The following is a 72,089-nucleotide window of genomic DNA, read 5'->3' on the forward strand; positions in this document are numbered from 1 at the left end:
GAAGTAAATGTAATTTGACTTATTGATTTTAGCGGAGCAAACAGCGTAGCAAATGTTTCTATGTTGTCATTCAATGAATTTGTATGTAAATTGAAAGAAAATTAAGTTATTCGTGTTACCTTGTAAAGGAGGGGTCAGTTGTGGGTGCTACACTGACGTCATGGAGGGCCGCGGTGGGATTGGTTGGAACAGCGGGCATGTGACTAACGAGAAATTGAAAAGGAGGGGTCAGTAGTAAGGAGTAATACTGACGTCGCAGAAAAGCCGCGCTAGTATTGGCTAAGCGCATAGCGTGGAACAGAATTTGATTGGTCGAAAGAATAGAAGCCGCGCTGGTATTGGTCAATTATTAGAGTAAAAGCGAACGTTTGATTGGTTAGTAAAATAAAAGCTACAATAATAATTGACAGTGGGCTTTGCATGTGGAGACACGATCCAACATTAATGGGGAATTGCCCAGACAGAAGGTATTTAGGGTTTGCCAGAGAACAATATATAAAAGGATCAATACCTAAAATGTACGGAGAAAAAAGAAATTATTTTAAAAAGGATAAGCCCATTAAGACTAGAGAGGGAATTCTTATCCCTACCCTGAAAACGCCCGCATTATACATGATGATGGAAAGAGGCTATCATACTTGTGTATGGTTGGAAAATTGGATAGAATATATACAAAAAGTGTTGGAGTGCTAGCTTTACCAGAACATGGTACGTTTAATGGGAGAATTCTACATAATCTGAGATTAAGAATGAATGAATTAGAGCCCCGACCAAGATTAACACAATATGAAGCTTTAGAGGAATGGGAGACTGAAGCATTTGAGTGCGACAGATCCAGAAGTAGCAGAAGTTTTAGAGGGTTTTATCCGAGACTACGGCGTGAATCACGAGATAATCAGATGAAACAATGGAGACAAGCAATGGTGACTGAGGGATTATATCCTGTACTAATGGCTGAGGAACAGTCAGGAGGCAAGTGCACAGAGAAGACCAAACATTTAACGATGACAGGTAGCGGAGAATTGGAAGATGATTTTTTGGAGGACATTTTAATGAAAAACCCTTCACCTTACCAAGAGGGACTAAGTAGAACTACTCCTAGTGCCCTGGTTTTGGGAACACAATTGGTTCCACAAGTTATACATGACCCAACGAATGGAAGGATACTTCAGGAAAAAGAAAGAGAGGCAATAAACAGGAATAGAGAATAATTAATACCGAAAATGACCCAATTGAGTACCCACCCTGAAGCATTGACTATACCAGTGACTATAGGTCCAGTGGTTCCATTGTATGGAGATAAAACAATCATTCACAAACCACCAGTCATGTCCTCACCTACAATTGAACCCAGAAAAGAGAATATAATAATTGATGATCAAGGCAGTGAATGTGATTCAGTGAGATCATTAATGGATTTGCCGATAAGAGGACAGATAAATGAAACCCCAAGAAGAGTTACCCCTAGTTGTTCAAAGGAAGTACAAATAGAAACACTACAGGAGTCAAGAGTTCCACAATAGTATCCCCAGAAGAAATACTAAGATGGGCACAGGGAATAGACAAGCCAAAACAGCCACTGAAAATTATAGATATTTACAAATTGAAAGTGGAATTGGAAGAAATGATAGCTGGAAACGTGGGACTAGACAGGCTAAATACTTTCAGTGAAGAAGAGTTACTGTTCATTTGTAGAATTATCACTAGAAATACAAAAATATTCCATGAGAAACTGACAGACCTAGCTTCTGAAATGGGAGTTGAAATAGGGAAATCCAAGGTATAACAGAAACCATACAGAGCAGAATTCAGTGATAAGGACCTGGAAAATATGAATGTGTCTGGAAGAAAATTACAGGTTAAAGAATTAATGACCATTTTACAAAAATGGGGTGATCTAGACAAATGGAAAGCTACATGGATGCGATAAAGGGAAGAAGCACACCCCAATCGCACAACTTCTGAATTTTTGTTAAAAGAAACAGGAAAGGGAGAAATATTATGTCCAATGAGAGAGGTACCAGGAGGAGGATATGTACATGTTCCATGGACCCGACAGGATATTTTATCATTTGCAAATGATTTCCGGAAGTTAAGAGAAATGCCAGTTGAGTGGTATCGGCAAGTTGAAAGTTTTGTGAAGGTCTCTAAAGTATTGTTAAAAGATTTGGATGGTTTATTTGACATAGTGGCACCTGCTGATTTATGGACAGAATATAAAATGACTGTTGATTGGCCTAGTGATGAATACCCGAGAGATGCGAAAACAGGAGCCCCTTCAGAAGAGGTAATGAAGAAATACAACCAGGTGACCACTTTCTTGAAAGGGAAAATTCCTCCAAAAGAAACAGATTGGGTGAAGATAGATAGAAGAACCCAGGATAGAAATTAGTCCATACATACTTATAATGAACGCCTACTGCAGGTATTTAAACAGTATAGTGGTTTTGAGAACATTGGAGATAAAGATATGGGACATTTTGTGTATCGATTTGTGACAGGATTGAAACCAGTAATTGGAGACATGATTCGTCAGCACATGTTGTGTTGGCAAGCGAGACCAATAGATGATATTCTCAAATATGCAAAGTATTGGGGAGATGAGATTAACAATAAACGAAAGAAATTAGAAGAAAAGGTGATGTGGGCCCAAGTAAAATTAGCGGAACAGCAGGAACTCCAACTAAACAGTCAGACAGGAGATCAAGGAAAGGGGCAAGGCCAAAATGAAAATGATAGTGGAGAACAAACAGGACGAATGAGTAGCGAGGAGGCAAAGAAAACGTTTCTCTGTCATGGGTGCGAAAAATTGGGGCATTGGAAAAAAGAGTGTAAAAATATTCAGAATAATGGCCCAAACCAAAATTTAAATCCACAGACGCAGAATGAGGTGATTTTTTTTTATTTTTTATACTTGTATAGCGCAATGACTGTCACCCAACGGGCATCCTGGCGCTTAGACTGTTGATGGAAAAAAGAAAAGAACCTGCACAATGAGAAACGATCCACTGCGTAAAATAAATTACGCCACTCTTGGAAAAAGATGAGTTTTCAGGGCTTTCTTGAAGGAGGGGAGAGCTCCCATACTCCTCACTGCCCACGGCAGTGAGTTCCACAGGGTTGCTGCTGTGTAACGGAAAGACCGGCCTCCCAATCGAGTCCTTAAGATTTTTGGAACTACCACCAAGCGAGCCGTAGCCGAGCGGAGAGACCTAGGCGGGACATACCACGAGAACATATTCCATAGAGGAATGGTACCTTGTTCATGAAGAGCTCTAAATACCATGCAGAGGGCTTTGAATTCGATCCGCTGAGGGACAGGCAACCAATGAAGGTCCCTGAGCGCAGTAGTGGAAGAATCCGCGCGCCGGCGTGACAGAGCCAGTTTAGCCGCCAAATTCTGCACACGTTGCAGTTTACCCACCAGGGTCACCGGGGCTCCCAGAAGTAGTGCCTTACAGTAGTCAAGTCTACTTAAGATGGTACCCCGCACTACCTCTGGTCTTGCCTGCGCTGGGAGTAAAGGTAGGATTTTCCTTAGCGTGCGAAGCAGAGCCATGCACGTAGCCACTGTTTTATTCACAGAAACATCCAGTTGAAGGTTGGAGCCAAAATATACTCCCAAGTTCCGCACACAATCTGCTGAAGGGCTGGTGCCCTGGAAGGATGACGGCCAAAAATTCGATGGAAGAGGCCTAGGGGTGCGGTCAGTTGAACAGTTAAGGACCTCGGTTTTTGAACTATTAAATTGCAGAGAATTATGACGCAGCCAGTCTGCCGTAGAAGTCATGCAGCGATGGAAAATCTCTTGTGACACCGCCTCCTTACCTTCAAACGAGAAGATAAGTTGGGTGTCATCCGCATAGTTGGTGACTGCAATGCTGAAGGATTTTATCAGCTTGATCAGGGGGCGGAGGTAGAGATTGAAGAGAATAGGGCTGATGGCTGACCCTTGAGGTACACCCTGACCAACGCTTCTGATGGTTGATTTGAACGGAGGCAGGGCCACTACCTGGTGTCTATTGTCCAGATAGGACGTCAGCCAATCAAGGGCCAAGCCAGTCACTCCCACTTCCCTCAGCCTCCTGAGTAAGATCACATGGCTGACCGTGTCGAACGCGGCCGAGATATCGAGCAGCACTAAAAAGGCTGCCCGACCTTGGTCGGCACGCGTCCTGAGATCGTCAAGCACAGTCACCAATGCTAACTCTGTCCCGTGGGCTGGTCTAAATCCAAATTGAGCCACGTCCAAGCAGGCGTTGCTCTCCAGATAGCCGGAAAGATGTTTTGTGGCCCATTTCTCCAAGATTTTAATTGGAAAAGGGAGATGGGCCTATAATTGGCAGGTCAAGAAGGGTCCAAAGTTTCCTTCTTGAGAAGAGGAGACACCACTGCCAGCTTCCAGCAATCCGGTACTCGCGCAGACCTGAGGGATTGACAACAGGTCGCAAATAATGGCAAGAAGAGTTCTGCTCGAAATAGCTTCCAAAATTTATGAGGAAGTGGGTCAAGGGGAGAGCCGGAAGAGACGCTGTCAGCCAAAGCACTAAACTCCTCAAAAGATGGTACCGGGAAACAGTTAAGGCGAGCTGAACCTGCATCACCCTCCATGTCCGGTGTTAAGATGGGAGTGAGCAGAGGCTGAGTGCCGGAGCTTGATGAAGTATCAAGATTGCCCAGGATGGTAGCAATCTTCTCCTCAAAGGCCTGTGCCAATGAGTCGCATAGAGATTGGGATACAGGGACATCATTAGCAATACAGGTGGGGTGTGAAAGATCTTTAACAATTTTGAACAGCGCCTGGGATTTATTTGCCGCCGACAGTAGGGAATCCTCGAGAAATTTAGCTTTGGCGCATCTAATCTGTGCTTTATAAGTTGCCAAAGTTCGCTTGTAGCAAGCTCTATCTGATTACCGGTACTGTTTCCTCCAAGCACGCTCCATCCTCTTGCACTGGAGTTTAGATTGAAGCAGTTCCTCTGAGAACCAAGGCATAGCACGAGTGGGTCTATCTCTGATTTTACGCAAAGGAGCTAATGAGTCTAATGAAGTCACAATTCGCTGACTAAGCACCTCATAGCTTGCGTCTACGCTGTCTCCTAGCGAAAAACCCAACGGAAGCAAGGCAGGCAGGGTGGACTGCTTCACGAGCTTAGACCATTGTCTACCCACCCTAGTAATGCCTAGGCTACCTCTCATCAAGGAGTCTGCAGGAAGAGAAAGGATAAAATGAACCAATGCATGGTCTGTCCAACATTGAGGTAGGATGTTCCGAAGAGCTACATTCTCTGTATCTGTGAAAATCATATCTAAAATATGACCTTTTGAATGGGTCGGCAGAGTAACTAGCTGTTTTAGCTGTACATTGCTACAGGCCTGCTCCAGATCTTTAAAGGCAGAATCCAATGGACCATCTGGCCATAGGTTAAAATCTCCCAATACCAAGAGCCTGGTATGGGAGTTGGCTAGATGATGGATCAGGTCGATGAGCCTTGTTACCTCTGATAAGGAGCCAGCCGGAGATCTACAGCACAACAATCCAGAGTATAAAGCTCCTCCCTGACTGTTTAGGGAAAAACCCAGTAATTCATAGCCCGAGATGGCCTTGACAACAATCTGAGAAAGACGTAAGGTGTCTCTAAAGATAATGCCAACTCCACCTCCCCTAGCTCCCACCCGGGGATTATGTTTAATTTTATATCCTGGGGGGCAGGCCAGGGCCAGATCCACTGAACTATCTGCTCTGGTCCAGGTCTCTGTCATAAAGAGTATGTCAATATGTTCGGACTCAATAAGGAGCACGATTTCCTCATGATGTTTACACAGCGATCTAACATTTAGTAGGCCACAAGACAGTGTTTCTGGGCATCTACTAATGTTGTGTAGCTCAGGTGGGGATAGAGTAGTGGAACTGGGGTTTAATTTTAGAAGTTCCTCACGGGAATAGGTTGACAAACCCGTGGGCAGAGGGGCAGCGTTTTCCGCGTCCGTCGCGTTCCGTGCGCGAACGGGCGCAAACGGGCTTACCTCTGGCGCACCTCCGGTGATAATGAGTCAACCGTAGCAGGTTGTAAATCCACTGAGTCAGTTGCCCCTGCCCCTACAGTTGCCCCTGCCCCTATGACAAATTTTGCGAACCAGGCCAAGTACAGTGCGGCACCGGATTTCAAGGAGGAAGTGGTAAGAAAAATTCTGCAACATCACAATTTCTTTTACAGGACACTTATTTTGATGACAGCGACCAATGACGGTGCCTGAGGGGGGAGGAAAAGGAGTGCATACTTGGCGCATCCTTACGGGTAGGTCAGTCAGGTCCATATATTGATGGTAAAGTAGAAGGAAAAGATATTACCTTTTTGTTGGACACTGGTGCTACCCGTTCTACTGTGGGAACAGCAGACATTCCAAACCTACCCCTCTCGGGAGAAGCGATCCAAGTAGTCGGCGTTTCCAATATACAGATTAGCACCTCTATTACAGAACCCATGGAGGTATGTATTGGCAATTTCAGGGAAATGCACAAATTCGTGGTGTGTGACTCCAGTCCTGTAAATTTATTAGGAAAAGATCTACTGTGCAAAATGAATTGCACAATATTTTGCACGCCGGACGGTGTTGCAATTCAAACCCCAGATGAAGACGGAGTCTACAAAATCATGTTAGCTAAACAAGGCACAGAGGTAGACGAGATGTATTCCATAATGACAAAGGACGATTTACCAGATGACGTCAAATTGACAGTAAATCCAGATGTGTGGGATTTTACAGGAAAAGAAGTAGGGTTAATGGCAAATGTAGACCCAGTAAAAGTAACTGTGAAGGAAGGTGCAGTTTACCCAAACATTCGACAATACAAAATGAGCCCCAAAGTTAAAGCTAGTGTTGCAGCAGAAATTTTTGAATGTTTAAACAAGGCATTCTGAAGGAAATAATGAGTAGTCCCTGTAATTCACCAATAATTGGCATTCAGAAACCTAGCGGGAAATATAGAATATTTCAAGATCTAAGAAAGATTAATAATATTGTTGTACCTTGTTGCCCTGTAGTGCCCAACCTAGCAGTGATTCTGTACCAGATACCATGGAAGGCAGGATGGTTTACTGTAATCGATCTATGCCATGCCTTTTTTCTCCATTCCATTACACCCAGACAGTCCGTATCTTTTTTCATTTAAATTTGAGGACCGTTTCTTAGTCTGGAATTGCGTTCATCAAGGGTATACTGAAAGTCCTTCGATTTTTAACCAAATATTGAAAAAGTGCTTAGAAACCTTATGAGTTTGCATGAGTCTGGAACAAAGTGAATCAATTGTGATTGGACATCCAGTAAAGGTGCATGTTCCACTTTCAGTTGAGATTCTTTTAACAAGAACACAAACCCAGTATCTCACTCCTAGTCGGATGACTAAGTATGAAAGAATCATATTAGGTGCTGAAAACGTGACAATAGTCAGGTGTACAGTGCTAAACCCTGCCACCTTATTACCAGATGTATATGGAGAAGAGGTGAGGGATGAAGTTAAGCACGACTGTTTGGATGTGACTGAACTTTGCACCAAACCCCGTCCAGACATACAGGAAGAACCTTTGAAGAATGCTGAACATGAGCTGTTTGTAGACGGCTCGTGTATGCGCCATGAGGAGTGCGGACTAAGTGCTGCTTACGCTGTGTGTACATTGGCCGGAATAGTCGAAGCATCCTATTTACCAGGAGTCAAATCTGCACAAGTAGCCGAATTGATAGCTTTGATTAAAGCTTGCAAAATTGGGAAAAACTGGAAAGTAACCATTTTTACTGATGGCCAGTATGGTTACGGGGGTGTGCATGATTCTGGCCAACTTTGGATGCCGAGGGATCTCGTGACTTCTTCAGGATCCCCAATTAAAAATGGAAATTTCATAAAAGAACTGCTTGAAGCAATACAGTTGACAAAAGAAGTGGCAGTGGTCAAGTGTGCCGCACATCAGTCAGGAGATGACTATGTGATAGCCGGTAATAGGTATGCTGACCAGGTTGCCCAATACTGTGCCAGAAATAAATTGGCTGTAAACAAGAAAATTGAAACAAGTGGGATAGCTGCCAACTTATGCTACTCTCATGATTGGAAACATGGGAAGAAGTAAGACAACTGCAAGATGAGGTAGAAATCGAAGATTGGGTGAAAGTAGGGTGCCAAAAGAGGTCAGAAGATGATGTATGGGTTTACCTAGATGGCAGGCCAGTAATGCCAGACTGTATGCTTTCACAATTGGCTAGGATGTATCACGGAGACACTCATATAGGCATGGATGCCATGATCAGACTCTATAGGCAGGATTGGTTCAATCCGAAGTTCAAGAATGTAGTATAGAGTCTATGCCAGAGATTTTTAACCTGTCAACAAATTAATCCAGGCAGCAAAACAGTGGTCTGTATGGGAAGTGTTAGACCTGGCACCTTGGCGTGAGTCTCCCTTCCACTTTTTGTTGCTGTGCCTCATGTGTTTTAATGGTGTTGGCCGCTCAGAGCACTGTGCCACTGCCAACCAGTGCCACAGTGCAAGTGCTCCCTATGTAAAATGTATATGTTGGTTGGATTCCATGATTGGCTTATTTGGTTTACTATCAGACCCCAGTAAAGTGCACCAGGAGTGCCCAGAGCTTGTAAATACAAATGCCGCTGGTGGGCTTGCAGCACTGGTTGTGCCACCCACAGACGCGGCCTGGTAAAAATATGCCTAAGGTCAGCCATTGCAGAACCTGTGTGTAGTCTGGTACTGACATGCTGACTGGACAAGTGCACACACTTGGCAGTCCCTAAACCTTCCCTTAACTTCATATTAGTCACCCCTATGGTAGGCCCAAGGGCAGGGTGCATTGTAGCATAAGGTAGGACAAGCCCTGATGTGTGGGCATGTCCTAATAGTGAATTACAGCCATTTTCGTTTTTCACTATTGTAAGGCTACCCTGTTCTCATAGGCCAGAATGGGCTGTTAAGATTGTTACATCCTATGATCCTAGCAGGACCAGGGAACATGGTAGAAAATCGAGTTTAGTATGCCTGAACTCAGAATAATAAGGTACATCTTTTAGCAAGGTTTATTTTAATATTCTGCGTTTGCAAATGCCACTTTTAGAAAGTTGGCATTTGCTTGCCTCACCATTTCAGCCCGCCTCTGCGTGATGTGTATCTGCTGTCTGGCTTGTGTGAGTGACAGGGCTGGGGAAACCCATATGGGCAGGGCTAGGTAGCCTGGTGGTGAATGCAAAGATTGACATATAGATGGGTGGGAGGAGTACACCTGGACTCTGAATAGGGTTGTGCTCTGCCACCACAATGCTGGCTCCGCCCCCTGTGGAGCGTCTGATGGCTCTGCCCTGCACCCTGAAAGAAGAAGCCTGTATCGCATCAACAGAGTGCTCCAGAACTGGACTGAACTAGGCAAGGGCCCCCCTGGCCTGGGAGTACAAAGGATTTGTGGTATAAATGTAGGAGCCCTGCTCCTAAGAAACTAGATCCTGTCCTGCCAAGAAGAAACCTCTGTCCGACCTGAAGGAACTGGAAAAGCTGCATGAAGGAGTACTGTTCCTGACCTGGGGGATTGGCCTGCAGTGGTTGCCTTGCTGCTGAAGAAGAGGAAAAAAAGACCCAAGAAACTTTTATTTGACTTGTGCTGAAAGATCTCCAAGGGCTTGTGAGTGAGCTTGCCCCCTGAACGAAGTCCAAGGACCAGTGGACTTCACCGCCGTGAGATCGCCTTGGAAAACGGACCGTTTTCCCCGCATCTTTGACTCGAACTGCTGCGTACATCTTGCTGATCGCAGCGTACCCCCTGCAAGCTGGTATCCCGCTGTCCGGCCCGAACAAAGTGTCTGAGGCCCCTCTACGAGCCGTAGCTCGCACCACAAAGGAAGGTAACCCCGGCCTGAGTAACTTGACTTACAGGCCCCTACGAGCCGCAGCTCGCACCGTGACTGAAGGACATCGTCCCATACCCCTTGCACCCCCCTCCGGACCATACTGCCAGCGTGCGCGCCTCTCCCCTGCTTTGGGAAAGGCTGCGGTGCGTATGGTGGTCGTGTACGTCTCCTTGTCCGGAGCGTACTTTTGCCTGTTGCCAGCTCTTCTCAGAGTCAAGACTCGCGATCCCGGTACGACGCGTACACAGCGCCTGGAAAGAAAGAGCCGTACCTTCGCACCGTCCCCTGAAGCCGCGCACGCCCAAGGTCTAACGTACCGTAGTACGCACCGCTCCCCCAGAGGACATTGGACCGTACAGTCCGCTTGTTGCCCGTGAAGTGTCCGTGTCGACCCAAAGGCTCAAGGTACTGTGCCCGTTCGCACCGTAGGGTGGACGCTTCATTTCCGAAGCACCTGCGGTGCGTATGTAAGACCCGTTCCCAAGTCTATGTTAACTGCGTAAGAAGCGTACGCCGAGGAACGAAGCACATAGACTATTCTGAACAACTCTAAGCTCAAGAACTCTTTGTAAACAAGTATTGTGGTCATTCTAAACGTTAACTTTGGTCTTGTGCTAAGCCTGATAAGAAAATATAAAACATTATTTTTTATATATATCCCGGTGTGGAGTCCATTTGTGGAGGGTCACTGGACTACTGTGTGTGTGTGTGTGTGTTCACAAACGCTTAACCTAAATGCTCTGGGATAGGCCTTGTCTGCTCGCGCCCAGCTACCTAGAGGGTGAGCAGGGGTTATTGTTAGAGTGTGCCCCCTTACCCTGACTGGAAGAATGACTCTCTGCTTGTCCCAGGTACCTACCTGTGCCGACCAGAGAATCCGGATTCTAACATGAAGAATTGGAAAGGCGAAGGTCCATTTGTAAGGCTACAAATGGACTTCATTCCATTACCACCTTTGAGAGGGTTGAAGTACATACTTCTTATAGTTTTTTTTTTTTCACGGTGGGTGGAGGCATACCCTACTAGGAGAAATGACAGTATAACAGTCGCCAAACTATTGTTGAGAGAACTGATTCCACGGTTCGGTTTTCCAGTAACTTTGGAATCAGATAGAGGGTCTCATTTTAATAATGAAATAATTCAACTAATCTGTGAAGCATTTAAAATTGAACAAAAACTGCACTGTGCATATCGCCCAGAGGCTTCTGGAGTGGTAGAACAAATAAATGGCACTATAAAAACAAGACTGGTAAAAGTATGTGGATCCACTCCACTGGAGTGGCCTGATGCTTTACCTCTTGTTCTGATGGGACTCAGAAGCATTCCTGACAAGAATACAGGATTGAGTCCCCATGAAATACTTATGGGAAGAGCAATGAGGCAGGCATGTATACCAGGACACAAACTGTTGAATATAACTGATGATTTGGTATTAGACTATTGCAAAGAACTGGCTGACCTAGTGTGTTATATCTCTCACCAGGTTGGAGAGGACGCAGTTGCCAGGCAGCCGGATCAAGCACATGATCTAAATCCTGGTGACTGGGTGTTGGTGAAGAATCACACTCGAGAGTCGTGCCTAGCACCAAGGTGGAAAAAACCACATCCGGTTATATTGGTTACAACAACAGCAGTGAAGTGTGTAGGCTTGCCTAATCGGATTCATGCAAACCACACTAAGAGAGTACCAGCACCTGACGAGGAAGGACCCCAACTGACTCAAGCAGTTGAGGCTGCAGAAGGTTGTGCAGCTGAAGGACTTAGAATAACAGATCCTGAAGTAGCTGATCAAGAACAACCGAGCATAAGTCAGGATGACTGGATACCAGTGGTTGACATACCTGAAGTAAATGTGAGAACAAGAAGCCAAATCCAGTTAGAGAGACAGGAGAATAGTGAGGACCAGTCAGGTAAAGAAGAACAAGCACAGGAAAGTGAAAATACAACTGTTGGAGAACCTGAGGAGGATCGGACAAGGAGAGAACAATCTACTCAGACAGAAGTGATTGAAACCATTCATGAGTCTGAAGAGGGACAGATAGGTCTAGAAGAACATGTTCAGGCTGCAGAAAACCAAAGTACAAGACCTGAGCAGGACCAGTTAGGAAAAGAAGAACAAGTTCAGGTAGAAGAAGAAGAGAAAATCAAGATAAAACCTGAACAGGGTCAGACCAGGGAAGAAGAACGCATCCAGGGACAAAATGACATTACAGAAATAAGCCCTGGACAAGGTCAGACAGAGAGGGATTCTGAAAATAAAAATAATTAAATTGTGCCACAACTTAATTAAAATAAAAGAGCACTTGAAGACGGTGACAGTGCAGTGCAAGCAAAAAGAGTCAGAAGAGGTGATAACTGGCCAGGTGGTGTGAAAAGGTTAAAGTATCATTTCAAGACAATTAATGAAGAACTTAACCAGGTAAACGAAATTTCTAGTCAGTCTGGGACATCTACTGATAAGCCCAAATGAAGTAGTCAAAGATTAAAAGTATTGAACAACAAGTTTAAGGGTCCTGAATGGACCTATGTAATTCTTGAAGAATTCGAGAATCTAGATTTAAATGATGAAGAAATAAATGCAGAACAGATTGACGAAGAAGTGAGACCAACATGAAAATTTCCCCAAGAATTTATATTTCACAAATAATTCAAAAGTAAAGAAGAGAAATCTTCTTAGCTCAAAATGGCTGATGATAGGGTTGCTGGAAAACCAAAATGGAATAATGTAAAACGATGTTGTAGAATATGCTTATGTAGTATATTTTTGGTACTTATAATTTGGTTAGTACTAACAGTAGCCATCCCTTATTTGATGGTTACAAAAGAAAAGAATAATGCAAACACACATGAAAGGGTAGCTAACATTAAAGGAAATAGAATAGCATTAGAAGCACCAGATGAGTCTAAGACTAAAAGAGACAGAGTAGATCTAGGAGAACCAGATGAGTTAGATGTACATCACACTGTGACAAATAATGACACTGCTTTAAATGTATTTACAAAGTTATTAGTGCAATACGTGGACACCATGGAAGTTAGTGATTGTTATGCGTGTATGAAATTACCTGCATCAGTAGCAGAAGGTGCAACATATCACCATATTCCATTAACCTATGGCATTTCTTGTAGTATTTTAGCAAGTTTATTTTATAGAACAGGAAGGTTACAATATCATAATTCTAATGTAGATGTGATTTTTTCTGAGGTTCCTATGCGAAAGAGTATGAATCCAGTTCTTTGTACTAAGGATGCACACTTTATGGGAGAATATTTTCTAACTATGAAAACAATAGATATAGCTGAAGCACAATTTAACATGAAGAAGAAAAGATATTTTTGAATTTAGTTGAGCAAAGGAGACAGGACTTCCAAAGAAGGGGTTCTGAACCGAAACCTCAAATACCTCAATGGGCTGAGAAAGAAGAAATGTATACTGGCAAGACTCATGCTACTATCTCCTTGGACTTTGAAAAGAAAGGGAAGATCTGCCTCCATAGATTAAAGACTGAATATAACAATGCATTTATTGGTTCCAGTGAATGTGAACATAATTTCTTAGTTATTGAGGGTTGGGGACTAAAAGATGGAACAGATCCAGTATTTCCTGGAGTTTATTACATGTGTGGCAATAAAGCCTATATCAGGCTGCCTGATCATTGGTATGGGAGTTGCTATTTTGGAATAGTATTCCCAAAAGTGTACCATGTGAAAAGAATCACTGGAAGCAATGAAGACACAATAGAACTAACACGTACAAAAAGAGCTAGTTTTTCTGAAACAGTAGGTGATATTTAGTGCATTGATACCTTCAGTGGGAGTAATTCTGAATTCACGGAAAATGTGTCAGCTATCTACAGTAGTTGATCAGTTATCTACTGACACTGCTGGAGGATTTTTGATGATCAACACAGAAATGGTTGCAATTAGATCTATGGTTTTGCAAAATTGACTTGCTCTTGATATATTATTTGCAAAAGAGGACGGAATATGTAAAATGCTGAAAGTGCAACATTATTGCACATACATCCCAGACAAAAGTGTTGAAATTGGACGATATATTAGAAATATCGCAAAACTGGAGGAAGATTTGAAACCACTGGAAGTTGACAGTGTATGGAATAAATTAACACATAGTATTACTACCATAGGGAGCTGGTTTTCTAACATAGTGAAGAATATTATAGGTAAAATAATACTGCCAATCTTGGGGATAACACTATTAGTCTTAGCAATGATGATATGGTTCAAACGTAAGAAAAGAAAAAGGTATGAAGTGAATGAAAATGGAAAGAAAGGTAAGTATGAGGAAATACAACATGAAGAGACGAAAGGAAATCTATATAAAAGGATGAAGGGTTTACAGTACAAAAATAAAAAGGAAGGAAATGAAAAGGTTGAAGAGGGAATTGAGATGTGCTAAAGTTGGCATCTGATTAGGTGATGGGAAATTAGTGATGGCACAAAATGCCATCAGAGAGGGGTTGATGGAGCAAGGACTTGTATAAAAGAGACTTGCTCAGATGCAATCTTCTCGGATAACTCGTAATACCGTAATAATTGTGTTTGTAAATACTAATAATGCATCACAATTCATACATTTAAGCTTAGGGGAAGCTTGCCTATGTGTCGTACTAACAAGTAACCCGAGAGTGACTAAAAATGGCTGCTAACACGGGAATCTTTACTGCGTATGTGTCAACTACATCTACGTAGTAATGATATGTCTATGCTTTGGAGGGAAATCTTTGCAGCTGCGCAATTGCTTTCAAGATGGCCACTTGGAACTTACATGTTAATGTGCATGCTTATTCTGAAATTAAACCATGCAAATTTAATAAAATGCTAATGCGAAAGATTTATAGAAATAAAGGGGGTTAGAGTAGAGATAGGTGGTATACAGTGAAATCATTTTATCTTGAATTTAATATGTCTCTTTCTGACTTCGTCACTAGTTCATATTTTGGGCCTTAAAGGGTGACCGATGTCCATAACCCACGTGGTCTCAGCATAGGTGCACTTATAACCCGCCAGGAACCACGATGAATGTATTTGAAACTCATCCAAGGCCACAACCTCTACATGTGCTAGGAACTAAGTTGTCTTCCTGACTGATAAAAGAAGAAAATATTAAAATGTATAATTTTGATAGAGAAAAATGTGAACTCGGGTGGAAATAAAGCATGGGAAAGTAAATTAAGGGGCGGAAACACGGAACAATAAGCCAAAAGAAAAGTATTAAAACCTAGCATGGTGTGATGATCATCTTCCCTTTTCCTGTCCAATCAGAGTTAGGAGCTTCATAAATTTGAAACATTTAGGGGTGGCACATGCCATTAGAAGGGTATAATTGAGGTAGTTAGTTAGTTGAGAGACCGCAGTGAGACCAGAATGGTCAGAGACCGAGATGCTGTCTGGGAATTGAATGAATACTGAAGAAGATCCATTTCCAGACTTAGAATTCTGAGCCAATTATTAAAAGAACATTGCAGAAGAACCGAGGAGGCACATAATAGAAGAAGATAGCAGAAGAATCGAGGAGGAATAATAGTGTCAGAGAGGGGTGCGACGCAGGCGTGGTATCTAAAAGAGGTCATATATCCTGTCCCTGAGTCCGGTTCTGAGCCTTTGTCACCTGATCTGTCCCAAGGGGTTGGTTTCCAAACCATCCTAGGTAACTGTAATTTTGTGTAGTATGTCATTGTACTGCTCTCTCTGTTTTCTCTGTATTCCGATACTGTCATTGTAATAACTTTGTTTAACGATTATTCTGTTTAAATTTATTTCCTTCCTTTCCTTGGAGAAAACGGTGTTCTAATTGTATTCTTGGTTCTTGGCTCACATGAATTTAACTAGATAAACATTTAAAACTCTCCTGATTCTGTGGTTAATAAAAGGTTTTATTCTATTGTCAATTTTTACCTACAAAGTTAACTAAAAGGTCCATTGACCAGAGGAAAGTACATTTGGTCAGAATGTTTTGGTAAGAAATGATTAGATAAATTCATCTTACAGGTATTAGTACAACCAATTGACCCCAGCGGTATCTACTAGCCTATGTGAATATGTGTGTGTGTTTATGGGCCCAGGTGAGTATATGGTAGTTGAGTACCTGAGGTTGGTAACCCACTGGATCACAGTTGATGACACACACAGAGAAATATATAAAATGTTGCCCTAAATTCTTTGGACGGCCAACCTTTCATTGTGCTGATCCAGGCAGTGCTTGTAACCTGGATACTTGTCTGCTTTTTAATTCTTAAATAAATCCACAAACATAGTTCCAATATAAATGACAGAACAGCTAAACTAAAACATTGCTTTTTGGAGATAACATGCACGTTTACAGTGTGAACTCCTGAGGGGTTGGGATGAGTCACACATGTTTTAAATTGGACCTAGAGTCCACAGAAGTTAATGACTGTTGAAATTATGTTATATAGATAACTCCTGTGACCTTTAGAACATAATATGAAGAAGCACTCTCTTGTATGCAGACAATGGCATCCACATTTTGTCAGCTTTGTGACTTATTTAATTTGTGAAAGCCAGACATTTGACATTACAAGATACAACAAAAAATCCACAATACAGTAAAATTAGGATTTTGTTTTAGCCTTCAACACCACCTTTAACCCCTTCGGTGCTCATGACGGAACGGTTCCGTCATGAGCCACGGTTGAGCTGTGCTCATGACGGAACCGTTCCGTCATGACCACGCCCGCGCAAGATTCCGTCAGCACAGCGGCGGAATTTGCGCAGCATGGAAGGGGTTAAATATGGCAGTGTTCATGTACACAACAATTTGAGGACTAGTGTGACCTGCAGAAACACAAGATGACCTCATTGGACTCTGATTAGTAAAGGATAATAGATTCCCATCTGGAAAGAAAAAGTTGTCAGGTTTAGTGTTGTAGAAGCATGATTATAAATAGGCTAAAAGTTGCAAGGATTTGTAACATATGATTCTTTGAAGGCTTCTGTGGCAGCAAACCTAGCATCAAAGGAGTTTAAGTGTTAGATGTTGTAAAAACGTTTTCAGGAAAGTTAACCCGACTGCTCTCTGGGATCGGACTGCAGTTTTTCTCCATAGCAATTGCACGTAGTACTTAAGATTAGATTATTCTATGTTTAACATGTATATAGGTGACTGCATAAATAAATAAATCTTTTATCATAAATATTTATTGACAATTGCTTCTGTATTGAATTACAAACAAATATATAAAAACAAATAAATTAACTTAAAGTACAGCAACACTTGAAAGTCTGAGTGTATTAAATACCACTTAAATCTACATATATTGCCTTCCTTATACATATATACCTTCCACGTGCTTATGCATCTTTATCTTTATTACTTTACTTCTAATTCAGCATCTCCAATGCACTACCCTATATCTTACCCTATACCAGTCTCAATATATCCTCTACCTCCACTTGCTGACTCATCCCAAACCTCATTCTACTACTCTCTCAAAGGCATTACCCTATTTATCACTCTATAGTTCTTTCAATATATCCTATACCTCCACTCTCTGACTCATCCCAAACCCGATTCTACTACTATGATCCACAAATAACCCTTTCTACACTCTTCCCTCCTCTACCCCTCCTTGTATCATCTCATACCTCTTTTACGATTCATATCTCCCAAACAAGCCTTTCTAAACCTTTCCCTCTAACTCTTCCCCCTGCCACCTCCCCTTCCTTTACTCATCCCAAACCTCTTCCTACTGCAATGACCTCCCAAAAAAAATCCCTTTCTAGACCCCTCCCTCTTCTATCCTTTTTAATCCAACTAACAGACTAACATGTCCACTGCTCAAATTAATTTCACATTTCCCTATACTAATTCACCACTAATCCTGTTTGGGTTCCGGAGTAGTATGCTATCTGCCGAAAAGCACTTCAACACCTCATCAGGGGTAGCAAGCACTTTATAAATGCAAACCTTTCCCTCTTCTACCCCTCCACTATCCTTTTTCTATTCAAATAACAAACTCACATCACACCGCTGAGATTAATTTAATATTTCCCCTTACAAATTTACCACTAATCCTTTTTGGGTGCCGGAGAAGCGTGCTACTCGCTGCAAAATCACTGCAATGCCTCGTCAAGAGTAGTAAGCGCTATATAAATGCAAATACAACTAAAATTACATATTGAATCAGAAAACTTGACCAGCAAATGCAACATTCTGTCAGTTAAGTGCAGCACAGTTGAGTATGAACGCATGAGACCAGGTGTCCGCAACCAGACCCCCCCAGGATTTCGCAGCCTGGGATGGCAAATTTTGCGACCCCTAACCCCAAAATGTGCGGTATTTTGTGGCAGATAAAGCATGTGCTTGTCACAAAAATGCTGCTCGGTCATTGCTGGAAACTCTAAGTCACTTTCTGTGACCTGGCAGAGTGCCCAGCAGCACTGCACCTCGGAGGTGTCTGCTGCCAGAGAGTGCGTATTTAAATTTGAAAACTGTGGTCTATGGCAGCCGATTTTTTTTTTATTAATGCAGATATATATAGCGCGAACTCGACCCGAAGGTATTGGAGCGCTTTACATGAGCACCGCTTACGTTACACAAGGTCACATTCAGGCACGGGGAGATTAAGTGATTTGCCCTGAACCACAGGATGTGGACGCGACCCCGAGGCTCGAACCTTGGTTTCCAGTACCAAAGTCGGCAGTCCAGCCGACGGACCACATCCTCTCCCCATTGGCCATTATTCCTAAGATGGGTACACAGGACAGCAGGGGGCAAATGGAGTGTCAGGAATCAAGGCCGGACTGGGAACCAAAACCGGCCCTGGCAAAGTGCTCGGCTGCCCCCTCCTCGCGGGGGGTTGGGAGGGCCGCCGACCTCTTTGCCAGGGCCGGTTTACGGCCGATTTTGTTACAGGGTCGATTTTGCAGCTATGCTGCAAAAACGCCCCTATAACAAAATCGGCCCCCAGGGGCCCAAAACCGGCCCCCACCCATGCGGCACACCGGGGGATTGCCCGGTGCCCGCTACGGCCAGTCCGGCCCTGTCAGGAATCCTGGTGACCCGAGAATGGGAGTGCAAGCGAGTGAGGAGAGGGGGACCATGAGAGGCCAGGGGTTGTTAGGCACTGGCATTTACCATGGTGAGTGACATTTTAGAGGAGAGGATCCAGCTCTAGGAACAAAGGCTACCGACTTTGCAACTGGGGAACCAGGTTTTAATCATGGAGTCGGCTCAACATCCTGTGATTCTGAGCAAATCAAGAAACCTCACCAGCTCTGAAAATCTACTTATTAAATGTGAATGGAGCTCATGTAAAGTTACATGACAGCGACAAAAACAACAAACAATGGTTTCAGGTCAGCAGGTCTCAGTAAACAAAGTATGGGGACCTATCAGCACAGGAGGAGGGCCCTGTGCATTTTAAAGGCAGGCAACAGAGGTACTTAACATCTCTGCAGCCTGCTAACTTGTTGCTCACCTTCATTTTATTGGCTCAGTGCAGAGCCAATGAAAGTAGGATCAGCCTCAATTCTTTAGAGTGCCAATGTTGGAAGACACTTTTGTAAAAATGGTGGGATTTTTACAAAAGTGCTGATTTGTGATTTTTTGCTAATCACAAAATCGAAATATCCTGGGGAAGGGGCGGTGTGGGATGGGTAGCGGTTCTGAACAACACATGATGAAGTACGACATAACATTCTTCAAAGAAAGCTTGGTCGCACAAAGATTTTTTCAGGGGGTCAGGTCTCTAGGTCTCTGCCAGGGTGAGCATTACATACTGGGCTCCTATCACAGAGTCCAGACCAAGATCACACACCTATCAGCCAAGGTTTATTATATATGAACAGACACTGCCTCCCAGTGCTGCACATTTCAGCGAAGAGCAACCAGCAAGCAGAACCTCTCTTTGTGCTTGTGCAGTATATGCTTGCTGTGAAAGGACCACTCGGGCAGCAAAGTGTCATAGTAATGGCCACGTCACTTATGTATGCCTCCTATATTTACCACAACAAGGACTCGTTCTGGTAGTGCACCACTGCCTGTAATGATTCAGATGTAGTTTAAAGTCAGCAAATTAGCAGTACCGGCAATGATGCACACTGTAAATTTACTGGCTTCATTAATAGAACTGAACTCCTGCCAAACCTTAATAAAACACATTGCATCAAAAACATACCTCTGGGCTGGGATTACCCCAGACTTGTATCTGCGTTCACAGCTGCTCTATGTCCTCGCAACAGAATCTGTTGTGTTCCCATGATCTGTTTCAAGGCTGTGAACCGATGGGTCCTCAGATGGATCTCAGTATCTTGAAAGCATTTATATCACATAGTGTAAGCCCCTGCATGCTACTGCTTGCGGACCCCAATCGCAATAGGTGCGGTTCCTATACAGCTGGTCAGATAGGGCGCTCGCCTTATATCCTTTGCATCACAAGTGCAAGTAGTTTCGGAGAGTAACAATCTAGATCGAACTATTAGACCTGTCCTCCTACACCAAACTGTGTCACCCAGGGCACAAGTCCTAAAAAACAAAGTGGGGGGACTCATCAAGTTAAGCAGAGTGGGCGTGACATCATCACATGTGACATCACAGGAAGTGTCATCACTGGAAGTGACATGCATGTTCAGTTGGTCTATCATGAGTACGCTTGAATATATTAAGAAGATTTAACAAGTATTAGAACATTGGAATGTGGAGCACTCCTTTGAAGTCAATGGAGTGCTCCGTGCTTCTACGGGCCGGTAAAGGCCCGCAAATCAACATTCCAATGTTGTTTGAACAAAGGCTTCTTAGAGCCCGAGGAGATTTAAAACCCCTCGAACTCCGAGAGGCCTTTGTTTAATTTGTTAGAACATTCTGCCCTCTAGTCTAATAGCCTTATAGCCCTTCGTAGCTGGGTTATACCGGCTATTAAAGTCCCGCTCCCTTGTTAAAGTACCTCGCCTTTGGCTCGGGCCTTTAACGCTGGAGCGGGCCTTTAATAACCGGTATAGCCCGCTAAGGCAGGCTATGAGGCTATATTAGAGCATTGGAATGTTGGGAGCGCCATTGAAAACAATGGAGTAGCTCCGGGCTTATAATGGCTGGTATAAGCCATTCCAATGTTTCTTTGTTCACAGCTGTGGCTGTGAGCAAAGGCTTCGGGGAGCCTGAGGGGATTTCAATCCCCTCGCACTCCCTGAAGCCTTTTTTTTATTTGTTAGAACATTCGGCCCTCTAGTGGCAGAATGTTCTAATAGCCTTATAGCCCTCTGTAGCTGGGCTATACCGGCCATTAAAGTCCCGCTCCCTTGTTAAAGGCCCTCGCTATCGGGTAGGGCCTTTAACTCTGGAGTGGGCCTTTAATGGCCGGTATAGCTCACCACGGTGGGCTATAAGGCTATATTTTGCTGATCAGTACATAAGCCTGTGGCATACTAAAGTTGGCTCCCAGAACAAAGTAGTTAACACATTGTAATAAAGATGCTAGAAGCTGCAATTGTGAGCTATAAAATGTATGAATCTACCCAAGATAACACCATTGTATACACTGACAATTGCAAACACTCTGATCATTATAAGAAAAAAATGCAAGTTGAACACTGTAATTGATTTTTGAGTTTTGGGATCTGGGTTGTCTCCTGGGTGTGCATGAGACCCGACGCGGCTATGCTGGGTTGGGGAATAAACCATGGCAGGTGTGAGCAGGACCGAGAAATAGGGCTTCAGGTGAACACCTAAGCAGGTAGCTCTTTTTAATTGGGGGAGAGGACGTGGCCTAACTGCTAGGGCGGTCGATCTCAAATCTGAGGAACTAGGTTCGAGTCTCGGCAACGATGCTAAACATCCTATGATTCTAGGCAAATCATTGAAACTCCCCATGACTAACAAAAATGAGTGTGTCCTTCTGAAATACAACTTGTGCTCGTTTAAAGCGCCCTGATACCTTCAGGTCAAGTTCGTGCTATATAATACTGTTTAATAAAAATTGGGTTATTCCCAGGACCTCAACCACTGCCTCGCATTCCACAAACCTACCAGAGACCTCCGCTCCACCCAAATGTGGATCACGGGGGAGGTTGCGCAGGAAGGGGTCATAATATAAAAAAAAAAAAACAGGAAGCAGGCACCCAGGCTCCCTCTCCTAAGCCAATCAGAACACTGCAAGCAGCATTGTGATTAGTCTGGAGCGCCGTAACACGGTGCTCTGCCAGGGGCTTATGGGGTGGGCATGTTCTGCCTGCATGGAGAAGGGAAAAGTGTGCATGACTGGTTTGGGCAACCCGAAAGAGCCGACCAAACGGTCTTTGGGCACTCTGGAGTGGGGCACACCACTCGTCCCCTTCCCTGCTCGGAGAGCAGCACCGCCCACTTGCCCACAACGCAACCATAAAATGATAATAACTCAAAGTTATTACCATTTTATGTTTTTGCTTCTTGCACTGCGGAGGAGCCGCCCATCGCAAGACACTGACTTGAATGAATGGAAAAATCCCAGTCTAAGTCGGTTCCAAATAAAAAACACAAGTGTCAAGACCTGATTTTAGACCTTTATCGGCTTTTATTAGTTACAGGCGTTGCACTCCAGATGTAGAGTTTGAGCATTTATTCTCTTTAATTAAAAGGTTTTTGTGTTCAAATGAGCGTTGATTTTAACGGGAAGGCAAACGAATCGCAATAATTTGTGGCGCTCTCCTGCCATCTGCTGGATTTGTTAGAATTTCAAATTCACTTTTTACTTTAAAAATATCCCGTTATGACGAAACTTGCTTTCCTTTTGTTTCATTTACTTCCGGTTCAGCAGGGCAATGGGTTTGTTAAATTACGTGAATAAGCGTCTGTGGTTGATAGAGGCTTTGTGTAAAATAGTTCACTTTCCTTGCCGATAACCACCCGGTACAATAACATTACAACCTCCGTTCATCTATAGACATAGTTAACTTAAAGCTAGCTTCTAGGAATAAAAGCCACTCAGCCTCGGCTGTCTTTGAGAGCCTTAAGGAGCATGAGGGCTTTTGGACGATGACCCCCTGCTCAAAATGTTGACTTCCTTCTGACTGGCTGGGCAAGGTCGATACATTTTTCCATAGACTCTAGTCAGGTTTCTAATACTAATTTCTCTTCAATTTATTTAAGCCCTTGCTAAAGTATGTATGGAGCAAACAAAAGAGTGAACACTGGTAACCTATGATTTTTACAGTTTTTGAAAACGCTGAAAAACCATCAGAAGTCACTACAAATAGAAACTGAAAACAAGAAAGCTCGTGTTATATTACCTTATAGTAGCATCTTTTTAAAGACAAATTTAGCCTAGTGTATGCAGACATGTTCCAAGGGGTACTATGGCAACCCTGATATAAATCAATGTACGCACTTAAATTTGGAGTACACTATACTTTTTATTTTAAACAAAACAAAGCAACCACCCTGCTGATCTTATGAGTGGAAGCTCAGTTCAGTTAGAAATGTTCAGTTAGAGTGATTAAAATCATACAATACATATCTCAAGATCATAATAAAACATTAAAATCAAATCAAGGATGGAAATTCAGGCCTATATACAAAAGTTAAAATAGTATTAGTCACCGAATTCATCTGTACATAAAGCATATTATAACATGTATATCCTCTGAATAGCAACAGTCATACATTTCACACTTTTGTCAGTAGTAATGTTCATTGTCTCACCCAAGTAATAGTTTAGTGCTTGATAAAAATCCCTGACTTACTCGAGCATATGCCCCTGAGATCGAAAGTCATAAACAAATTTTTTGTTTTTAGAGTTTTATATAGCGCGAACTCGACCCGAAGGTATCAGAGCCCTTTACATGAGCACCGGTTAATTTACAGAGGGACACATTCACTTTTGGTAGGCACGGGGAGATTAAGGGATTTTCCCAGAATCACAGGATGTTGAGGGCCCCTGCTGAGGCTCGAACCTGGTTCCCCAGCTTCGTGGTGGACAGCTCTAACCGTTAGGCCACATCCTATTTGATGATGATCATCAGCAACATGCTTCTGCACCTGTTAAATTTAAGGGAGGGCCAATAGTATTATTGTGAGTATTACTTAAAAATAAAATATTTTGTAGTTTATTCTGAATGAAAACTCATGTTTATGCTATTTTACCCCAGGTATGAAAGTACTATGGGCTCATTTATGAGGCCCTAATGGCACTATTGTACCGCCGGAACGTCGCTTTTTGACGTTCCGGTGGCGCAATGTGCCACTGGCATATTTATAAGGCCACGTAAAGCCACATAAAACTGTGTGATAGGGGCATTCCATGGGTGTTGCCTGGGGCGTTCCCAGCAACATCCATGGCTTTTTGACACTGCCCCAGATTTACGATAAATTGTAAGTCTGAGGCAGCACCAAAAACTTACACTTCTTCGGGGGAGGGGTAAGGTAAGTACAACGGGGAGAAATATCTTTATTTCTACTAATTTGTCTTCTTTCTATGTGTGCTGCATTCAAGAGGAAAAAGCCTCTTGTGATTGTTTTTGTGCAGGAAGGTTTGCCTTCTTGCACAAAAATAATCACCCCTGCAACGCAGGCAACCTTGCACCATGATGCAAAGGTGCCTAAGTTGGCACACAGCAGCTCATTGTGCCCCAACACAGGGTAAAAGGACGGGAATGCGCCGTATTTCATAGGTGCATTCCTGCCCTTTTCTTTTGGCATAGGGCAGCGCAGCAGTAAGGCCTGCTGTGCTGCCCTACAGCAAAAAACCCGTAAATGAGGCCCTATGTTTGGCAAACATAACAAGTGTTGAAACCACTTTTGCTACTCAGACATGAAACATAACATATATTCATTGAGGACTTAAATGCTGGAGCAGGCACTACCCAAAGCACATCAAACTTAAATGGGCCCCCTATGTGAGGAAGCCGGGAAAGTGGTGGGCTGCAAGCATAGGTCAGCAGCCCAACCTCTGAGCTTCACACTCAAGTCCTTCAGGTTGACTAAAAGAGGGAACATATGTGAGCTCAATAAAATCTAGTTTAATGACGTGGTACTCCATAAAGCTCTTGGAGGTCCTCAACCCCAAGACCAGTCAAATTGTGTCCAACTCACTTGCTGTGCCTTTCTATCCTACGCTGTAGATGTAGATTCAACAGGCCCATTGGAACCACAGGGGTCAATCCCTCAGGTGGATGATATGTGTCTAATCACTACAGCGCCCCTCTTTGGAGAACCCTTCTGTTTCCTAGCATGGCTTTGTGGGGTGGGCCCACTGCTAACTGAATAAGCTCATTTCAGCAAACTGGACAAAGAATGTGCTCTCGGGGAGTCTCCTCAAAATGTCTCTGCACACACCATCAGCCTCAGCATAAATACATTCTCTCACCTGATTGATGACGCATTCTCAGATCAGTCATACAGTCCCTACACTCAGGCAAGCAAACCAATGACAGCCCTGTTCAGTCTTGCTCTGGGAGAGCACATCTCTGACTCAGAGTTATAACTTACGAATGATTGTCTGGATGCAGGGTTTTTAGTAAATCAGGGAGATTGGCGCTCAGACAAGTACGCGTGGTGTAAGATATGCTCAAAATGTGTACGGTGCTGCCAGGTCGGGGGAACCACCCTATAACCTCCATTGGTGTGTGATTAGAGAACCCACACTGAAATTGAGAACACTGTCCCGGGAACACGTAGTAGGGATATGATTATGGTATAAGAAATCTCGTTCAAGATCAAATTGCTGTGGTTGACACCAGTGTATTTGTTTAAAGTTATTTAATGAGGCAGCAACAAAAGAAAGCAACCAGCCAACACGTGTTTCGTCAAACGGGAATGGTCCCGTGACTCTTCAGGGCTGTATTGACAGTGGTGAAGTATATGCCTGTATGGCGTAGTACAAAAGGAAGGTGGTTTCACAAGGCCGGTGATAGTTCCAACCCGGCCAGGGGTTCCACGAGGACAGGTCTGGTCCCCGATAGAGATGTGACCTGGAAGTCAAGATGCCGGTGTAGACAAGCAGGGGTGGGTGTGCCCGGCCGTGGGGGAACGTTGATAGCCTGAGTGACGGTGCCTTAGGACCATCCAGTGTCCGTTGCGAGAGCGTATTTGGGCGTTGGCGGGATAAAAAGGAAGGCTGGGTACATCACGAAGTTTGTAGTGCAGGGTGGCAGGTGCGCCGTGCCGATATCTGAGGTGGAGGCCGAAAGACAGTGGTTCCGTCTGTGTTTCCGGATACGTCACAGGACCATTCCCGGTTGATGAAACACGTGTCGGCTGGTTGCTTTCTTTTGTTGTTGCCTCATTAAATAACTTTGAACAAATACACTGGTGTCGACCACCGCAATTTGATCTTGAACGAGACTTCTTATACCATTATCATATCCCCACTACGTGTGCCCGGGACAGTGTTCTCAACTTACGAATGATGACTTGTCTGGGAAACATACTGAGCCCTGCTTCACTTTCCTGCATAGCTAATTCTTATCTTATATGGCTCCCTGGAAAACGAAAACGTCTGTATGTATGCATCAAACTGTTACTTTCACACCCCCAACCCCCACAGATTGAGTTTTAATTAAGTAAGCTCAGGCCTATAACAGACATGTTTCCACTAGCATTAGCATATCACTGGGGGACCAGTTTGATTCCTTTCCCAGTTTTATAGTTGTTTCCGTGGAAGAATCTTGTACTTGGTAAGTAGCAGCTACCTGATTGACACCTAATTCTAGATTAATGGTGTCTGTCCCTTTTGTGAATGGAGGAGTCATATTTATGGAGCCAAATCCCTTTGTGAACTGAGTGAAGATGTGAACACATATGAGGTGGAAGTCTGTTGAACACTCCGAATGATTCTCAATATTTATAAGGCGTCTCCTTTCTCCAGTTACCTCCCTTGCAAAAGGTGGTGAAATTGCACTCCCCCACACTCAAAATAGTAGTCCCTTAGCCCACCCCCACCATAGAGAGACAGATCCCCTTTCTATAGCCTCTACCAAATCCTAGCAAGCAAGGGCATCTTGAGGATTTCAGGGACCCTGGGCTAAACGTATTTAGGGGCCCGTGTTCGGAACAGCTTTTAATTTATAATACAATTTCAGCTCTTTCATGCCCTCTTTGGCCACGTCACCGAGTGCACCTGCGCACTTGTCTAAATTCTAAATGTGTTTACATCTAATATTGATAGGGACTATATTGTAACACATCAGCAGTTCACTAATATCACTGCAAATAAGCGCTCTGATACCCTCCCATTTCTCATATGAGAGGTCCTGCTTTGATCTAAAAGAATTGTTTTATGGATGTTGCATGAAAAACAAACACATTTCTCTGCAAAATGTCTGTAATAGACTCTCACTTCACCCACATAAAAAATAAATTAAAGGAAAACGGTATTTAAAACAATCTGTTTCAGAATTATTATAGGTCGTCAAGAAAATATTCTGTTGAACTGGGTTGGCTCTATCAGGGGGCCCCATGAAAGGCTGGGGCCCCGGGCCAGAGCCCACTTGGCCCATGCCTTAAAATGTCTCTGCTAGCAAGACCATCACCCACACACTCTTTATTTGATTTTCAGGATTTCCCATTCTCTCCCAACACCCGGTGTTACGTTTCTTTGCCTCCCTGCTCCCAGGAGTGAAACACAAGTGATATCTTCTCATGGTCTAGAGTGGGAGACTCATCCCTAGAGTCCCTCTTCAGTAAAGACAGCAAACTCAAGGAGGTTGATAACAATTTGTTATCTATTACTTTTATTTCTTCCTCTACTGCTCTAGTCCTCCTCTCCACTGGGGTTCGGTGTCTACTAGGAAGGGTGGGTATTCTTGGAATCTTTCTACTTCTTGGACATTCGTTTGAGTATGTTGCACTCTTCTGTATCCTATGGCATGTATTTGAAATCATACCAACGTTGGATGTTGGACTATCTACACCTTGCCCTTGAATGTAGCTTAGGGAGTCTAAAAGGTTAAGGCTTCCAAGTTGTGTCATTAAAGCTCCCTTAGCCTACCAGTAAAACCTCAGAGTAGCTCAGTGCCTTTAGTGATCATCTCTTTGCAACGCTCAGATTATTTTTTTTCTCTATCAATCTCTATGCCAGGGCTCCTGTTGTTCTGTATAGGGACTTCCATTTTGCCTCTTGGGCCTCACTCTCTTAACAACGATTAACATTTCATATGACTAACATCACCTCGGCGTTTTAGCACTATATAAAATTTACCTAACACCACGAGTGAGCTACACTGTTTGTTTCCTTTATATGTCTGCTAAACTCGAAACCACGTTAAACAGGATCACGCCGGAAAATAGTTTGTTAATTCACACTTAATGTCAGTTTTTTTAAGCTTTCGATCACGGACAGGTATCCACTTCACTCACAGCAAGTTTTTCGCACCTTAGCATAACGTCAAAACACCTCATCACCTACTGACCACATTGGCATGATTCACAAATATTCGAGTCAGATGATTTCCCCGTGTATTAATACATTACATTCACTGCAAGCCATTATCGTTTTCAGAATTCCCCTGATGAAGGCAACACAGCCGAAATACATTGGAATCGTATAACATCATGATTATCCAGAATTGTTTGTTAACCACAATGAATTCTGGGAAATGAAGTTTACAACTATTGTGAAGCAACAAGATTTATTAAAGTTTTCATTGAAACAAAAAAATCAGCCTTTTTTTCACAACGTTGGAAGACCAGTAAAACCTCTCAACGAGGACTTGCTATCTGTGCCTGGGGGACATACCCCACGTGCATGGGGATGCACCAGTATCATATTTTTCACACACTCGTTCGGTGAGTGATACCCTGGAGCACGAAACAACCAAAAAAACAGGTTCAACTTAGGTAGTGGGCGCACCACACCCTCGTTGGAAATGTGTCACCAACTTGCTAATGGGCGCAGTCATCTTGTTTTCACTTGTGCCGCCCGCTCGCGATGCTATTTCCTGTTCCAGGTCGCGCAATGCATGCTCGCGCTTGTTCGCGTTAGGTATTTCCTGTTCGGGAATGCGTATTGCGTGTTCGCGATGCTTTTTGCGTGCTCGGGGGGAAAATATCTCGCGAACTTGCCCATGCGGTCGCAATGGGCGCGGCCATCTTGTTTTTCACTCTATGCTATGGTTCTGGGGCCTGCTTTTCAATACTCCCTATAGCTTTTCAATCCTTTGCTTCTGAAAACTTTTTTTTGATCTTTTTTATTTATTATCTCGCTCTCTATTTTCTTGACTCTCTATTTTTTGTTTTTGTCTACTTTTTAGTGTTTTTTAACTACTTTTTCACTCTTTTTCTATTACCTGCTTTTTTCATTTCTTTTACTTACTTTTTTAATTATTACCTTTTCTTTGCCGCCCCCTGCCCACCCCAGAACCATGGCAAAGGGCCACAGGGGGCATGGAAGCCTGAGCCGCGACCGCCTTCCTTGCGGAAGGCGGCGCCCACAAGGGGTGCAGGCACGGGCCTTATTTGGGGAGGTGGAGTTGGCTGCACTGGTTTTCTTTTGTGCAGCGCCACCTCCCCTTAACCCTGGCAGCAGGTGGCAGGCCTGGGTCCGGGTACAGGCTCCGGGAGCGTCAGCAGCGGGGGGGGGGGGGGGGGGGGGGAGGTGCGCCAGGCAGTTTTTCGCTGCTCGGGTGTCCGGCGCAGTCCGAACCAGCTGAAGCACCGGTGGTCTGATATCCTGGACCGGGAGCAGGACCTGCTGGACCTGCTAGGAGTGGAGGTCCCGGGTCTTGGTTAGTAGCTATTTAATTATTACTACTTTGTGTCTGTTCTTCTGCTCTGTGTTATATATTGCGAATATATTTTTTTCCGACCAGCTAGAATGCTGCTGCTTATATACATATACATTACAGGTAATTTACGTTTAAAAGTCTTCTGTGATTGTTATGACACTAGTGCTCTGCGCTACTAATCTTGTTATTTGCAACTTTGCGTTTGCGCTCATTTTGCGTGATTATGTATGAGTTTATTTTAGAAAACTTAAGTTAGGTAATGCTAGAGTGACTCTAGTCCTTCCTTTGTCCTGTCACTAAGAGATAGGGGTGGATTGATACTTAGGTTTAGTTACTTATTATAAGTTTGTCATTTTTTAGTGGTCTGCGACGCCCCCTCTATTACGTCACGTGCTGCTAGTGCTTACCCCAGTCCTTAGTAGAACCTTTTGTAGTTTGTTCAGTGAGTGCTAATAGGCTTAGCACTAGCAGAACATCTGCATCAACGAACCAACAATTTTGTGTATGCAAAAATACAGGCATATGTCCTCCATTTATGTATTTTTGAGGACTAAAAGAAGTGGAAATGCTTTCTTAATGTACAATTGGCACACCTGGAATAGGTGGGCTCCGGCAGGTGGTTTGTACTACTTAGACTTAGTTAGTATTCTGTAATCAGAATGGAACACTGGATTAGTGTAGATAAATAATAACTAGTCGGTCCGTGAATCCCCAGATACTACTTGTCGACCAGATTAGATAGGTCAATTTTATCGCAATTGTTGTTTACACAAATGTTTTTTTGACAGTCTTATAAAAATATTTTATTTGTTTCACACCAATCATCAATGTTTGTCTTTTCCTTTCTTATATCTTTCATGATCAGCAACCAGTGGCAAGAAGACGGGGGCAGAGTCTGCGGGAGCAGTTCCAGTCAGACAGGAGGACCAGAACGAGGGCTCTTCTGCTGGCCCCAGTAAGTCTTCCTGTTTTTATGTTTAAAACGTTTTTATTGAGACAAAACAAACCATGGGGGAGGGGGACAGGAGGCAGGATACGTGGAATACAGTCAAAGGAGAAGGGATGCATCTCCAGAGGGTTGGCAATAGGTGAAGCGTTGGCTCAGAGGGAAGAACACAGTAAATGAACGCTAGAATTACAAGCTGTGGAATCCCACGCGCGTATCCGACACCCAAAAGCAGAGCAATAAAACCCCCCCCAATCAACCCCTCAACAGAACACAGTCCCCCCCCTCCCATCCCCCATCCTCCCAGTACAAAAACAACAACACTCCCCCCTCCCCCCGTCCTATGGTCCCGCAGCAAAGTAGCCCTAACCAGGAAGCCCCGCACAGCCCCCCCCCCCCCCGCCGGGGGTCCCCATCTCACATGTAAGCTAGTCCGCCGGGGTCACCGGCGGCCGCAGCCTGAGAAGCCTAAGATACCTCGGGCAGGTGAGCTCCCGGAATTCAGTGGACAGCAGCGCTAGAAAGGGTTGCCATAGCTCCTCAAATTGGTCTATCTCCCCCGCAACCGTAAGCGACAGCTTCTCCATCCCCAGCACATGCCAGAGTCTGTGCAACCAACCGGTGATGGAGGGGGCGGTGGATGTGCGCCAGTGGATCAGAATGTTCTGAACCGCAGACCCCAGCGCTATCGCAATCTGCCTACCCCTGCGGGACTTCAGTGGGTACATTAGGTCATTGGGGAGGCCCAGCAGGACATACGCCGGGAGGCGCGGCAGCTCTATGCCAAAGTGCTCATCCACCTCGTCCAGAACTTCCTTCCAGTAGGCGGTCAGCACTGGGCAATCCCATAGGATGTGTGTAAGGGTACCTTCCTGCCCGCAGCTCCGCCAGCACCCCTTGTCAGTGTGTCTATGCATTTCATACAGTCTCTCCGGGGTGTAGTACCAGTATGTGGACACTTTAGTGAAGGTTTCCGTAAGGCCCGTGTGGTATGCAGAGTGCCGCGCCCGATACGCAATTTTGTCCCATTCCTTGTGGCTGAGTGTCCTACCCAATTCCCTGTGCCAACGCTCCCTCCCCGGATTGTAGTAGTGAAACGGCGGGGGTTGTAGGTGTTTGTACAGATCAGTGATCAGTTTAGCGTCGGAGGTCCGAGTAGCCAACCACCGCTCATACGGTGTAATTGGACGGGCAGCGGCGGCACGCACCTGAGGCTGGAGGGCCCAATGCCGAACTTGCATGTAGCGCAATCTGTCCAGCTCCGTCAGGCCGAACTCCTGGCGGAGTTGCTGAAAAGGAACCACTCCTTCCGGGCCATAGATCTGGAAGAGTGCCCTGCAGCCCGCCTGCACCCAGTGGGAGAAAACCCCCGGCTCCATCCCAGGGGAGAAGTCCGGGTTGCCCGCAATGGGCGTGAGCGGCGAAGGGAAGGTGGTAAGGCCCCGGGCCTCACAGACCGCGTCCCACACACGCAGGGGGACCCGCGTAACAAAGGAAGCGTAAAGATTAGCGGGGCGGTGCGCGCGGCGCAGGAATGGAACCTCTTGTAAGGTGCGGCCCGCCACTGCCTGGTCTTGGAAGAGCCAATGTTTGTCGGACTCCCACCTGCTCCACTCCACCAGATAGCGGAGCTGTGCCGCCTGAAAGTACTTACGGAGGTCCGGAATGCCGAGACCCCCCGCTTCCGGAGCAAGCGTGGAGAGGACCCTCTTCATGCGTGGCCTGCGGCCCTGCCAGACAAAGCGGGAGATGTCAGCCTGCATTTGTCGTATCCAGCCCACCGGGGGTTGGAGTGGAAGGGCCCGGAAAAGATATAGTATCTGGGGCAGCACCGTCATTTTGACCGCCGCGATTCGCCCCAGCCAGGACAGCAGGCCCTTGTTCCAGCGGCCAAGCTCGTCCTTGATCTTCCTGCTGAGGGAGGCATAATTGGCCGTAACCATCTCCGACAGTGTAGGCGCCAGCAGAATCCCCAGATACGGCACCGTGGACGAGGACCACTGCATGGGGAAGAGCCGTTGAAGATCCCTCCTGGTTTCCGCAGCCAGGGACACGTCCAGCGCCATCGACTTGCTCATATTCATTTTGAAGCCGGCCACCCCCGCGAAGGCGTCCAACTCTCGGAGGCAAGTAGGCAGCGACCTCCTAGGGTCGTCCAAAGTCAGCAGGACATCGTCCGCATAGAGACTGACGGTGTGGACGTACTGGCCCATCCGGACCCCGACAGCATCCGGATTGTCACGAATCCTCTGAGCAAACGGCTCCATGTAGAGGGCAAACAGGAGCGGCGAGAGAGGGCAGCCCTGCCGCGTGCCGCGCTCGATGGCAAAGCTACCAGAGCTACACCCGTTTACCCGCACCGACGCTGAAGGATGCTTATAGCAATTAAATACCATGGTGCGGAACTTATCGCCGATTCCCAGTTTCTTAAGGACCCGCTCAAGATACGGCCAGTGAACTCTGTCGAAGGCCTTCTCTGCATCAACGGACAACAACATCCGCTCCCCCGAGATCCTTGAGGCCTTCTCCAGAACATGTGTCACCCTCTTGGTGTTGTCAACCGTCTGTCTACCGGGCACAAAACCAGCCTGGTCCGCCTCCACCAGGTCGGGGAGGTGTGGACCCAGCCTGGCTGCGAGAATCCCCGTGTACAACTTGAGGTCGACATTTAGGAGAGAGATGGGCCGGTATGAGCCGCAAAGGGCCCGGTCCTTCCCAGGCTTCGGGATTACCGCGACCGTCGCCCTCAGGAGATCCGGAGGGATGGCTCCCGGTGCGGAGAAAGAGTTAAACAGCCGCGTAAGGACAGGGGCCACGGCCGTGCAAAAAGTCTTGTAGAATAGCGACGTGAACCCGTCCGGGCCCGGGGCCTTGCCATGTTTCAGCCGCGCAATAGCTGAAATCACTTCCTCCACATGGATGTCCCGCTCCAGGTGGTCAGCCTGAGCCGGGTCCAGTACCGGGAGGGTCACCGACTCCAAATAGCTATCGGTCTCCCGTGGCGGGGAGGGCTCCTCAGCATACAGCGCCTCGTAGAAGCCGCGGAAAGACTCCGCTACTTCCGCGTCCCCGGAGACAACCCCCCCGTCCGCGCCCACCAATTCTTTCACGACGCTGCGCTGTTGCGCGACCCGGAGCCGGTGTGCTAGGAGCTTGCCACATCTGTCCCCCCCAGTGTAGTAGGCATGTTTCAAACGTAAGGCGGCGTACTCCGCCCTATCAAGATCCAGAGCCGAGAGGAGCTTCCTCGCTGCCTTCAACTGCCTCCAGACCCTCGGCGCTCCCGTACGGCGGTGGACCTGCTCAAGCTCCCGAACTTGAGCCGTCAACTCATCCCTCTTCAGTTGTCGCTCCTTATTCTCGGCTGCAGAGATAGAGATGAATTCCCCCCGTAGGACGGCCTTCAATGCCGCCCACTGTGTCGCCTGCGAGGTGTCAGTGTTGCTATTGTGAGTGAGATAGTCCTGTATGACCTCCCCGATGCGTTGCACCACCGATTTTTTGTGTAGAAGTGTGTCCCGGAGGCGCCACACCCCCCGAGAGGGGGAGGCCGCCGGCCACTGGAAAACGCCAATAACTGGAGAGTGGTCAGACAGGGTCAGGACCCCGATGTCCGCCGCCGTGGCAGCGGCACGCATCGGTCCACTCACCAGGAGGTAGTCCAGCCGTGAGTAAGTGCGGTGTGCGTGCGAGAAGAAAGAGTAGTCCCTATCCGTGGGGTGCAGGGAGCGCCAGAGATCATGCAAGTCCATGTCCGCAATTCGGGCCTTCCCAGCCTGGGACAGTTCCCCCGTCTGCGGGAAGCGCTGCGCCGATCTGTCCATCCCAGAGTCAAAGACAATGTTGAGGTCTCCGCCCAAGATAACGTGTCGGTCCGGGGAAGCAGTGACATCCACCAGCGCGGAGTCTAGGAAGCGCTCCTGGTGCTCGTTTGGGCTATAAACGGAGCCAACCGTAAATGCTATGCCTCCCAGGCTCATGCGATACGCAAGGAGCCTCCCCTTCTGTTCAGCACACTTATGCAACACCTCCCCCCGAAAGGAGCTCGCTAGGAGAATGGCTACCCCTGCCGTCTTGTTCGCTGCCGAGGAAAAGAACTGGGTGGGGAACTTAGCAGAGCGCATCCTGTGGCAGTCTCGGGGCAATAAGTGTGTCTCCTGCAAAAGGCAAATGTCCGCCTGCGTCCCCTCCAGCAACGACAGGATCGCCCTGCGCTTCACCGGGTTATTCAGACCCTGAACATTAAGGGTCACTACCTTTAGGCCCGGCATTCCTCGCAGGGATCGGGAGCGCCATGCAATGGGTAGGGAATCAGCGGGTGGGGCGCGCGGGGCCGCAGCGCGGGACAAGCCAAGACAAAGCGGGCAAAGACAACATCGGACGGGACCTTCCCAACCCCAAAACAACCCCCTCCCCCACCCAAAACACAACCTTGGCAACTAGCCATCCCCAAACTCAAACACCCCATAGTCTCAGTCAAGCCCCAAAACGGGCAAGTCCGTAGAAAATAGCAAAGTGGACGTCCAGCCACTCACCTCCGCCCGCTCCCCCCCAACCCCCCCGCCCCGTGCCAAGCATGTTAAGAAGCTAAAGACATCTCCCCCCGGAGTGTATGTTAGGCCGTCAAGGCCACGCTAGAGGAGCCGATCGAGTCCCCGGCCGCCGCCCTCAGGGCGTCTGCCATGTCCGCCCTAATGGTAGGGGAGTCCGGGCGCCCTGCACTGGTCGCTGAGCGCCGCCTCGATGACCTCCGCCGATTCCGTCCCTCCGAGGACCTCCACGACGGCGTAGCTCCCTCTTCCTCCGCTGCCGTGAGCCCCAGGACACCACAAATGTCTTGCAAGGAGCGTAGCTGATGCAATACCCCGTTCCACCGAAAAATCAAGCGGAAGGGGTGACCCCAAGAGTACGGCGTCTCATGCTCGCGCAAAAAGTCAGTGGCAATCCTAAAGGACCTGCGTTTCTGTAGAGTGATGGCAGAGAGGTCCTGGTACAGCGCCACCGGCCGATCCCGAAAGGTCAGGGGCTGTTTCCTGCGGGCTTCAGCCATGATACGCTCCTTTAGTGGAAAGTCGGGCAGGAAGGCCAGAATGTCCGGTGGGGGTGCCGATGGCTGGCGCTGGCGGCCAACCCTATGCGCCCTGTCGATGCTGATGGGAAAGTCCGCGGCCTCCCCCAGGATTTCTCGGAACAGGGCCCGCAGATAGCCCCCCAGATCGGACCCCTCATCCGCAGTCGGCACGCCACGCACTCGGATGTTGTTCCTCCGAGATCTGTTCTCGAGGTCCTCAGAGTGGGCCTGGAGCTCCACACACTGTTCCCGGAGGCGAAGAACGTCCTGCTGGAGGTGGACTATCTCCTCCGCTCGCTGTTGGCCCTCCGTCTCCACCGCCTCCACACGCTCACCTAGGCCCTCCACCTCTCTGCGCACTTCTCGGACCTCGCTGGCCACCTCCCGCTTCAGTGTCTGGAAGTCCTCCCTGAGGGAGCTAAACAGTTCCTCCATGAAGGCCCTCGTGACGGGTGGCTCCCCTCCAGTCACATCCGCCGGAGCCCGGGAGGGCCCCGGCGAGGGCTGTGTCCTGTCCCGCAAGTGCTGGGCCCTGCCAAGCATGTCCGGCAGAGTACGGTCCCCTTTCTTCGGGCCTCCTTTCCCAGCCATCGTCAGCTCCGCAGTCGGGCCCCGATCCAGGCGCCCCAGAGATGCTCAGCCGCCGGCAAGCACTCGGGCCGGGGGATCCCCCACAAGTGAGGTCGCTGCGTCACAGGTGACAAAATGGCGGCCGAGCCCGGTCACCGTCAGCCGCAAGAGCTAGCGTGAGACAACCAAGGGGGCCGCAGCGAGGGGGTCCCAACAGCTCATCCCTCCGGTAGTCAAGACAGCAATATCGGGAGGTCGTGTGCAGCCAGCATCCAGGGCTCAGCGGAGGTCGCCACCACTGCTCCTTCGGGGACAAAATGGCGGCCGGGCGGAGCAAGCCACACCGACTAGGCCCGGCGACACCCCCGGGGCCTCCGAGGTGCCCCGCCGTGAAATAAGTTCCACCACCGGCCCCCGTTAGTCACGCACAGGGGGCCAGATGATCCGGCCCCAACAAGGAGTCCGCCGTACCTCGGCTAGGGGTCAGGGCCTCCGCAGTGCCAGGTGTCGCCGTCACCAGTCCGAGTGCCGGGGCACCCGTCCCAAGCCCTCCACACCGTCGGGCCCCTTCCCGCCAGGCTCCTTCAGTCACCGTCGAGCGGCGGGCCAGATCCCCTCCAGACCGCAGCTTTCAGCACCAGGCCCAACCGAGGCGCCCGGACAGCTCTCCAATACGCTCCGCCCCTCGGGCTCACCGCCGTCGTCCCCTGATCTCAGACGAACCTTTGGGGGGGTTCCCCCGGGGCGATCCGGACCAAAACAGCACCAATGTGTGCCCCTGATGTTCCGCCACGCTCCTCTCCCGCGCCGAGCCTCAGCGGGGGGAGAAAAGCATAACAAAAAGGCTTTAGCTTGGCCGGGCCGGAGGAGCCACGGGAGGAAGCGTCCGCTCACCCCGCCATCTTGGCCACGCCCCCTTCCTGTTTTTAATATTAATTCTTATTCACTAACTTTTACTGCACCGTATTTTTTTCCCCAAACAATTTTTCTGTTTCCTAATGCTATTTTTTTACCAACAATTACCCTTCGATCTAGACTGTTTCTAGATTCTTGTTATCCCTGCCTCTAACTGCCTCTGCTATGACTCTCTGTACTACTACTATTAGCCTGTCTGTAGCTAAGCATGCCCAGTTGGCCACTCTTTATTTACAAGGTTTTAAATAAAACTCAGATTCACCAGTAGCTCTAGTCATTGATGAGTCCAGTCCTTTGGGTTGTCCTCTTGTACTCCTTCTATTCTTCTTAATCTTCGAGGCTTTATTAATCTTGATGTTTTTCGACAATTCCCACCAACAAAATGCCCAACCAGATTTTACTATTTTGATAGGATAGGACATACTACTACTGTTGTAGGGATTTTCCACATACAGAACATTGCAGTTGCACAAGAAAATAGGATGTTGGTGATGGGAGGTTGGACCTTCCTCACACTCACACCTCAGTCAGAACAGAACCCACTACAATCCCCTGCCCAACTAGTTATAATAGTGTTTTATTACTATTAGCTCTCCGAACACCCCCAAGATACTCAATGAGTAGACAACCCAGAACATAACACCCCCGACCTCTCAGTCGTGGAAGCAATGCACAAGCACAGTTTGCACACCCTTCCTTTCGCTCGCTCACTCGTGTAAGTCCATCCACACCAAATATCACCGAGTTTATGTGAGTTCAAAAATTATTTTATTTGCAACTGACAAGCTAAGTACGTTGTTCTAGAATCAACAGCAAAATGCATAAGATTAAAACTATAAACATTGTTGCACTCAATTACACTTACAACAACTACAAGTCCATAGAACCAAAAAAAAGAAGCAAAATCGAGATTAATAAATAAGTGAACAGTTGTAGGAATAGGAATATAGTTTATATAAAATTATAAATGAAGATCTGAGCGAATTATGTGGACCCCTCACCTTAGAAGAAGCTAGTACTGGTTACATCATAAGCTCTGCAAAGCTCTGGTTCGTAGAATGGAATCTTCCGTCTGTTAGGAGAAAAATGGTGCGCGTTAGTATATTGCGAGCATTTCTCAGTCGTGGCAAAAAGTGTAGCATTTTGGATAAGCAATATAGACTAACACCAGAACTCCATAACAAAGTGGCTTGTTTTGTTTGACCTTGTATGCAGCGCTTAGACAGTAGCAGTATGAGCTCATGTGGGTTCAAAGGTGTCACTCTTTATACAACAAGCTGCGAGGTAACGACGCGTGTGCTAAAATAAAAGACACAAAGGTAAAATGGTAGCATGGCTCGGGCTGCCTAAGCAAAGACTAGAATGACTCTAGGGACCATATAACTACTAGTGTCTACTCTACTACTACCTGATTTGTACTAGTGATGTATGTTGTATATGTATGTATTAATATTAACTCATTTTTCAATCTTGCTAGCGAAAAATAGGGGGAGGTGGATATGACACCTAAAAAATGTGTAATGTTTTTTCAAGGCGCACTACCAACCGCCGGTGCCAGTGGCCACGCGGCTGCTGACGGAGGAGAGGAGCAGGCGGCAGTTGCAGGAGGAGCTGCAGGGGGTGAGCCAGCAGCAGTGGCGGGAAATGGTAAGTTAGATACCTAATCCTTACTTATTGACATTACACTCGCTGCAAGGGTGTACTGTATAATACTGTACAGTTGACTTACTAAGTAAGAGGTTGTTGTGAACGGTTGAAGACACCCTTTACTTAGCATTAGTAAAAGCATTAGTGGCGGGAGTGTTGTTGAGTAACCAATGACCTCCTCTATCTGATGATTTCAACTAAGCTGTGAAAGTTTTATGGAGAAGACTAAAAGTCAGATCAGATGACCTTGATGGATGGGTTGAACGAAAAGGGAAAGAAGAGTGGAAGGAAGAAGGACGGGAGAGATTTAAGATTTATGACTGGCAGAGAAGGATGCGTGGGATGCATGCAGCATGCATACTGGTGGCTGATAGGAATCAGATGCATGGTTGGTTGAATGCCTGAAACTCCCACAAATGTTAAAGTCCAAGAAAGTGGGAGGATAGTCGATACCACAAATGTTATGTGCTTGCTAGTACTACCGTGACACTATGTGTAGAAATATTTGTCTTACTGCTTTGCTAAGAGTATATTTTACAATAGTCTTGTTTTTTCTTCTTCATATATAGCTACTCCTTCCAAGGGGAAACCTGACCAGAAGAAGTTGGCAGCCAAGGTCCGGCGTTGGAAACTGGAGGCAATACAGACCGAATATCATCGTGGTCCTGGAAGAGGAGGAGGAGGCGACAGCAGCTGCAGCCTCCTCCAATGCCCCGGGCCCCAGCCACCGCCCTCCAGTGGTACGGCGCCACCGTCGGGCAGCCGCCCGCCGCCGCCCCTCCATCAGTGCTGCCCCTCCCCCCTGTGGATGCAACTGCCGCGCATTGAAGAGCTGTGTTGCCCGCCTGGAGGAGCAAGTTTGTGTCCTCCTGATAAAAGCCCGCCGAACTTAGACCCCGTTCTTATTGCCCCTTTTAAAATTATTCTTGGGGTGGGTGGGATCCGGGCGTTGGGTTTCCTCTTTTGGACAATTTGACATTTTCTTTATGGACATTGGTTGGGGTTAGGGAGAGGGTTGGGTCAGGTGTGGGATTTTTTTTAACGTAGTTTATTTTTGTTAGGGTATTAAATAATATATTTCTACTTAAGTTTACATACAATGTTGTTTATGTTTTCTGGGTGGGGTTACTGTTTTACATCACACTGTATCCTTCTTTCCTTGCTAGTGCAGAGCCGCCCACAGCCAGTGTTTGATTTTAATAATTGGATGACTTTGTAAGACAGAAACAGATAGATGCGGCACCCCTCACTGAGTGACTTGTCCTACTACTAGTACTGTCAGTCTCTTCTACTCTAGACACTCTGCAACTGGACTCAAAGGGGTGTGTGAAATTGAATTAATGAAAACATGTCCATTATTATTTATGCCTCCCCCAAACTTCTCTTACCTTTGCTTGATGTTGAACTTAGGCACAGCGATGGCTGCATGGTGATGATGGTTTTCTTTCCTAACATGCCATGGTTGTGGTGGTGGTAGTAGTAGACACTGGCAGCAGCATTTGCCAAAAAAGAAAATGAGACAGTCAGTAGCCTGAGAGAGACTCTTCGAGGAGTAGTAGAATGAAGTACAGTACAGAACAGAACTTACTGCCAAACAATAATATGCCCAAATACAACAAAACATAGTGGTGGTGGAGATAGCCTAGTAGTACACAGCAACTCTAGTTGTGTCGAGTCACTTGACGAGGCCTACAGCACACTGACACAAGCGTAACTGTTAGTGCTGTGTAGGAGGATGGCAACAAATGAAATCCATCAATCCAATCAATGCCGTGAATTAATGCTGATGTATTAGCCGGTTCCTTTGGTAAAAAAATTACCTCACAAATATACTGCTCATGGGTGAGCAAGCAGAAGAAGATCCCCGCCCCGCCTTGAAATTGAAGTACTATTGCTTTTGCCACATCCGCCCCAGCAAGCGTGTGATAAATTATTGATGTACATTTAATGTAGTTATACCTCAGTAAGTCACACAGCCCGGGGGAAGAGGGTTAGGGTTTGTTGAATGTTTGGGATGGGGGTTTTGGAGAAAGGTTTGAGAAAGAAAAACAGTATGCATGGACAAACATCAAACGACAGAATCTTTGTAGACTACCATATCCATATCAATATGTTAAGGGAGACAAAGGAAATAAGGCATGCATGATGATTGATGATAAGGAGAGACCCGGATTACATACAGTTTGTGTTCAGTGTTACCGGGCTTAATTTTACAGACAGCAAAGAAAATTTAAAAATATCTGTAGGGATGAATTGTAGACAGAGAGCAAACCTAATGATAATAATAGTAATAACAACAAGAACACACTGTTGTAATGATTGTAGACAAAAAATGAATCAAATTATTTAAAAGATGAAAATTGATACTGTTACTGTGTTGTCCGGGTCAAATGGTGAGTTGAATCTCGGCATTGATCCTCCCTTCCATGGATGCTCCGTTCATCAATCTTGGGTGATGCCACTGCCTGCATGGCAGATGTAGATTCATTGGTAAGGTAAGTGTGCATTGTTGTTTTCCCAAGTATAGCACAGGGTAAGGCCCGGCCTGTAATTGTAGATGCAAAAACAAAAGGGATATTGAGATTGAAACCAAGTTGAAAAAAATGGACAAGTTAATGTTGTAGTGCAACAAGAACACTTTCCGAGGCGGCATGGATGCATCCTCTCTACTCTAGTCTGTTTCCAGCATTAACCTACAATACCAACAGGACAGAGCAGGCCCACGCTGACGGCACCCTTTGCACATCCTCCATTTAGCGTACATTTTTTGAAAGAGTTGGACAAAGCAACTTAGCATTTTACAATTTACCGCAGTCATACCACCGCTACACTTGACTCCACCGCTACACAGACATTTAGGTCTGCTGTGGTTGTTGTTTACTTGTTTACCTTATATGCCACTCATGAAACGGCTTGACTTATTCCATCAATCATCTCCGATCCGTGTACTGAGTGACTGTGAAGATACTATGTCACTGTGGTCATCATGATGTTGTTGTTCAACTCAGTCTGGGTGTACCGAGTGAGTCCCCTTCCTATATTCAAAATGCAATGTATCGGCCTGCAGTAGAAGTACAAATTTGGTATTAAAAAAACAAGAAGGGAAAAGGGACTTAAGTTACTTTTAGTGTGTAGATTATTACATAAAGTACACAATGAAGTAACTTCATGCACAACAAACAACAATAAAATCACTCAGTCAGTGTCCAATGCATGGCATCATTCAGTACCTGTTCCTTCTCATCTTCAGTTAATGGGCAGTCTCTCTCGGATCACAAAGGAGGATAGCTATAGTAGTCATCATCAATCATGTTCCACTTATTTTGGAGGGATTTGCAAATATTTTTTCTTTTTTCTTCTATTTTGCATCATCCAATCATCCGACTTCTTGAGGGCAATGGATTTAGGGAGAATCAGCAGGATGGAGGAGCAGGATTTTGTGGAGTGTACTGTGATATGCAGCCAGCCGAAACTTGTATATGGCAATAAAATAATTAGAAGACGGTGGTGATGGATTTGTTGTGATTCAAAGTTTATAACCAGAAAGACAGATACACCAATAAAAGAAAATAAGTGAGGAAGACAGTAAGAACTGGAAGTGCAAGCCTAATTGTCAGGGAAGTATAGCTCGTCCTCAAACTCTGGGGGTTCAACCAGAAGTAGGTAATCATCATCTAACACACTAGTTCCGTCACCTGAGCCGCTGTCCTCATCTTCCTCCCTTGATTCATGTATTGTGTAATTCGGTGGTATAAAGTGCTGGTTCATTTTGATCATTGTTAACCTCTCCACGTTTTTGGGTGAGAGACTGGTCCTTCTCACTGTTACAATGGAACCAGCAGCACTGAAAACACGTTCCGAAGAGACACTTGCGACAGGGCAAGCCAGATAGTTTATCGCCAGCCTGCTGAGCACTGTCCATTGGGCCCTTTTGCCATACCAATACCTCAATGGGTTTTGATCAATGTACACCTCTGTTGGGTCGTCCAGATAGGCCTGAACCATCCGCTCAATGTTCAGGGGTGCAAAACTTTTTTCGGGCTCTTTTCTTGTTGCATCAGCACTGGACTTACCAATGCCTTGCTGTAAATACCAATCCTGTAACGATTTTACTGGGCCTGAAGATACAGCTCTTGCTGTTGTAGATAGTGTTGGTTAGTGTTCTGAGCCAAACGCACTGCGCTCAGGCTCCCAAGTTGAACTTGACGCCGGATGCCCTGCTGCAGTACTTGCTGTGGGTTTATCTAGCGGGCTTTTAATTAGCAGCCGTTCATTTTCCAACTTACTCGCTGACTCAGCTATCCACGTTTTGTACCGGGCAAAATCCATTTCTGAAAAAGGAATTAATGTCTTCAGTGCCCATTTTGTCTGTGGATCCAGAATTGTGGCACAAATGTAATGTTTTTGTGACAAAATCTTATTTTGCACCCTTGTATTGTCAGCTAAGCGACGAGCTAAGCTCTCCACCAACTCATATGCTTCTTTTTTTTCCTCTACATCTTTGTATGCTTCAGACACCTCCTTCAGCTGATGCTCTAGCATTTGCAACAAGGGGATAGCTTGGCCCATAGTACAGTCCTCCTTGCTGACTTCATGTGTGAAGACCTCGAAAGTAAGAAGCATCTTAGTCAGGCATTTAACTAGGCACCATTGGTCCATCTGAAGGCTCATGCCTTTCACAGTAGCATCCCCTCTTCGCATGACATATTCACTGATTGGCCTGTACTGCTCCAACAGATGGTCAAGCATGTAATAATTTGAGTTCCAACGTGTTGCCACCTCCTGGACAGGTGCTTTGACTGGTATTCTATAGTCACGTTGAATGATCCTCAGCTGCTTCGGAGCTTTAAAAGAATGGCTGAAATGAGTGCATATTCTTCTGCAGATGGTCAATAAGTTGCTGACTATGGCTTCTTTGTTCAGAATGTCTTGAACAATAATGTTAATGTAGTGCACCAAACACGGAACCCTGAAATAGGAACCAAGCTCCATGGCCTTAAGTACATTACTGCCATTATCTGTGGAAACAAAACCAATCTTAAGCCCTCTTGGGCGCAGCCATTCAAAAACCTTGCTCTGAAACTCTTCCAATATGTTTACAGCAGTATGAGATTTCTCCATGGTGAACATTGATACAGTTGCATGTTTCTGAGTAGCTTTAAAAATCTCAGCTGCGTCAACAGCACCTTCAGATAGCTTATCTCTAACCCCCACAAAGGAGACCCAGTGTGCAGTGATGCACATGTAATCAGTGGCTTGGCAACTGGTCCACATGTCTGTTGTTAGGTGGATATTGTGAACAGCACTCTGCTGCAAAGCTTGTCCAACCAATTCCAGCACATCATGATGTAGTGCTGGAACAGCAACTCTTGCAAAATAGGACCGGCTGGGAACCTTCCATTTAGGGCAGATGGTTGACATAAATTCAAGGAAACCCACCCCTTCCACAAATGGAAAAGGGAGAAGGTCCAGCGCTAACATTTTAGCCAGCTTCGCATTGTACAACCGTGCCGTTGGGTGGTTGCGTCGGTACTGCCCCTCCAACCTAAGCATGCTGTCAATGGTAGTCTGGATTATTTTCCTTTCTGGTGCAGTGTTCTTCAACCCAGTTAGGCTCAACGACGCACTTTGTTTCATAATCATTGCAATACTACTTGGTCGCCTTGGTGTCTCAGCCTGACTCAGACTCTTACTGCGGTGCCACTGAGATGTTGCTGAGGAGGATGTTGGAGGTACTACTACACTACTGGGGACAGGGCTAGAATTGTCTCCCTCTTGTTCACCTACCACCGCGATAATATCGTCCCCTGATTCTTCATGCCCAACAACAATGGGTTGAGCTTTACTTTGTTCTAAGCGAAGTAGGTGAGCCTCCCACACGATAGTGTGGTGTATTTTGAGATGACTTGTTTGGCCTCCAGTACCATAGTTTGTACCAAGCTTACCCCGCCGAACAGCATGGCGACAAATTGAGCATATAGCAATGTTCTCCTCCTTACTGCTAACCGAAAAGAAGTCCCAAACTGGAGAGGAGAACTTTCTGGTGCTGCTGGATGTGCCACTTTCAATACCAGATAAACTGGAGGGTGTGCTTGGAATGTGACTCTGAGCAGCTACACTGCGACTTCTACCACGACCTACTGAGGTGGTGGTTGAGCTGGATGTAGGTCCCTGCCTTTCCTTTGCAAATGAAAATATGGAAGCTGGAGCTCGTGGTGGTGTTACCTGTGTTGGTGGTATCCGTGCAACATACCTTGCAGCCATTTTGGATAGGGTAATAACGTTGGTCTCCATATCCTTTGGGCCGGGAGTGATGTCCGTGATGATTGGCTCGTCATCATCATCATCTCCCTCTTGTACATCTACCTCCATAACTCTAAGGCTTTCTGGAACCTTCCTTTTCACTAGCCTTGTCTTGTGGCGTGCATCACTCTCAGACTGAGCTGGTGGCTTCCAAGTGGCATCAAGATCATCAGAAGCGGGGCTTGAAGAAGAAGATAATGGAATAACCCTCCTTTTCCTTGCTGGGGGTCTGGAAGACAATGGATCTTCTGAAACAGTGGCTTGCTCCTCTTTGTCTGCAGGAAGCTCGATTTCCTGAAATGTCCCTACTTCAGGAGGAATAACTACTATTGTGGGCTGTTGTTGTGGCTGTTCTTGCGGCTGCTGCGGTTCTTGCGGCTGCTGCGGCTCTTGCGGCTGCTGCGGTTCTTGCGGCTGCGCCTGCTGTTCTTGCGACTGCGCCTGCTGCTGCTGTTCTTGCGGCTGCGCCTGCTGCTGCAGACTTATCTGCTGAGTTGCCGCATGCATTGATTGTGTACTACTTTGCGATACTGAAATTTCAACATAGCTTCTCGTTAGTAGACTGGCTACCTCTGCGACACTCATGGGCTTGAGCCTAGGTTGGTGGGGTTGGCCCGCTGGTGCAGATGTGCTGCGCCCAGCTTGGTTCCCGCCAGACAACGATGCTGCAGGCGTGTGTTATTTGGTCCCAAAAAACACATTTGCCGGCACACCAGTCGTAGTTAGTGCCTCTTGCTTTTTCTGTTTCTTCTTCTCACCAGCAACTTTCTTGGTACTGGAGGACCTGGTACCTTTCTTTGGGCCCATTTTCTTCAGAGGTCAGACAGGACGCAGGTGCACAAGTTGCAGAGATGTCTGTGGTCACAGTTGGACATGATGTGGTCCGCAGCAGGACTTCTGTCTGGCAGTACAATGGATGATGTTGATAGTTACCTCCTCCTGTGTCTTTTTGTGCACCTAAAAGCAAATAAGCCAGGAGAAGAACATCAGTGAAATATTGCATTTGTTGTTGTGGTTCAATTACTACTAGTACAAAAAAAAAAATAGAAGATATAGTGTAGCCATTTTTGAGACTTTGGCAACAAGGGCTATGGTATCCTATTTACTGTGTACAGTATACACACTCTACACTCTCAGGGAGGATAGGAAAGAATAAGAACAACCACAAAAATACAAATGTAATGGAAGGGAGCTGCTGCTGGCAAAGGGGATGGATGGAAGCAGTAAGCCAATAGGAAAACCATGCAGGCCCATATTAACTCCCACCAGAAAATGCCACAAGTCACATGGACACTCACAAGCAACAAGCAGAAGGCCTGGGAAACAATGAACTGCCAAAAGGCCTATAAAGAAGCCAGGCAAAAGATGCATGCTAAACCACACTGCTGTGCCTTTCTAATGCAATAAAATGCAAAAACGAAAATCCACAGGGCAAAACAAGGTCTGCAGGGTGCACATCAACACACCAGGCACACACAACAAAGGCATTTCTTTAACACACCCCCAAAAACAGAAATCCCCCCCAAAAAACAAACTTTCCCACTCAATCCAATGCCATCCATGCCTTAAATGATATTTAAATTCAACAGGACACACAGATAAACACTTGTTTAATGCACTTGTGGCTACCTACTCTGAGCCTACTGGATGAAGGCAGGTCCGTGGGCAGACAAGGCCACACAAGCTTGCAGGCCTAGGCTTCAAAATGGCCACCAGCCACATGGCCAGGCCCACCCAACTACAAGAAAGAGAAGACAGACAATGCAGGCTTGTTGCAAAAAACACACTGTCTGCCTTCAAAATGGCCGCCAGCCTCATGGCCAGGCCCACAACAAGAAGCCTAGGCCACAAAGGAATGCCATGCAGGCCTATATATATGGCAAAAGCTGCACACTAATAACTCCCACCAGAAAAGGCCCACAGCCACATGCACACTCGCAAATCACAAGCAACACGCTGGAGGCCTGGCAATCAATGAACTGCCAAAAGGCCTATAAAGAAGCCAGGCAAAAGATGCATGCTAAACCACACTGCTGTGCCTTTTTAATGCAATAAAATACAAAAACGAAAAACCACAGGGCAAAACAAGGTCTGCAGGGTGCACACCAACACACTAGGCACACACAACAAAGGCATTTCTTTAATACATCCCCAAAAACAGAAATCCCCCCCAGAAAACAAATTTTCCAACTCAATCCAATGTCATCCATGCCCTAAATGATGTTTAAATTCAACAGGACACACATATAAACACTTGTTTAATGCACTTGAGGCTACCTGCTCTGAGCTTACTGGATGAAGGCAGGCCCGTGGGCAGACAAGGCCACACAAGCTTGCAGGCCTATGCTTCAAAATGGCCACCAGCCACATGGCCAGGCCCACCCAACTACAAGAAAGAGAAGACAGACAATGCAGGCCTGTTGCAAAAAACACACTGCCTGCCTTCAAAATGGCCGCCAGCCTCATGGCCAGGCCCACAACAAGAAGCCTAGGCCACAAAGGAATACCATGCAGGCCTATATATATGGCAAAAGCTGCACACTAATAACTCCCACCAGAAAAGGCCCACATCCACATGCACACTCGCAAATGACAAGCAACAAGCTGGAGGCCTGGCAATCAATAAACTGCCAAAAGGCCTATAAAGAAGCCAGGTAAAAGATGCATGCTAAACCACACTGCTGTGCCTTTTTAATGCAATAAAATGCAAAAACGAAAATCCACAGGGCAAAACAAGGTCTGCAGGGTGCACATCAACACACCAGGCACATACAACAAAGGCCTTTCTTTAACACACCCCCAAAAACAGAAATCCCCCCCAAAAAACACATTTTCCAACTCAATCCAATACCATCCATGCCCTAAATGATGTTTGAAAAACATTCAACACACGCCAAAGGAACAGTTGCTTCATCATGCACCCACCCATGACTAGCTCTGGGCCTACTGGCTACCCCCAACAAATTAACAACATTGTAGTTGTAGCAACTGCAATGCCCCCAATCAAACAGACACAACACCAACTTACTTGTAAAATATCAAATTCAAAAGTCCTCGAATCCAATGATAATGATGCAGCAAACACAAAGAGTGATCCTTCCAGCTGAAATCCAAAGGCAGAATGAACAGGAGATGGACAAAGCACTGGGAGGAGCCTGATGGACAGGAACAGGAAGTTGGAGACTCTGTGGCACTTCCTCCCTCTCCCCCCCCAATTTTTTTTTTTAAAAGGACTCCTTGCACAAAAAAGGACAGCCAAATATCAATCAGAGGAGTTTTTTCCATCTAAATCATCATTTAGAGAAGGTTTTATGCAGCTAGAGTTAATATTCTTCTCCAAATCGAAATTTTGGCGTGTTCGCGATCGCGACCTTCACCACACTTCCACCCAATGTCGATGGCGCGTCCAAAATGACGTGTTTGCGATCTCATGGTCTTTGTCGTGGTAGAGATTGACGTGTTTGCGACCTCATGCTCTCTCTCGCGCTGGAAAATGACGTGTTCGCGATCGCAGACTCTCGCGGTGTCTGATGGCGAGGAAAATGACGTGATCGCGATCGCGATCGCGAACTCTCATGGGATAGCGCGACTGTCTATCAACATCTCATGGAGCACGCGAACGGATTGGAAAACTCGTCGGCGAACTCAGGGATCCCGGTAAGGCGATCGCGTGCGCGTGAACGCATTTTCAAAGAGCGAACATGAAAAAATTCTTCGCAACACGGCAAATAGCGGAAATGTTGGCATTTTCGTGCTCTCCACGAAAATAGAATTTTACACCCACCCTTACTGAAAAGCATGAATTGTGCTTAAGCCAAGCAAGCCTAGTGGTCTCTACACTTTTCATATTTGTGTTATAACATCACATCTAGTCCACAGCAAGGAAAGGCAACTGCTCTATCACAACAAGGTACCAAATAGATATTACCATAGAAAGTCCTCCTAGAGTTCTCAATAAATAAACAGAACTACTGATAAAATAAAATCTGCTTTTTTGAATACATCAAATAGAACAAAGAAGATTTACAGCAAGAAGAACATTGAGAGAAAAGGAAGCTCTATGAGAAGGGTTCATGTGCTTTTGTTTATAAAAAAAACAATTCAGACCTATCATGACTCACTTTGGGTAGGGGGTCTTGGAATTAAGAAATTTCAAGAAATGGATAATTCTATTAAGGACTGTGTAGCCTGTATCCAGAACAAGATATCCACAAGATGAAAATTGGCTATTATAACCATTTTGCTCACCTCGGACCCCTTGGTCCAGCATATCCATAGACATTTTTGTAGAATTACAAGACTATGAGGGAAACATAGTTCTGTGGGTCATAGTAAACTCCATCACCCAACTGGCCCACTTGGTGCCATTACCTAAACTTCATAGCACAGCTGATTTGGCTATTCATTTTCTAAACAAGCTGATCTGGCTTCATGGTTTACCTGAGGACATCATAACTGAGCTCAATTCGTGTCCCTTTTTTTGGAACTCATTATTTTGGCAACTAAGAACAGTGACTTTTAAATCCACCAGCTATCAGCTATCATTCTCAAACAGATGGGCAAACTGAGAAACTCGATCAAACCACAGAGCAATCGTTGGGTGAGTTATGTCAGAACATCAGGCATATTGAGTCTCTTGGATACCACTGGTGGAGTTTGCTTACACCAATTCATTACATAGATCCCTTGGATTTTCTTAATTTTACAGCACATACGGTTTCCATGCTCCAGTTTGGTCACCCAGTGTTTCAGTGGCTAAGGTACCATTTAATTCAGCCCTTACTGCAATTACTTTCCCTAACACATAAGTCAACAGTTCTAAATCATTTAACAACAAATGCATTCTACAAATTATTTGTTGATAGAAAAAGTGTACCAGCACCAGTTTATTGTAAAAAAAAACAAAATATGAAAGTTTATGTTGGCTACAGCCTATAGTGAACCTAGTATGTCCTTCAGCAGTAAAACTACAGTTAGCAGATGAGTGGAAGGTTTATTAAGGATTCCAAATTTCGAGGGTAAGACCAGCTCAATGAAATTAAAAGACCAGACTACCTCTAGTCATTATAGTACAAGGACAGCAAGAATTTGCAATAGAGATGAACCTAGATTCTTGAATATGACAAAGTCTTTTGCAATATATCATAGCCTGTAAGGGTTATGTTACATCAGATAGGTCATGGGAGTCAGCCTCCTTTGTACATACCACCAATTGATCAGAGAGTTTCACAAAACATTCACCAATAAGCCAGCCGGACGAAAAGGAGCAGGGACTTTTGCTGGGGGAAGGGTGTATTGTCATGGCTCGGGAAAAACAGGTGTGGGACCAATAAGGTGTACAAAGGAGCAACCTGCACACTCAGAAAGAAACTAATGCTCGAGTCAAGGAAGTTGTGGAGGCCAGGTCGTGGGTGGCTGGGGCTGAGATGCGGCTACCTGGTCTTCCAGGTCAGACAAAAATAGACAGCAATTCAGAGTAGCAGAAGGACTGCACCATACAAGTACAGATAAAGAAACTACTCTTTTTTTTTTTAAAGGAGGTAGGGCCCATGGTCACACCCCCTTGGGCATCAGTGGACAGGTAACTGCATCCTGGGTATTTCCTTGAAACCTTGCATCTTCATCCACAGCTCCTTATTGTGATTCAACGCCACATGTCAGTTTTCCTGATGCCCTTTGTTGGAACCAAGTGCAATCTGATCATGAATACTAACCTGTAAAATCTGGTCCATCAGTAGCAATGCACAATAATTATACTACCACGCCTCCCACTGCTCAATGAAGTGGTCAAAAATAGATTTTCTTACCTCCAGGAACACCTAAGGGAATGGGGAAGGGACAAAATAAGAAAACTGGCCAACTGTTGACCACACTTCAGCACATCTGTAATCTCCCAGTCAACTTCTTCATGTGGCTGGGAGGTTCTCAGTATGGTATTCCGCATGTGCTGCAGAGGAACAGATGCACATTAGTTACATCAACTATCTGTATTTTTACATGCACTTGTTACAGTGGCATAACAAAGGCCCCCACAGCCCCCTAATTGCAGGGGGGGGGGGCCTGAGCTCCAGGGTACCCACTCAGCACAGTGCCTTGGCCTGAGTGAGTCTGGAGGGGGCCCTCCATGTACGTTGCAGGGGGGGCTCAAGTTTCGTTACCCCACTGACTGTTGAATGCTGTTAACAATTCACTCTACTTTCACTAATACATATACATATTCCTATGATACCTGGTTAGTTTTGCCGGTATACCCGAAACTGGTTTTAGATTGATTAGGGCAAGATGCACTAATCACCAATTGCTTCAACAGCTCGGGATAAGTTGGCACAAATCGTTCTACTTACCAACTATACCACTTGGTCCTAATGGAAAGGTCAATTGAGTCTGTAGTATTGTTTAGCCAAATCTGTATCCTTATACATTTGTGGTTTCTGTGAGAGAGTTTTTAGCAGTTGCAATAACATTTCTTTGGTTGTGCATTGTTTTCTTTGTTACTGGAGTTGACGTCAATGACAGGATGCCTCTGCCGTGTCGCTTGACACGGTTGCAACTAGAAGACCAGGCGATAACCAAAGACAGGTGAGACCTTCTCTTTTGCCTAGAAAAAGGTGGTGTGGCTTTTGTAGCCTTATTCTTGTTTAGAAACAGCATCATGTCACTTGAGGTTATACGATCCACAGCTTGCGTACCCATGCGTTCATCCTTACTGTCCAGGTCTCACCTTTTGGGGTGGATGCGTTACCTCTTGGTGATATTCAGGACAGCTGGGAGACTGGTACTCTTGTGTCCTGTGTGTCCATGACAGTCTTGAGCTCTGGAAAGGTCTCTGGGTATGGGTTCATTACCTGTCATCGCTTACAGAACATACATCATAGTAGTTGTACCGGTGACAAGTTCTGTTCCCTTAAAGAAGACTTTTGCCATGAGCACAAGTAAAAGACATATATCCACCTAACTACTGTGAGACAAGCCATCAGCTCCAGTGTATTTTTCTGTCCTCTTTATCACATTTTTCCCCTTCCAAAACCTGTAAGTTGAATATTATATTTCCTTCCTCTTACAGTTATTTCTCGTTTGATAGTGGTGGACTAACTTCAGAGCTTGTTCCTTTCTGTGAGGAAAGCAGTTTATTTTTTTGGTGTGGTTGTTTGACCTCACTGTGTGATAAACGCACTTCCTGTACTGGGTCCAGCATGATTTTGTTTGAAAAACCTTAGCTCAACCACGGGTAGTTGTGGGTCTGGAGTGGTCAGGCTTTATCAAAGGAACAAGTGTAAAGCATTTAAAGGTACTAAAACAAAACAGTTGGCTAAGAAAGAAACAAGACTAAGTAAAAATCTGACACCAATGTAAAAAATAGGTTGTGTTTTTATATTTAAATAGACACCTCATTGACATAAATCTTCAGAGGGTTCCGGAGATAAGAATTTTCAAAGGAACAATAAATCAATGCTTTTTCACTTAGCGCAATAAAGCATTGTAATGGACAGCACTAGTGGTAAACTTTGTAAAACTTTTATAAAGTTGAAAATTGCAACCAGGCTCACTTTGGGTGACCAGCTCTGACATGGAGAAAGTCACTGGGATCAAAGAGATGCTTTTGGAAAGTTACATTGAAGTAAAGCAGTCTGGACATTCCAGGTCGTAGCTCTATGGGAAAACCGCCATAGACTTTAATGGAGTGGTCATGATTAGGGGTGGGCGGAACTCATGGAGTTTCACTTCATGGAATTCCGAGGAGATACATAAAAACTCTGCAAGATTGTGCAGAGTTCCGTGAGTAGCTGAATCCGGTATGTCGCACTGCTCATGCTGATTTCAGGTGCCCGGAACTTGTTTCACTCTGTAAAATCAGCACGTACGACACCACATGGCATGCCAGAGGGTGTAGCTTCTTTCTGTCATTTGATTAGTGACCTGCTGCGACCGACCGCATCAAGAAATCTTGCCGGGGACATTCTAAAACTTGATTTTTTTTGCTCACCAATGTAAAGTTGGTGAGTCGCACGCGAGTAAAAACTCCCCCACGCCAAGGTTGGAGGAGTTCTCCTGCAACTCCATGCTCCAAGTGGAGCATGGAGTAGGCAAAACTCTGCAAACTCCACCCACAGGAGGAGAGGAGTTTATCACCCACTCCTAGTCCTAATGTAAGGGATACAGGATGTTGAAGATGCTGAAGTATGCTGATCTGTTGACAGGGGTCTCTCTGGGGCCACCACTTGGTCCATGAACACAGTGGGTTGACTTTGGCCACAGGGATTGATGTCCCTTGAAGTCTATGTGAAATCCAGCAAAACAATGCCACTGGTCACCTAGGCTTCAGTTACTGCAAAAACAGCTGTTCCCTATAACTGGTGCTAGCTTCCGTGCACCAAACTACACTCTAATGACTCTCCCAGGTCCAACAGACTTGGATGCAACTTTTGAGGGTCAGTACTTGATCTCCCAGGCTGCACCTCGGCAGTCAAACGTTCTTGGTTACCATCTCACCAAGGCAGGCTTCTTTGGCTTTAATGGCCAACTGACTCTTGGATTGACTTCTTCTAAGGCTCGAGGATGACTTTTCCTTGAGCAGGGTGACACAGGCACAGTCAACTCTTTGCTAGCCCAAAGAGCCGCACATGCAGTCTCTCTCTGCTAGTTCCAGGGAGCAGAAGGGCAGTCAATCCTCACTCCTCTCTTCAGTACAAACGTGATCTTAGGTGTATGTGCCAGGGGTGGCACTTTTACACCCAGTTGGTTCCCTTAAGGGATGTGGTGACATCTAGCCAATGGTACCCCATGGGCTTCCAGGTCCCTTCCCACCTAGTGATGAGATCCTGTGAAGCGTGGCATCTAGCTAGTCCAGAATGCACTATTCTGCCCACTGCCAACATGGCAGAACCATTTTCTTGGTGTGTGAAGCTCCATTTCCCACAATTAAGATGTGTCTACCTGTGGGCTACTCGCTCAGGGAAAGAACAGCTTGACAGCTGATTTTGGCTCTATGACACCGATGCCAACTTGCCTGCAAGAACAAAGGAGTAGCCCCTCTTGTCTGTGTTCATCATTTTCCCTTCAAAGGCGGCTTCCTCTTTGAAGCTTGCCATTTGGGCTCACACCCTGTTAGGCCTTCCTGCCAGGAATAAGTCACACCTCTCCCAAAGGCAAACCCTTTGTTTTCCCTCATGAGAGTTGTTCACACCTCCCACTGAAGGACAGAAGGCTGTCTTGTAGCCAGCAACCATAAACTTTCACTGGTAAACTTTGGGCAACAAAGTGGCTATTCACTAAAGTTGCCACTTGTGTAGAATTTACATTAAATTCAAATTGGGCATCAAGTCAGGTTTATTGCAACCATTTATTTAATACATTGAAGTATCATATTTAGCAGTCCCATTCAGATATTATCACTGCTGAGTTATCAGCTTGTAATCTTGTACTTTCCAATGGGGATACACGAGTTTCACAGTAAAAATGACATGCAGGGATTTTACTGTCGGGACATGTAAAGTTGAGAATCACATGTCCAAGCTTTTAACATTATGCACCTTGTCTTTAGTGTTCAGTAGGCCTGTCCTCAGGGGTGAAGTATAAACATTAAAAAGTAAGGTTTGGGCTTTTCCCCTATTTTAAATGCAAAGTCAAGTTAGCAGTCAAAAACTCTGTCAGCCAGCAATGGTGGTCTGGAGGTCACACTTTGCATTGTCACACTCGTAGTTGAACAGTAAGTGCTGTAGTCCATGAAAGACAATTTCACTTACAGGCCCCTGATACCCTGATACCATATACTGGGGACTTTTAAGTAACTTAACTTATGGCAATTGTGGGTGAACCAATCAGGCATATACCTTTTAGGAATCAGAGCAAGGGCAACAAGGTCTAGATACAGGCCTCAGTGCATCTTCAAAGAAAAAAACAAGCACACTCAGTCCAAAAACCTTGGGCGTGATCATTCAAAAAGAGGCATTCCCTTACACTTTCCTATGGATCCTCTGTGTATTGACAACATGTACACAGGATAAATGTAAAGGTTTTTACACACAAACGGAATAGGAGATCTCATGGGCAAAACTGAAACAATGGGAACACTGAAGTTGCAAACAGAGTCCGTGGGATAGTGCAGATTTAACATTTAAGATGATTTCAAAATGTACACTTCCCAGTGCTGAGTAGGCTATTTGAGAATTTTCATTTAATACTTCCAAGCATGATAGTGAGGCTTTATACTTCAGAAGTGGCACAGATTGGTACAACACTTAACATAGGTAAATCCAATTTCATTGGCAATCACATTGGCACTAAAGAACATTGGAAAAAGTTCACCCTCCCTCCCATTTGCACATCTTCTGCAAATCTTAGAACAAATTGATTGGCGTCGTTCTGCTTACTTGACACATTCTTTTATAACCAGGACATTTCTGAGATTTATGCTTAGAAGCGCTATTAGCATTAAACTTCCTCTCATGCAAAGAAAGGGGAAAGGATGGAGATGAACCTTTATTCTTGGATAGGCAATCAAAGGTGCACATACAAACTACACTACAGTATTTTGAACCTACAATGGCACACCCTTGGCTGCCATGAGAAACTCAAGAGTCATTCAATTGTGTGGAATGGCAGATCTTTGATCTTCTAACTGATCTATAATTAACCCTGAGCTAATTGCAATTGAATTACCAACCCCTCTAAATCTTTGGCAATGGTCTGAACTTCATAGATAGTCAGCTTCATCTCCTGTATATAGTGAATAGGATAGTGAAAAAGCAGGCAGTCTCAGATATTCTCTGGGCAGTCTTTTTCGGTGAGGGAGTGTTACTTTTTTCACATGTATTTATTTTTTATGTTTTTTGATTCCATGGTTACAGTATTAATGTTCTGTAATTTGCAGTTAAATAATGTTTTTGCAGTACTGGCTGTGAACAGTTACTCTGTACTGTGCTGCTTACAATAAGCTTATTTTTGTTAAATATTCCTGCATTTGGAACTTTACAAATGGCGATGAGCTATGAGGTTGTACCAATTACTCGATTCCAAGCAGCACAGGTGCGGTATCTTATTCAATGAACCCGGAGTTTTGTGGGTTTCTAAAGTTCAGAGAACCTATGATCATCATTCAAAGCATCAACGTACTCAAAATCTCACCTTGAAATTCCCATTGACCGCTCTCTAATGGGAAGTTTTCTACAGCTTTTTGAGTGTTTTCGTGGATTGTTGGGAGTCAACTGCTGTGGATCACTTGAGAGTTTATTCAACATCTTGTGAATTCTTTCTCCTACTGGGCTGTTGCCAGGTAACAATGTTTGACGTGCTTGGATGATGTAGTCAAGCAGGTTGGTCATGAAAGATGGCGTGACATTGCCATGAATAAAGTTTCCTCCCAATGACTTTTTATACATTTACTGATAACAGAGGTAACATGCACCAGTAACTTTATTCAACTACACCATAAGAGAGGTGCGCAGTACACTTTGGGGGATAGGGTACCTACCATAAGTTCAGTTTCCTCCCACTCACTATTTATATCTGAACTGAATAGTCAGGTGGCTGCTTAGAGAGGTAACATGCACCAAGGATTAATATCCTACCATCTGCAGAGTGCACACTGTAATTTCCCCAACATACTCATATGATTTGGCTGTGCAAGATAACAGAATGAATTAATACATTTTTTTTTTATTTACACACAAAATCATTCTTTGTGTGTGATACCAGCCCGGCTTTAAATCAAGTTTTCCCCCTAGAAGTGGCACTGTTAGGCATGCGCAATCGCATGCTTTAATAATTACAACAATCTGGGGAGCGTCTGAGCAGTTCCGATGCCTCGGCAAATGCGTGATTTACCACCGCGCATGCGCAATAGCATGCTCGGACCCAAGGAATTAGCACTCTAGCTGACTTACGAGTGGTGATGCACCAGCGTCAGTAAGTGACACGCCCTGGAGGTCAGGTGTCAGGAAGTGGGGCTTTATCTGCACAACCCCGATCACAGCCTCCCGGTACCTACACGGTGCCGGGAGAGACACTGGACCAGTGCCACCAGGGCCGGACTGGCCAGGGCGGGCACCGGGAATTTCCCCGGTAGGCTGCCAGGGGGGGGCCGGTTTTGGCCCTCTGGGGGGCTGATTTTTTTACAGGGACGTTTTTGCAGCATAGCTGCAATATCGGCCGTGTAACAAAATCGTCCGAAACCAGCCTTGTCAAAGAACTCGGCCGCCCCCCAAAACCCCGGGGGGTGGCCGAGCACGTTGCCAGGGCCGGTTTTGGTTCTCAGTCCGGCCCTGAGTGCCACGCCACCCTTGACAAAGTAAGGAGGGGGCTTGGCAGTTTGTGAAGGGTGTTTGAACAGAGCATCATTTTGGTGTAAGAGCGAACGCTTCGTGTCGTGGATGGGTATCTGTATATCTAGTCCATTACAGACTTGAATGCTAACTAATTTTGCATGGTTAAGCCAATTGTGAAGGTATGAAATTACCACATTTCGTCTGTGTATGTTGCAGGTTACGTGTGGAACTGAGAACTGTACCATCATTATCTTTGTATGTATCTCGATCTAACTATCCATACATTACCCCTATTCTCCCGACTAGTGTGTGACTACAGGGGATCGCCCTCATACCCCATGCCAATTTTAGCAGGTTCCGAAGTAAACTCTGTAAGATGTACCGAGTTTTATGACTCATGACACAAGCCTTTCCAGCAATGCATGTAATTTTCACACAAGTGATTTTTTACTAGACATTGAAAGGTGTGTTCATACTATTTTTAACGGTTGGAGTTTTTAATAAAAGATTGTGAAATTCACAGTTTATCAAAGGGCACTGTCCCCATGAGTGGTGATTCAATATAATTGATTAACAGTAACCCTGAGCAAAGCACTATGCTACGCTCGCGAAGTTTGCGCTACTTCGCACTACGCGAATTGCACGTAGCACAGTGCAAACACGCGTAGCGTAGTGCAGCGGCCGTTTTTTGCTTGCTCACGGTCCTCAACGTCAAGTTGGCGACCGCGAGCAAGCAAAATGACATCCCGGCGAGACTTTTTCCTCGTTCGCGATCAGCAACATCAAGTTGCTGATCGCGAGCGTGGAAAATAAACCTCCCGGCGAGATTCTCAACGCGGGGAGGTCAGGTTTCTCATTGCGATTGGTCGTGTATGCTCGCCACCTCTCGCGATGAGAAACTACCAGTCCGCGCTGGGAAAGCTGCCGCTCGAGTAAAAATCTACTCGAGCAGCAGAAAACTACAGCTCGCACTGTGCAAGATGCCGCTTTCAATGATTGCACAGTGCTGGATGCTTGTCCGCACTGTGCAATCATTGAAAACTGCATCTTGCATAGTGCGAACAGGGTACTACGCAGTTTGCAAAGTGCTACGCGTAGCTCGCGTAGTGCGAAGTGCACTTTGCGTAGCTACGCGTAGCGCTACTTCGCGAACTACGCCCAGGGTTAATTTAGGCCACATCGCGACTAATGGGTTGAGAAAGGGTAAAGGAAGAAATGTTTTATCACACAAATAGACACGAGATAATCTCATTTGTTATGAATACCAGTTTTCTTTTCACTTGTACATTTTATTTCTCCACTTACAGATACAATTCGGAGTATGATTACAGGACCGTCTTATACTTACAAGTAACAGGTATAGTAATCAGATATAGAGACTAATATATATTAGAAAGGGAGTAAGACAAGGGATCTAATAGTCCTGAGGAAAGCCGGGAGAGACACGACAGAATGGAGGGGTGAATGGTGCTAAATTCACTTACTTCACCTCCATCCTTTGGTAGGGATATACCTTTTAGCCCTAACAGGGGAATCCGGGAATAAAATAGTTATTGGGATATCCCTTAGTTGGTTTTAAACTTATTATCTGCACTTATTTTTCTTTAGATCCTGTCCTTTTCTTTGTGTTTGTATTGTCTTTCCCACCCTATTGCTCCACCTCTAGCGTTGATCTGTGCAGAGGTGTTCGCAGCAGCCCTATGATGAAGCATGCCACAAACGTTTGTGGGTGAGGGCAGTTTTTTCAAAACATTGCACTTTGCTACCCTTTTTACATAGTTTTCTCAGAAAAGAGTGATCTATATGTCTTTACTTATTGTGTGATTTGGTTATTTGAATGGCAGTCTACTGAAGAGCGATATTAGGATACGGCATAGAGTGACGATGTGTCTGAGCGGTTTGGTTCTTTGAGCAGCAGTCCACCGAAGAGCGTTAACAGGATACAGCGTATATTTATGTCGTTGAGTCTCAACTGATTCCTTGTCACTCGCTTACCCGGAAATGTTCTTATCTCCTGGTTTTATCAGAGACTACCTGCAACAGAGGGCAGCTTCCAAACGTTTACTGGATTTGTGAGCAGTTCTCCATATCTTATTGTGACATTACCTGCCGTTTTACCTTTAACTGCTCCTTATAACACGGAAATTCTTTTGGTACTGCCCAGCCTTCTATTATATTTTCCACTTGATTGCAATATTATTTTTATTTTCTTCAGCCATTTAGTGTACTACAAGTACTTAAATTGCAGGATAACTGTTATTCCCTGTAGATATTTGACACTACTATGCTTTTGTTGCACAGCTGCTAAAATGCAATTTGATCTACCAAATACAATTCTACAAAATAAAAGGGAACCCCCCCATTCCCTAGATTAGATGGAAAGAGGAATTCATCACATACTTAAAGGCGATTGATGGAGGAGGGATGTCATCAGAAAGGAAGAACAACATACTTTTACATTGTTTAAGCTTGTTGGGGCAAGTGGTTTTTAGAACATTACCGCAAGGTGAAAGTGGTCGCAATGTATATGACGAGGCCATGCTATGGATTGAAACTCGCTTCAAACCTACAACCAGTGCTGCCCTCAACAGAGTTAAGTTTTATACCAGAGCACAGGAGGAATGTGAAACTGTTGATGAGTTCCTAACTGGGTTGCAAGCCTTCTCCACAAACTGCAACTTTGCACCGATCACTGATGAAATGATTAGGGACCAGATTATAGTACATGTGAAGAGCAAAAAGGTGCAAGAACAATTGTGGATAATGGGTGATCCAAATATACAGGCGTTTATTAGTACTGCCAAAGCATTAGAACAGTCTGATAGGTGGATGAAATATTTCTGTAAGGACAGTAAGACTTCTGGGGATGTGTGTAGTGTGACACCTAGTAATTCACAGAGTGCTCAGAAATATAAGAGTGGTGGCAAAGTGTTTTATTGTTTCAGTGTGGAATCACTGGTCACATTGCTACATCCCCAAACTGTCCAGCTGTAGTGAAAGAATATAGTAAATGTGGTCATATTGGGCATTTTTCACGGCATGTAGAGATTTTAAAAAGAATAGTACCACCAACAATACTAAAGGGAATATTATTATCCATCAAATATTTCGGTACTACTATCGAAGGGGAGGTGGTGATGGCCCCACCCCCCAAGTGTGTGGTACGCATCTTGAATGTTGAACTTGAATTGATGGCTGATTCAGGATCACCATGGACCATCATCACTAAAGAGTATTGTGTACAACGTTTTAGTATGGTTGGATGCTCTCAAGAAACCTGACATCATAGCTTAAAGTTTTGATGGGTCTATAATTGATATTGAGGGTTTTGAGGATGTGGAGATTGAGATTAAAAGCAGGAGTGCTCAAATTAAACTGTATGTGGCGGTGAAAGGAGTCAATGTGTTAGGTTGGCAAGACCAGGCTAAGTTAGGAATCATCCTAAGTACCAGAAATAAAGAACCTGTGTTGATTGTGTCTGATAGCACAGACACTTATGGAGTGATCTACCAGTTTCCCAGTGTGTTTACTGAAAAGCTGGGAAAGTTGTTGAGGTTTAGCCAGAAAATCAAGCTAAAAGAAGGTGCTGTTCTAATGAAAGAAAAGCTACGAGGTGTGCCAGACAATGTGAGAGAAGAATTAAAAAACACGTTGGAAGACTTGGTTGAGGATGGCATTATTGATGAGGTGGAGTAATTGGAGTGGGTTTCTCCCATCCTTTTGGCTTGCAAACTGGCTAAAAGTCTCAGGCTATGTGTGGATTTGAGAACTTTGAATACTAATTTTGATATGGATTGTCATCCACTGCCTAACATCAATGAAGTGGTGTGTACATTGGAGGGAGCCGGAGTGTTCTCTACATTGGATCTCCATTTGGCCTACCACCCGGTTGAACTTACTGAGGATTTGAGGAAACTCCCCGCATTTATAATACCCCAAGATTTATTTCAGTTTAAAAGTATGCCCTTTGGTTTGGCTTCAGTGGCATCTGTATTTCAAAGGACGATCTTCCACATTTTCAAGGATGTGGACCAATTTGTGAAATGCTTCCAAGATGATATACTCGTCTTCTCAAGGAATAATGAGGAACACATGTGGCATGTGGTGGAAGTGTGCAAATGGTTGAGAATGCACGGTCTAACATTCACAGCAGAAAAATGAAAGAAAGATTGTGACTCTGTGGAGTATGTGGGGCACACATTATCGGGGAATGGTATGGTACCTAAGAAATCTCTGGTAGATGCTATTGTTAAGGCACCTGCACCTTATAATAAGGAGAAGCTTTTATCATTTGCTGGACACTGAATATTACGGCAAATACATACAAGGTTTTGCCAGGAAAATGGAAGCCCTCAGAAAGCTAACTAGGAATGCAGCTGAATTTATTTGGTCAGAAAAACAAGACAGCGTTCCAGCAGATTAAGGAAGAGATTGCACATGCCTCCACTCTCAAATCGTTCTGCTTGAACAAAAAGTGTATCATTACGGTGGATTCTAGTTTGTATGGGATTGGTGGAGTGTTGAGTCAGAGGAGTGGGAAAGATGAATGGTGTGTGGCATTTGCGTCCAGGACATTAACGGAGACTGAGACAAGATACACAGTCATTGAAAAGGAGCTTCTGGTTTGTGTTTTGGTCATTGAACATTTTCACAACTATGTGTTGGGAGGTAGATTTTTTTTTAGGATGGATCACAAGCCCCTTGTGGTAATTATGTCTCCTGGTGGTGGGTGGAATTCCACTGCACACAGTGCCAGGTTTACCGCCAGGTTACATGAATACAACTTCAAGGTGGAGTATGTGCTCGGAAAAAGTAATGTTACTGCTGACTGTTTATCAAGACTATAAAATAAAAAAATTAAAATTAACAACAGGAGAGAGAGGGAGTTTTTTGGAGCCACTCTTAGTCCCCCAGGGCTAGTATAGATCAACAACAGAAGAGTGTGTCCATCAAATGTGAACAAGTGCAGAGCGATTAAGAAAAGTGAATCACTATGTTTTTAAAAGAACCCTCACTCACCAACCTGGTTGGTGACATGCTTCATCATTGGGTTCCCACCGGAGAGACCGAATGTCTCCCCGGTGTGCTGCGACGCCTGAATTACAGCGGAGCTGGTTTTTTGTGTGTGGATGCAGTGCAAAGGGTGATAGTGTAAGTTAAAATATGCCACAGTTTCAACCAATAAGGAATTTTAATAGTGGTAAACCGGACACAATTAAAATTGGTGTGACGGACGTTAAAAACTGGTGATAATTAGGCCAGCTACCTCCTAAATCAGGTGCAAAGTGCTAAAAGTGGTCGACATGTTTCTGCTTCTGGCGTCAGTGCACGAAGCATTCGTCAGGACCTAAAGTGAGACCACCACGGCGGTATACGCGCGCTAAGGCGTACCCTAACCTGTGGGGTCAGATACCGCTTGAGACTTACGGTTAAGATTACCCTTCAGCAATTTCTGAGAGCTTTAGTTCTGTTGAGGCAAAGTAAAAAGAAACAACACAGAACAAACATACAATGATTCACATAATACATATATATTTTCACAAGAAAACAGACTTGGGCTAATCACACAAGTGTTGTGGAAGTATTTCATGCACACACATGGTGGGAAATGTCCATTGTTCTGAGCCTACGGGAAAGAATTCACTAGTATTTACCCGTGATCAAAATGAAAATCATGTGGTGCTCATTAGCGCTATAACTGATCGTGCCGGAGAAAGTGCTACACCCTTTTTATTGGGGAGTGATACGGCAAAGCGGCAAAAGTGTATCGCCTTCACACTGATGGTCAGCACTGCACTCTGGCCGACTACTGGGAGGCGAAAGGAAAGTAAAATGCTTGGTTTTGTGATGGAGTTTCGAAGGGTTATCCTGTCGTATGGGTTTGTGAACATCGAGAAAGCTGGTCACAGTGCTTACGTGATGTTCTATTCAGTTTCGCTACATGAGTCCGGGTGGGAGGCGGGACTTGTAGTCACACTCTGGACGGGGAGCGAAAAGAATAAAAAGAGTTAAAAACTTACACGGTTGGAGTAAAGGTATGGGAATCCGTAGAACCTTTACTTACTACTCCAAAGTCACCAGCCCTCTGCAACACCTATTCGGCCCTCCAGCGGACTCGGATATTGACGTCCGGAGCAGCCGAGAGTCAAAAATAGTAGGCGTTAACCAATCAGAAGGCGTAACGTCATCGCGCTTGTCACGTGAGACGTTACCGTGGGAGGAAAGCTAGACTGCTGCCTGTCAGGCAATACACTAAGCTTGGGTGACTTCCGGGAGAGTCGCACAACTCCTAGAGGTTTAGGTGCCAAAAAGGGGGGCAGGAGTTTCAATGTGACGGAAGGGAGGCTTATTACATTGTGCGAGTTATGCGTACCGCCTGCTAAGCGGGTGTATGTGACAACTTGATCCGCTGGAATGGTTTTTTCAACGGAATTTACGATGTTGTAATATTTACATACTCTCGAACAAATCAATGACAGGAAAGTTCAATAGAGTAAAGACTTGTAAAAAAGACATGCTCCATTGCTCAGTTTCTATTGCTCTAAACCCGTGATAATAATACTTTAGAATAAAGGCAATGGCGAGAGTGTAAGAAATATTGCCTGATGGGTGTTCAGTGGAGCCAAAACTTGTTCATTATGAAGAGCAAAAAAACACAGTATCGTGGTGTCATGAAAATACAGGTAGTGGACCACAGAGTGACTGGTTAGATGTTTTTGTCTTCCAACAGATTAATTCATTGGCATAGCATCTTATTAACTATTTATCTTTTTAGCACTGTGCCCCATGGGATATTATCGTTGAAACCCGTAGTATGACTAGACAGGCGATAAATCCAACGTTGTTCCTTTTCGAACAGAATGTTGGTCGTTCTGATCCCTGGATTAATTTGTTCAATTATAGTCCAGGTTAGGTCGTCAGGGGTGTGTTTGAGTGCTGCGTAGTGAACCCAATGATGAAGCATGTCACCAACCAGGTTGGTGAGTGAGGGTTCTTTTAAAAACATAGTGATTCACTTTTCTTAATCGCTCTGCACTTGTTCACATCTGATGGACACACTCTTCTGTTGTTGATCTATACTAGCCCTGGGGGACTAAGAGTGGCTCCAAAAAACTCCCTCTCTCTCCTGTTGTTAATTTATATTTCGGCAGCGCACAGCTGCGAGAGTTTTTCCTTGAAATACTGCTCTCTTGGACAAAAACTTTTTTGACCCATAGTTTGGTGTTCAAAACTGAAATTTCTTTGTCCTTCCGCTTGGTTTCAATATGGAGAATCCTGGTTTAACCTACACTGATGAGGAGGTCGATGCCCTACTGGCTGACCCTTCCCTATTCTCAGACCCGTCCATTGCCCAGACTATCTCACAAACATCTGAATGGGATAAACTATCTGAGCAAAAACGTGACCGCATTCGCACTATCTTACACGGCACTATTCTTACTGAATATTTACGTAACAACATAGCTCCTAGAGGTTTATTGGTGACCAATGCCCCACGCATCTTTCTAGAAGACTCTGTCTTCAGGAAAGAGTGGGCACAAATAGCCTGGCACTGCACCCGTGACTGGTTGGTCTTGATCATTAAGACGGCCCTGAGGCTGTCCGAAGCATTAATGGTCGAGATCCAACTTATTGAAACCCATTTCAGAACAACCCTGACAGGGTATAAGAAAAAGCTTGAGGAACTAAATAAAGAAATCAACGAGTATAAAGAAAACCTGACTCAGTCCAAGGCACAAAAATTCCAAAAAGATCTTAAACGTTTTGCATTCACCAAGGTATACCCCTACGCTGAACCAAACTATACACCACCGCAACGGAATTCCAACTATTTAGACAATACATCCGATGATGACACATCCACCACCAGTGGTTCAAGCAGTGGTAGTTTCAAGAACAGACAGAGGGGTCGGGGTAAGGGTAGGTACCAGAATTACCAACAACATTGGCCTGGTTTTCCTAATCAAGGCACCAACCTCCCCAACCAATACCACCAACCTCCACAATTCCCCATTGGAACCCAGCTTTTCTGCCGATTCCCCCTTATCCACCCAATATGTACCGCCCCCCTTTTTTAGAGAGAGGCCGAAGAGGCAGGGGAAGGAGAAGAAATCAGGTACACTGGGGACCAGTCGAGGAGACAGGGATCAACACGAGGAGCAAGTCGGGGGGCTCAACAAGCAGGACCGAGCAACCAGAGACCCTAGTGACCAACCTGTCTTCCCTCGTACTCACAGATACTGAAAAACGAGTCTTAGAGAAGGGGTTAGGGTTTGTTCCAACCGCTCGCCTTGACCGTTTTCGCTTACACTGTGAACTGTCTGATTTCTTCAGAAAGCTAAAACTTAAACACTTCTTTGAAAAACACCAAGCTAGTAGTCCCTCCTCGCCTGAGAGCGACACAGGATTACGACCTAAATCCACCTTCACCCCACCACCTCATACTGTCCCAGCAGAACTTATTGCCTTTGAGCAGGCAGTATTCAATGACATTGAGGCATATGAAGACACTGGCACCTTTAAGAACATGAGTGCCAATGAATTCCAGGCATTGAAAACCCTCCAACTCAAACCCTTCCATTGTCATCAAACCAGCTGACAAGGGTGGGGGCCTTGTAATCCAGGACTCATCTGCTTATGACACTGAATGCAGACGTCTCCTTGCGGACAGGGTCAGTTACACCCCATTAACCATTGACCCTTCCCCTGAGCTGAAGACAATGATTATTAACTTGGTGGAGGAGGCTGAGTCCAATGGTCATATAAGCAGACATGAGGCTGATTTCTTAACTAAAAGTGAAGGGATTATTCCCTACTTTTATACTTTACCTAAAACTCATAAGAATAAGTCCCCACCACCTGGCCGTCCTATTGTTTCCGGCATTGGTTCCCTTTTGGAGCCTCTCTCTATATACTGTGACTTTTTTCTTAAACCCTTGATCCAGAGTACATCTACCTACTTGAAAGAAACCAAGAGCCTACTGGTTCTTTTACAGGATGTAACCTTGACAGATGATCCAACCTTCCTGGTATCTTTGGACATAGAAAGTCTATATACCAGCATTCCCCAGGAAGATACCATAAGGGTCATAAGTGAGACTTTGGAGATGAGTCCTTGGGACTTCCAAACCTCGAAACAGTTCATTGTCGACTGTGCCACCCTAGCCTTAGAGAAGAATTTCTTTGAATACAAAGGGACCTTGTTTCTCCAAGCCACGGGTACTTCCATGGGAAGTACCTTTGCTCCTAGTGTGGCAGGCCTTTACGTGTATGATTTCGAACAAAAGTACATACTGACCCCCAACAACCCTTTTTCACTCTATATATCTTTTTGGAAAAGATATATAGATGATATTTTGGTGATCTGGAAAGGACCTGAAACCCAACTTGTAGAGTTCTTTGAATGGATCAACACCTGCGACCCCAGTCTGAAGTTCACCTACACGTATGACCAGAATGAGATAATCTTTCTGGATCTTACGATCACCAAACGGGATGGCAAGCTACTCACAAAAACCTATTACAAACCGACTTCAAAAAACAATCTGTTAGCCTTCTCCAGTTTCCACCCACGACCACTTAGAGAAAACCTCCCTTTTGGTCAATTTTTGCGTATCAGACGCAACTGCAGTCGCATGGAAGACTTTCGCACCCAATCCGATAACCTTTCCACAAAACTGAAAAGAAGAGGTTACCCAGAAAAAATTCTAAATCGCAGCTACAAGAGGGCCAAGAATCAACACAGAGAGGCGTTACTGGAGGATTCAGTAAAAACAGCAGAAGATATCCCTTTGACATGTGTGACGACTTACAGCACGGCTTCTAATGCTGTTACCAAGTCCATCCGTAAAAATTGGGGCATTCTTATGAGTAACAATTTGAAATGGGAAAAACCCCTGTTTTCTTTCAGGAAGGCTAGAAGCATAAAAGATGCTCTAGTACACAAGAGACCACGAACGCCATCCCCTGACAACATCCCGTCTGTCCTACAATCCTGGGGACTTCCCAAAGTAACAGGGCATTTTCCTTGTGGGCAGTGCAGTGTGTGCCACCTCACGAAAGCCAGCAAGACTCTGAATCTGGAACAAGACAAAGTGTGGAGTCAACGTACTCACACGAACTGTAACTCATCCAATGTCTTCTACCTACTTACATGTCCGTGTGGGATCAGATACGTGGGAATGACCACACGTAAGATCAAACAACGCATTGTCGAACACAGAAGTACAATCCGCTGTGGGAAAAGCAACACTACGCAGCACTCAAACACACCCCTGACGACCTAACCTGGACTATAATTGAACAAATTAATCCAGGGATCAGAACGACCAACATTCTGTTCGAAAAGGAACAACGTTGGATTTATCGCCTGTCTAGTCATACTACGGGTTTCAACGATAATATCCCATGGGGCACAGTGCTAAAAAGATAAATAGTTAATAAGATGCTATGCCAATGAATTAATCTGTTGGAAGACAAAAACATCTAACCAGTCACTCTGTGGTCCACTACCTGTATTTTCATGACACCACGATACTGTGTTTTTTTGCTCTTCATAATGAACAAGTTTTGGCTCCACTGAACACCCATCAGGCAATATTTCTTACACTCTCGCCATTGCCTTTATTCTAAAGTATTATTATCACGGGTTTAGAGCAATAGAAACTGAGCAATGGGGCATGTCTTTTTTACAAGTCTTTACTCTATTGAACTTTCCTGTCATTGATTTGTTCGAGAGTATGTAAATATTACAACATCGTAAATTCCGTTGAAAAAACCATTCCAGCGGATCAAGTTGTCACATACACCCGCTTAGCAGGCGGTACGCATAACTCGCACAATGTAATAAGCCTCCCTTCCGTCACATTGAAACTCCCGCCCCCCTTTTTAGCACCTAAACCTCTAGGAGTTGTGCGACTCTCCCGGAAGTCACCCAAGCTTAGTGTATTGCCTGACAGGCAGCAGTCTAGCTTTCCTCCCACGGTAACGTCTCACGTGACAAGCGCGATGACGTTACGCCTTCTGATTGGTTAACGCCTACTATTTTTGACTCTCGGCTGCTTCGGACGTCAATATCCGAGTCCGCTGGAGGGCCGAATAGGTGTTGCAGAGGGCTGGTGACTTTGGAGTAGTAAGTAAAGGTTCTACGGATTCCCATACCTTTACTCCAACCGTGTAAGTTTTTAACTCTTTTTATTCTTTTCGTTCCCCGTCCAGAGTGTGACTACAAGTCCCACCTCCCACCCGGACTCATGTAGCGAAACTGAATTGAACATCACGTAAGCACTGTGACCAGCTTTCTCGATGTTCACAAACCCATACGACAGGATAACCCTTCGAAACTCCATCACAAAACCAAGCATTTTACTTTCCTTTCGCCTCCCAGTAGTCGGCCAGAGTGCAGTGCTGACCATCAGTGTGAAGGCGATACACTTTTGCCGCTTTGCCGTATCACCCCCCAATAAAAAGGGTGTAGTACTTTCTCCGGCACGATCAGTTATAGCGCTAATGAGCACCACATGATTTTCATTTTGATCACGGGTAAATACTAGTGAATTCTTTCCCGTAGGCTCAGAACAATGGACATTTCCCACCATGTGTGTGCATGAAATACTTCCACAACACTTGTGTGATTAGCCCAAGTCTGTTTTCTTGTGAAAATATATATGTATTATGTGAATCATTGTATGTTTGTTCTGTGTTGTTTCTTTTTACTTTGCCTCAACAGAACTAAAGCTCGTAGAAATTGCTGAAGGGTAATCTTAACCGTAAGTCTCAAGCGGTATCTGACCCCACAGGTTAGGGTACGCCTTAGCGCGCGTATACCGCCGTGGTGGTCTCACTTTAGGTCCTGACGAATGCTTCGTGCACTGACGCCAGAAGCAGAAACATGTTGACCACTTTTAGCACTTTGCACCTGATTTAGGACGTAGCTGGCCTAATTATCACCAGTTTTTAACGTCCGTCACACCAATTTTAATTGTGTCCGGTTTACCACTATTAAAATTCCTTATTGGTTGAAACTGTGGCATATTTTAACTTACACTATCACCCTTTGCACTGCATCCACACACAAAAAACCAGCTCCGCTGTAATTCAGGCGTCGCAGCACACCGGGGAGACATTCGGTCTCTCCGGTGGGAACCCAATGATGAAGCATGTCACCAACCAGGTTGGTGAGTGAGGGTTCTTTTAAAAACATAGTGATTCACTTTTCTTAATCGCTCTGCACTTGTTCACATCTGATGGACACACTCTTCTGTTGTTGATCTATACCTGTTTATCAAGACTACCATGTCCTGATAATAGAAGTGAGGTGGAAAAAAATGAAATTGAAATGGTGGCAGCTGTTAGGGATTTTGTGGGTACAGAATTTAAGGGTGTGTTGGAGGAGGAATGGAAAAGGGAGATGAGTGAAGATGTGTGTCAACTGGTAAAAAAATATTTGGTGGAAGGGTGGCCTAGGGAGAGATACATGCCTCCTGTGGTCAGACCTTATGCAAAAGTCTCAGATGAGATGGAAGTAGAAGGGGATTTACTTTACAAAGGGGAAAAACTTGTTCCACCAAGTATCATGGAGGAAAAGGTTTTACAATTGGCACATGAAGGACACCAAGGAATGTCTTCTATGAAACGTCTCATTAGAGCCAATTTTTGGTAGCCGGGATTAGACTAAATGGTGGACATGAGGATGAGTGAATGCAGAGTATATAAACAGTGATAAAAGGCTTACGGTGTTTTCTGTTCCCCTCAAGCTAGTGTCATTGCCTAATCCTCATTGGGAGAAGGTGACATTTGATATCTCAGGTCCCTGTAATAGTTTACCTCGTGAAGCTAGGCTTGCATTGGCCATTGTTGATTATCATTCAAAGTGTCTGGAAGTTAATTTTGTGGCACATGCCACTTCTCAAGTGGTGATTAAATTTTTTAAAGACATTTCTGCTCAAGAAGAATGCCCAAAAGTGTTAGTAACTGACAATGGGGTGCAACTTACATTGCATGAAATGAAGGAGTTTCTTCAAACTTGTGGTTTCTGACATGCCTCCACAGCTCTTTATGATCCACAAAAAAAAGGTCAAGTTGAGCGCTACAACCGTGAACTTAAAGATGAAGTTGAAGTAGCACGAAAGTCAGGAGGTGAATGGAAGGATATTCTGAGAAAAAAAATATGGCTGTATTGCATTACACCCCACTCTTTCACAGGAGTGAGTCCATACAGGTTGCTGAAAGCAAGGGGTCCTATTTCCAAATTGTGTCTGTGGTGGATAAAAAAGAAACTTTACTGTGCTGACAGTGTGAATCTGGGCAAGGTAGCTGAAGGAGTGATGGAGAAACAAGTTAAGATGATAACAAGGATGATGATAAATGGAAAGTGAGGGTTCCTGATTTGCTGGTAGGTGATTGGATAAGGAACCACAAACCTGGGCTTCATGGTGAAAGGTGGCTCGAAGTTTGGTTGTGCCATCAAATTGTTTAGAGTCAATAAGAATAGAGTGGTCGCTCAGGATGGCAGAGTGTGGAATGTGAGAAGGATGGTTATGTGCAGGAATGGTACTGTACAGCATGAATTCACTGGTGAATCATCATTGGATCCTAGTGTAGGGGATGAGTCTAGTGGAAACAAATCTGTGGCATCAAGAGTGAAGGAGAGTGACAGGATCAGGCGTTTGCCAGCAAGCAAATGTTGTTTACTTTTGAAAATTTTGTTAGGAGGGGAAATGTGTTACATTGTTCACATGTTTGTTTTTAATGGTATTTAATTCCATGGTTACTGCACTAATGTTCTGGAATGTGCAGTTAAAGAATGTTGTTGCAGTACTGGCTGTGAGCAGTTGCTCTGTACTGCGCTGCTTACAATAAAGACATTTTTGTTCAATATTCCTGCATTTGGATTTTTACAGGGAGTTAAGCAGGGGAATGTCAAATGGCTGGAACAAAATAGGTGGAGTTGCATGATCCTGACCAGTCTTTGGTAACCAAGTAAATGGCCTGTTACTACAAACAAAGTAGGCGCCTGGTTGTTCTCAAGGTCAGCTAAGAGAATAGTGGACTCCTCGTGGTAACTGGAAGCAGTAAGGACTACGTTCTGAGTCTGGTCTGATGAGAGAGTGACATTATACTCACAAGGATGCTGCCATTTCAGGTTTCACAGACCATCACACGAGCAGTGTCAGCAAAGTGAATGGCAGGACATGTTGAGCCGGGTGACAAACAACTCTAGTGTATAGATATAAAAGAACAGTGACATTGTGACATTTATCAGGGTAGTGCCCATGCAAGTACAAATCAAGACACTGCCTTTCTTCGTTAAATGAGGTAGGGACCATGGGCATGCCCCTTTGGGCATCAGTGGGCAAGTGAGCAAAGATCCAGCACAGTAAAGGAGTAAGGTTTTGTTGGTACTGCTCCAAGAAATGCAGATAGGTATTTTCACTGCACAATTAATGTCTAGCTCAGAGGTTGGTAGGTATCATAGTGCAGTTAAACCCATAGAGCCCAACACTTGGTCCTTCCGGACAGTATCATACAGTAAGCCAGGCAAAAAGACTTGCAGTGAAAAGAGCCAGGCATGTACACCGCATGTACACCGCTGGATTCACGAGTTGGAGGTCTGCCAACTACTGTACCGGAGGTGGAATTGATTGGAAGGAGGGCTGGATCCTGAAGTGGTAAAATTCGAGAGAGAGCACCAGTCAGGATCCCTTCTTGAGTCTTTGAACCTTGGTGGCCTGATGAAGTGGAGAAAGATTGTGTAAAAGAAGTTTGTATCACAGGTGCAGCAGATGCATCCAGGCTC

Source organism: Triturus cristatus, chromosome 9 (genome assembly GCF_964204655.1).
Source record: "Triturus cristatus chromosome 9, aTriCri1.1, whole genome shotgun sequence".
Taxonomy (NCBI): domain Eukaryota; kingdom Metazoa; phylum Chordata; class Amphibia; order Caudata; family Salamandridae; genus Triturus; species Triturus cristatus.